Source organism: Coptis chinensis, chromosome 2, assembly GCF_015680905.1.
Source record: "Coptis chinensis isolate HL-2020 chromosome 2, ASM1568090v1, whole genome shotgun sequence".
Lineage (NCBI taxonomy): Eukaryota > Viridiplantae > Streptophyta > Magnoliopsida > Ranunculales > Ranunculaceae > Coptis > Coptis chinensis.
Genome location: NC_141457.1, coordinates 86,221,684 through 86,293,772, shown reverse-complemented (window position 1 = coordinate 86,293,772; position 72,089 = coordinate 86,221,684). Strand labels below are relative to the sequence as shown.

Genomic DNA, 72,089 nt, shown 5'->3' with positions numbered 1-72,089 from the left:
CAGTCGCACCACCTGTGACTACTACACCATCACATCTGGATCGTATAGATGCCTTTATACAGGTTACCCAACAACTTTTCCAATTAATGACTCAATCAAACCAACAGATCTTACAATCCATAAATCAGGGCATACAACAGTTAGCCCAAGAGAAAGCCCAACCAAAAGGCGTGTTTCTAGGACAAGCGATACCCAACCCTAAAACAACAAATACAGCCTTTGAGGTAAACGGTAATACTAGTACGAAAACGACAATAGTAGGTGACCTGAATGCCATCACCACTCTCCGTTCTTGAAGAGTGCTTGATAACAAAGTAACTATGCCTATAGTTACCCCATCAGTACTCCCTACACCGGATATCGAACTAGATACCAAAGTAGAAACTGAAGAGCCTAACACTGTAGAGGTACCAGTTAAACAACAAACTAAGAAACAGAAAGCCAAGGTAACACATCAAGTCGAGCCATACGCTAATATAGAGCGAAACCACCATTCCCTCGGTTAGCCATGCTAACCGGGGATACAAACTTTGAGGAGATTAGGAACGTTTTCAAGAATCTAACGATAAACCTTCCTTTTCTCGGCTATTAAAAAAACTCCCTAACCACGCTAAGTTTCTTAAAGAGTTGTGCACTACTAGGCGTAAGACCAACATACCTAAAGACGCTTTTTAACCAACAATTTCCAACTTTAACCGAAAATAATGGAATTGTTAAGTACAAGGACCCTCGGTCGATCCTATCAGAAATGCACCTTAGGAGATTCCCACACGACGACCGCTTTATTAGACACGGGGTGAGTGTTAACTTACTCCCCGTGATTACTTGTATAAACAAATAGGTCTACAGGAAATGCAACCTACAAAAATAACGTTGCAATTAGCGGACATGTCAATTAAGTATCCTAAGGGTGTAGTGGAAAATGTGCTTGTTAAGGTTTAGGATTTTTACTATCCTGCTGATTTTGTTATCCTCGATACAGAAGTCACCAACGACTTTGTACCGATCATCTTAGGGCGCCCCTTCTTGGCAACTGCCAACGCACTTATAAATTGCCGCGATGGTAAGATGTCCTTATCTTTTGGCCATCTTACAGTTGAGGTAAATGTTTTTAAAATGATGAAACAATTACCAGATTCGTCTATAGATGGGGAGGTTAGCATGATCGAGAGCTTAGCTCAAGATTATTTTAACAACACGTTTCCCGAAAACAATATGTACAAATTCCTTTCTTTTGGAACTTCAGATTTTGTAAATGACTCCTACTTAGAGGAAGTCAACACCATCCTTGAGTCCACAAAGAATTGTAGACCCTTCGTTGCTCCACATATTGAGTATGAAGACTTGCTACCTAAGCAAGTATTCATTATGCAAAATGAGGACCCCGAATTTAAACATCTATTGATTTTCCTTCCACCCCATCTTAAACCTCTACCCCGAAATTAAAATATATTCAACTTGATCCGGATGGTAGTCATCCGGTAATTATATCTTCTCTGTTATCTAAGAATGAAGAGACACGTTTAATCCGGGTGATTAGGGAACATCGGTCTGCGATTGGTTAGTCCCTAGCCGACATTAAGGGAATTGACCCTAATATTTGCACTCATCGTATCCATTTGGAGGATAACGCGAAGACTTCTCGCGAACCTCTGCATCGCTTGAACCCAGCCATGAAAAAGGTGGTTAGGGAAGAAGTCTTACGATTACTCGATGTGGGTATCATATACCCAATCTCTGATAGCGAATGGGTAAGTCCTATTCATGTAGTTCCTAAGAAATCGGGAGTTACCATGGTACGTAACGGGAAGGGTGACTATGTTGTCACACAAGGTCCTATGAAATGGAGGATCTGTATTGATTACAGACGTTTAAATGCTATGACACGAAAATATCACTTTCCTTTACCTTTTATAGATCAAATGCTCGAACGCCTAGCTGGTCATGCTTTTTATTGTTTTCTGGATGGCTACTCAGGCTATTTTCAGATTATTATTGATATTGATGACCAAGAAAAGACTACCTTCACATCTCCCTTTGGAACGTATGCCTATAAACGAATCCCTTTTGGCCTTTGTAATGCTCCCGAACCTTCCAAATGTATGCTTCATATATTTAGTGACATGGTAGAAGCTTTATGGAAGTTTTATGGATGATTTTTCTATCTATGGAGACTCCTTCACGCATCGTTTGTTTAACCTTGTCTAAGGTTTTGACACGGTGTGAAAGAAAAGAGCCTCGCTTTTAAACCTGGGAAAAGTGTCATTTCATGGTGAAAAAAAGGGCATAGTACTAGGTCACATTGTATCTAGTGATGGCATCGAAGTAGATAAGGCCAAACTAGATAAGATAGAGACTCTACCTAAGCCACGGACTGTCCGGGATATTAGAGCCTTTCTAGGCCATGCGTGTTTTATAGGCGGTTTATTAAAGACTTCTAAAATAGCTAGGCCTTTAACTAATCTGATTTTGAAAGATGCAATCTTTGATTTTAATTTTAACTGTATGCAGGCTTTTGAAACTTTAAAAGTCAGCCCTAACCTCTCGCACCAATTATACTGACCTCCCGATTGGTCTAAACCTTTCGAACTCATGTGTGATGCTAGTGATTATCAGGTTGGTGCGATCTTGGGACAAAAACTAGATAATAAGTCCACTGTTATTTATTATGCTAGTAAAATCTTAAACGATGCTCAACGGAATTATTCAACTACTGAAAAAGAATTCTTAGTCATCATTTATGCTTTAGATAAGTTTAGTCCTTATTTGGTTGGTTCTAAAACTTTAGTTTACACGGACCATGCAGCCTTTAAGTACCTTCTTGCAAAGAAGGATGCTAAGCAGATTAATCCGATGGATCCTTCTCCTGCAAAGAGTTCATATTAGAAATAAAGGACAAAAGAGGGTCGAAAAACGTAGTTGCCGAATTACTTATCTAGACTCACAAACGACGATCGAGTGATTCCGAGTCCATCCCGACTCTTTTCCCCGATGAGCATCAGATCGCGATTTTTTCAAAGACCATGGTATGCCGACATTGTAAATTATTTAGCAGCTGATGTTATGCCTTATAATTGGTCAAGAAATGAACGTAAAAGAAGTTCTTGGCGAGAGTTAAGTTATACTCTTGGGATGAGCCATACCTTTTTAAGTATTGTCGCGGATCGATTATTAAATCGTTGTATTCCCAAGTGGGAATACAATGAAGTTCTATCATTCTGCCATGACAAAGAGTGTGGTGGCCATTTTAGTGGGATGAAAACAGCCGCTAAAGTGCTTCAATGTGGTTTTTATTGGCCTACCCTTTTTAAGGATGCCCAAGTGCATTGCAAGACGTGTATTCGTTGCCAACAACTTGGGCGAATCACGAAACATAATATGATGCCATTAAATCCAATCTTGATAGTAGAAATTTTCGACGTTTGGGGCATTGATTTCATGGGTCCCTTCCCGGTTTCCCACGGTTTCATTTATATTCTAGTTGCCGTGGACTACGTGTCTAAATGGATAGAGGCCCTAGCTTGCCGTAGCAATGACCATAAGACCGTTGTATTTTTTATTAAAGAATATATTTTCTGTCGATTTGGCATTCCTAAAGCCATCATTAGTGATGGTGGAACACATTTTTGCAACAGAGTTGTTGCATCCCTAGTGAAAAAGTATGGAGTTACACACAAAGTATCAACTCCTTATCATCCACAAACTAGCGGACAAGTAGAAGTTTCTAATAGGGAAATCAAAAAGATTTTAGAAACAACTGTGAAACCCCGATAGGAAAGACTGGGTCGTCGCGTCTATCGGATGCCTTATGGGCGATAGAACTGCTTTCAAAACTCCTATAGGTATGTCTCCCTTTAGACTTGTATTTGGGAAACCATGTCATTTGCCCGTTGAATTAGAGCACCGTGCTCTGTGGGCTATAAAAAGCCTTAACTTCAATATTGATGAGGCAGGTGTCAAACGCAAGTTGCAATTGAATGAGCTTGAAGAAATCCGTAGCGATTCTTACGATCTCGCGAAAGATTATAAAGCTAACATGAAACGTATTCATGATAAGCAAATCTTGCGCAAAGAGTTTGTGGTCGGTCAAAAGGTCTTGCTTTACAACTCCCGTCTACATATTTTCCCAAGAAAATTAAAAACCCGTTGGTGCGGCCCTTTTAAGTTCTTCAAGTCACCCCCTACGGGGCAATCACCTTGGTAAATCCAAATGACAACGATTACCTTTCAAGTTAATGGTCAACGGTTAAAACATTTTCACGAACTTCGTCCCCCTCGATGTAGAGGAAGTCCTTTTACAGGACCCTGTCTATGAGGATTGACCTTTGTCATTGGTGTACTTCCTTTCACTTCCATATAGTGGTAAGTGCACCATTCAGGTAATCGGGCCCTCCCTATGGAGTGTGTGGCTGTAAGTACCGGATCCTAACTCCACGGTTAACATAATTCACGTTTTCCACTTTTGCATGTTTTCTCGGTTTTTTTTTTGAGTCATGTTCCTCTAAGGGGTGAATTATGTATTTATTGTTTTTCGTTTATCTTATAATAAACTAATAAACTAATAAAAAAATAAATAAAATACATAATAATAAAAAATTCTTAATCATAAAAATAGCAATCCAACAAGTCTTGGGAATCTGACTTTAAACGACCCGCGTTAGAACAAATTTTGTGTGTAAAAATTTGTTTGGGGGTGGGCAATCGGTCTCTCCATCTGGATTGCTCGAACTTTCCATTTGTGTTGCTTAGGCCCATTACTTGTAGTTCAATTGGGTTGACGTAATCTTAACTTAGATTTTCTTCGTTCGCATAACTTACGTCACACACGCACTTCGAGGTATTTTTCTACCCTTTTATACGTCACCCATGGTTGGAATTGAGTGTTTTATGGATCATTGGATTGGAAATTCTCTACTGATCATTTCCATAACTCATTCGCCAAAATCGGGTCAGTAACGAAGCGGCAAATTGAGTTTGAAATTGCGCGAAAAATCGGAAAATTTCAGAATTCAAACTGGGCTTGGGCCCAAACCCGACGCGACGTCCGAAAGGTCTCCTTCCTTCCCAAAACAAAACAAAAAAAGCGACGGGTTTTCTTCTTTTTCCCTTTCAATCCCGCCGGTTACAAAGTTAAATCAAACCTTGAACACCAAAATAAAAAATTAAAAAAAAAAAAAAAAAAAATAGAGAGAGAGAAGAAAACCTAACTACACCCACACCAAGATAATCAAATCCAACTAAAATCTTCTTTAAACCATTAATACCACCACCCCAACTCCGAAAAACAGCCACCAATTCAAATAACCACCGCCGCCAGCGTTGTTTTAGTTGTTTTTCTTCAAACTCGCCTCCCCCACAGTCTACAAACCCATTAGTTGTCTCAGAAACTTCAATGTCGCTACGACGAAGAATTTTGCCGGAGCACGCGTTTGAGTCCGGACTTTACCATTTTACGACGGAGATGATTAGGAGGCATTGGAACGGACTGTGGTACTCGACTGAGGCGTTCTATCACCATGATTTGGTAGAACAGTTTTATAAGAAGCGAGAATTGGAGGGGGATAGAATTTTCATAAAGGTAGCAGGAGCGAGGAGGGAAGTAACGAGACAGTTGTTGGCTGAACTGTTAGGAATTATGCTTGAAAGCAACCTGGTAACGACAATTCAGAAATCCCAGTATACTGGAGTTCCTGCTTTGATGAAGGATACTGTCGTGGAGGGTGAATACAATCCGACATCTCATTGCGTCCGCCAGTCAACCCTGAGAACCAATCAACTGGCTGTAGCTCAGTGGATTGGTAGGAACGTCCTCGGGAAAGACAAAGTCAGTGATATCGGCCTGCAATGTCTGCACGTTCTCTGGATTTTGCAAACAAATAAGTATAATTTCTGCATCATTGATTTAATGTTTAATGTGATTCGAGGAGTGGGGAAGAGCTTGGCGCCTCTTCCCGTATTGATCACTAAGATCATGCTCTCCTTTAGAGTTGTCGCAAGATCTGCTCCTATTAAAATCAAATTGCATTCTAATGCAAGTATCTATAATGGATTGCATCCAAGAGACTTGGCCGTTATGCGAAGAAAAATGGATGAGTCGGGAGGATGAAAGGGAGGATATGACATGTCCGGATGACGATGTATTAGATAAATGTAGTTCTAATTTAGAACGATGCAAGTATTGCAAACCGCCTTTGCGTTGCGTTTATGGTATTTGTGAAGATATCCGAGATAGACAGATTGTAATTCGAAAGAAGCAAACGAACCTTCGACGAGACTTGAAATGCTCGAAGGGGTTCGGGGCGATATCCCGCCTAACATGGAGACTATCCACCAAAGATCAATAAGCCCAAGATCGCGATTACTCGGACTGAGATGGAAGCACAGCGCTTGTTCCGAATAGAGATGTTACGACGCATGCCACCCGTGGAGGAATCGGTTTCAGCCGAGTCCGACAGGCATGAGCGTCGTCGTCGGGCGACGATGGTTCAAGCCATTCTCCATCCCAGGGCCAATCTCCATCTCAGGGTCCATCTTCATCACATAACTAGGTGTTCACCATCAGTTGTGTTCGCTGTTAATTCATGGTTTTGATTGTTTTATTAGTTGAATTTTAATTAAGTAGTTAAATTTAAATATTAATGTGTTTGTTTTATGTTGTTTGGATTTAAATTTTATTTTATTTTTAATATAATTGGTTAATTTCGAGTACTGCTTGTTTTTATCATTAATACCACCTTCCCGACTTGTTTGGGGGTGGTAATATCTATACCGAGCATAATTCGTTATATGATCATCCGCGGTAAAGTAGTCTTGAAGGAAAGGTTGATAATTTGGCCGATATCGGCATATCTATGATTTGTGTGGTGGTAGCATGAAATGTAGGAGAGTTTAGAAGTTACTATTCTAAATCCATTATGAAAGATACCAAGATTTTTAGAAAATCACAAAAATGGTTTGTTTCCGTTTTCGGGTTTGGAATTTTTCTATTTTCGGAAATTGCCTTAACACAATTTGGGAACTTGCCGATTCATTTTGGAAGCTCAAAACCTATTTAAACTCCTACTGAGTGGAAAAATCAGAGTGTTGTTTCTTGACTATTATTGTGAGAACCTACTTAAGGACGCTATTCCGAGTTCTCAGAAACAAACCTGCTAAACATTTGATAGTACTACTCATTGTATATATGTTTATTGTAGATGATTGATTATTATGCATATATTAACTTAGGGTTTTGACTGGTTATTCTTATGTAATTGCTAGAGAGATGTATAGATAGTTGAGCATGAATAAGGAAACAATAGTTTTATTTTTTCTTAGTCGTTGTAGTATATAGATGAAGTTTGTGAGTACCTTCATCGGAAAACTCTCACGAGGCTATAACTCGTCCACTAGGGAATTCCTAGTGGTTTAAGGCCTCGTTGCATATGGTCAATGCAATCGCAGCTCAAACGACGAGTAGTTAGAACTCCATTTTGGTCACTTATTCTAATTTCTCATCTTTGCTTGAGGACAAGCAAAATCTTTGTTTTGGGTGGTTTGATAAGAGCCCAAAACTGTAGTTTTAACCCTTAATAATCATACTTGTTAGACCAATTATGTGAATAATAAGTAAGAGTTAATATTGATTACGCGTTTTTTATGCATTTCAGGGCTTCAAAGTCCATTATGTGCGAAAATGTGCCACTTTAAGCGAGATAAAGGAGCAAAAGTCGTGAGAACTTCCGAATGCCATATCTTTGGACTCGGACCTCGAATGAGGCCTACCTTATGTCAAAACGACCGGCTCGGAAAGAGCTTTGCAATGGTCTAAGCCTTGACCCAATCAAAAGAGCAGAAGTGGACGAAAAGTCTGTGGAAGCCAACTGCAGCTGAAGAGGCCTTTTTGAATTTGAAAAGAATTGGGTTTTGGGCACGATTCTGCGGCCCAAAACATGGCTCCAAGCCCATGCACGATTTTTGGATCTGAATGTATAAGAACAAAAGCTTAACTCAGTGTTAATGGCAGTTAGGTTAGGTAGATAGCTTAGAATAGAAAGTAGCCATTAAAATAGCTTCTAGATCTAGATTTAATTGTTTTATTTTATTAGTTTCAAATCCTTTATTAGATTAAACCTTTGGATCTTGTTCTTCATTTGATTAGATCAATAAAGTAGTGTCCTTTATCAATTTCGTTTTTGTCATTTACAATTTATTAGATCTAAATTCAATTCTTGTTACCATTCAATTCTTAGTTATTAATTAGATTCCATTATTGTTTAATTAAGTAAATTTCAATGCTTTATATTATGTTTAGTTTAAATTTAAATGGAAATGATTATGGTATGATTCAAGGCTAAACCTCCATTAGAGGGGTTGAGAAGCCTTGATGAAAGCTTGATTCCGTTGAGCGTAGAGTCGCCGTGTAATTTCTATTCCACGCCGAAATAATTAGTTCACCATGAGAATGGGTTTAATTGTTCACATGCTAGTTATAAATTGGTAGAAATGCCATGTGTAATTAGGGATTAGGAAGAACCCATTGTTACGTGTAGCAGTTCAATTCGGATTACTTACGACTACTCGTCGCTAATGGATTAAGTTGAGTTAAGGTGGAATCAATCCCCTAACTCCTTATCATCGAATCAACGTAGCATTCCCTTAGTATTCTGATAACCGACTAGTGCATTTCGTGGGTAGTTGCATCGTAGTCTAATTCCCTTCGTAAAACTCTCATTGACTTTAAGTAGAGTATTGAGACTAGAAAACAAGCATACGGAAGGACTAAGAGTGGAACGAATCACTCTACTCCACTATATCGTACTATTGATCGAGAGTGGAAGTTTTGATAATTGTTAGTAAAAGTTTAGTTGTTAGTTTACTTACGTTGTGAAGTCATAGTTCATTTCGTAGGTAGACTACACATCATTTTATAACTATCAATTCTACACTAACAAACCACACTACACCCCACCATCATCCCGCACCTTTCACTCCAAGCTTTTCCTTCTTTTTCTTCCAAATTTCGTTTCAAAGACTTACGACTACCAACGTGCCTGTATTACTTTCCCAAAGTTTAGTCAGAGTGCGACCCGCGCCCTCCTTGAGCGCGACCCGTGCCCAAAACACTGTAAATTCTAAAACCCACGAGCGACCGACCGCTATATGAAACGCACGCGCCGCGCCTTTCTTCGTGAACGCTGAAAATTCCAATTTTCGGAGGGTCATTGATCGGGATTTTTTTGGAACTGTTCCAAGAGTCATTGAGATGACATCCCCTATAGTCATACCTGAACAGTCTTTCGAAGACGTGTTGGGCACCGAGACCTATGGACATTGGTTCCGACACAGGATCCTACAGTTAGGATGGCGTCATCTATCGGTAAGTGATGACGATTCATATTCACCACGACTTCTTGCTTATTTCTATGACCACGTTAAATTCTATTGTAATCGGGATGGAGAACAAGAATTCTCCGTCAGATCGATGACACCGACACATCAATTCGATAAAAATGTGGTCGCTTTAGTTTCGTGGATTACCAATACCGATCCTGCTTCACATGGGCATATATGACCAATAATGCATATCTTTATGATTATACATATTTCCATGAGTATTATGGGGAGGGTATTTCGAGTAATGGACCGGGGCTTATATAGCATTGCCCTTGGTAGCCTTTCCCTAAACGTAGGCACCACCCATGTTATTCATCCCGATGAATATTTTGGGGAATGGCGCTCATTTCTACAAACAAGCATCTAGCGGTGACATTTTCCTCGCTTTAGGGGGGCGTCGCCCGATATGACATTCCCCGAAGTTTTAGTCGCTAGTCTTAAGAGAGCCCAAACCATGAGGCGTAAGTATCTTCTTATGCCTCGTGTTGGTAAGCGCGATCATGTGTAGTTGTTTACCCAGATTCGTGCACAATTCCACAGATTGGAAAAGGGTTGAAGTCATGAGACCCACCAATTGGGTCGTCGCTCATTGCGAATAATGACTTGGCCGGGATGGCAGGTGCAGCCTCAATTGGTCGCCCCGTACATCCCATCATACATAATAACACTTAACAGGTTAGCATTAGTAGATGATAAATGGCAGCAAGCGTGGCAAATTATAATGGACTGGCAGGATGCGAAGGAACCTCGTCTCACTAACGAGGAGGAGGATGCTTAAGCGGGAGATAAGGTATGTTTTTAGTTTTGTTAGTGTCTGCTTATGTCCCAAGCAATTTAATTCGGTTAACCCCATAATGGGTGGAACTCTTATAGAGTTGCGTCAGTTTTTTTAATTCCTTATATTAGTATGTTCTAACCTTGTTATGCAGATGTGCCAGAATTTCACGCGTTTCCATGGTATTTTTCTACCCTCTTTATCTAAATGCTTTGAGGACAAAGCATGCTTCTTGTTTGGGGGGGCATAGAAACACGTGTAATTAAGGCATCTGTTAGGATATAGATATGTATAATATGCATTTGTTTTAAAGTTAAAAATTTCAAAAATATAAATAAATAAGTTTGTGCTATACACTTAGGAATATTGGTATTGTTTTCTTTCTCTATACTCTTAACAATCTAGAAGTCTCAATGTAGTTTTGCATCGAGAATAATTGTTAGAAACTTAGGTTAATATGTAGGTAATAATCTTTGCATCTATCTATAAATATATTACATGAGTATCTATGATTGTTAGCAAGAAAGTTTAAAATCTAGGCTAGAGTACTTATTCTACAAATCCTGGGAGAATATAGCCTAAAGCCTTATATGAGCTAAAACATTTGAGAAATGACACAAGGGAGAAGTAAAATCCGGATAGAGAAATCACACGTCCACTTGCTTGATCACTATGCCATATCCTAAAGCGAGAATTTAGGCCCTCTTTGGATTGATATAGCCAGAAATTCAAACCTATGAATTATTTTCCGCTAGTTAGTCCCTCCGAGCCTTTTCTTTAGCCTTCCATAAACCACAATTCCTTTACCCTGTTACAAAAACAAAACAAAATAAAAAAATTCAACTTACCCAATCTAGAATAAGTTTGAGAATAGAATGAGAAAGAAAGAAGAAGAGAAAAACCGGTGTAAACAAAAGTTAGTTAATTGCTTCAGAAAATATATAAAAGAAGTTTCCATCCAAAGAAAAGAAAAATAAAAATAGAAATAAAATAAAAAACTCCGAAAAAAAAAATAGAATAAAAGGAGTTAAAAGCCAAAGAAAAAGGAAAAAAAAAATATGGCTAAGGATGGAAACAAAGTGTAGAAGCAAAAGTAAATAACAAGGTTTTCTCTAAGTTACATAATATGAAGACTCTACTATCTCAGACTTGTCCTTTTGAATATCCATTTCCTTCCTTCTTAAACCATCTCCTAATCCCCGCAACACCTAATAAAGACCTCTAGCTCAATTAGGAATAGGTTAGTGTGATAGTAAGTGGCAGATGTGTTTGATCGACTCCGGCTTCCTTGTTGTCATTGAGATTGTAAGGTAAAGTGTGCCCACTGCACACTGGAGTAGCGAAACTTGAGCGGAAAAATCAGAGTGGTTTTCGTCTTGACATTTATGTGAGGACCTACTTAAGGACACTATTCTGAGTTTTCATAAACGAACCTGCTAGGCATTTCATAGTATTACTCATAGTACTTATATTCGTATTATAGATAATCGATTATTATGCATATATTAGTTTAGGTTTTTGACTTGGTTACTCTTACTCATTTGCTAGTGAGATGTATAGATAGTTGGGACATGAATGAGGAAAACAATAGTTTTATTTCTTAGTCGTTGTAGTATAGTTGAAGTTGTGAGTACCTTCACTGGAAAACTCTCATGAGGCTATAACTCGTCCACTAGGGAATTCCTAGTGGTTTAAGGCCTTGTTGCATATGGTCAATGCAATCGCGACTCAATAAAAACGAGTAGATAAAACTCCATTTTGGTCACTTATTCTAATTTCTCATCTTTGCTTGAGGACAAGCAAAATGCTGTTTGGCGGTGGTTTGATAAGAGCCCAAAACTGTAGTTTTAACCCCAGAATGATCATACTTTTAGACCAATTATGTGAGTAATAATTAAGAGTTAACACTGATTATGTGTTTTTATGCATTTTAGGTTTCAAAGTCCATTATGTGCAGAAATGTGCCACTTTTGCGAGATAAAGGAGCAAAGGTCGGTTACTAAGGAGTTCCGTGATTAAAGGCCAAGATTCAAGAAGACAAAGCCTTTCTAAATCCCGGTCAAAAGCTGAAAAGTCGACGCGGGTAGAAACAGCACACAAGTCAGCAGAACTTCCGAAGGCCGTATCTTTGGACTCAGACCTCGGAATGGGGCCTACCTTATGTCAAAACGACCGGCTCGAAAAGAGCTTTCCAATGGTCTAAGCCTTGACCCAATAAGAGGAGCAGAAGTGGACGAAAAGTCTGTTGAAGCCAACTGCAGCTGAAGAGGCCCTTTTGATTTGAAAATATTGGGTTTTTGGCTGATTCTGCGCCCAAAAACATGGCTCCAAGCCCATGAACGATTTTTGGATCTGAAAGTATAAAAACTAAAGCTTAGCTCTTTGTTAATGGTAGCTAGTTAGACCTAAAACAATATAGATAATTCTAGATCTAGTTTCCAGTATTTTAATTAAGTTTTAGTTCCATTTTCAATTCTTGTTTTAGATTAAGTCTTTGAATCATTGTTCTTGATTGATTAGATAAATAAAATAGCTATTTTGTCAATTTCTATTTTTTGTCATCTCAATTTATAGATCTAGTTTTAATTCTTGTTGATTATCATTTCGTAGTTTAAGTAGATTGAAACATTGTTAGTAATTTAGTTAAGTTAGAATTTTATTATGATGTGTAGTTATAATTCAATGGAAAATGATGGTTTGATGACTCAAGGCTAAAACCTCTATTAGAGGGGTTGATAAAGCTTTGATGAAAACTTAGTGGTATAGTGTAGACGTATTGTAGAATCTATTCCAATCTAGAAGGTCGTGATTCGCCATGAGAATGGGTGGACGACCTCACATGCTAGTTAGTATTCGGTAGAAATGCCATGAACACTAGGGATTAGAACTCGAATTCTTGCCGTAAGAACGTAAGAATCGAGATACAAGAATCTATACTATGTTATTAAGTTGGATTCGAGGTGGATTCAATTCCCCTCTAATCCTTTATCTAGATTAAAAAACAATCATATTTCCATAGCATTCGTAGTTAAATTCAACATAATATATTTCATATAGGTATCGTAGTATAACACCCTTCGTAAAGCTCTCATTAGACTTAAGACCGACTAATTAGATTAGAAAACATTCCATGCTAGAGCACTAGGAGTGGAACAAATTTGTTACTTCACTCTATTTCGATAGAATTGAGAGTAGAAACTTTGATAAGCAATCTAGCATCGTAAGATAGTTTTAGTTTACTTACGTTTTGAGTTAATCGTTCATTTCGTAGGTAAACTATCATTTTATCTTTTATCAGTATGTTACATCAATTCACGTACGCGGTATTCATTTGTATGAGTTCGTTCTCGACATTCCCCTAGCTCACATATAACTCACATATAGTTGCACGTATAAGTAATATAGATTTGCATGTGTAGACTTTCTGCGTAAACTAGTATATGTTAATTAGTTTCTATTTTGGCATCTATCGTTTTAATTGCATGTTTCGTAATCACGTCTCCATAATACATTAATTATGTAAACTAAACAAAAAAATAAAAACAAAAAAATAAATACAAATATTAATAATAACTAATAATAATAAATAATAATAATAATAATTAAAATCATAGTAATTAAAATTTCATCTTAATCATCTTAATAACACCCCGCATAATACACCATCATAAATCATCATCCTATTCCATCAGTGCCTAGGAAACTTGAAAAAAATTGAGGTTGCCTAATTAAGGAACGTGCTAGCACGAACAACCTCCCTCAATTCTCTCGGTGACCTGGTCACTGGAATATTCACACGCTATCCTAGCTTACCTCGCTTCAAGTTAGCAAATGCTTCCGGGAAGACGTACTTCACCTCCCTTTTTCCTTAATTCTAAAACCTCCAGTCATAATTCGTTCCTTATGAGCCTTAAATTAAAATTTATATTTGTATGAGACTACGGTCTGGTAAACATAAAGAATTAGAACTTACATATCATAGCCGAAAATACAATAAACAACTGCTTATGCTATCTCCTAGACATAGTTCCTCCTCTGTAAACCAACCTCGTCAAACATCTCCGTTGCCGTCATCTCCGTTAATTATGGCGTAGGAAAATCCCACAGTCGAGAAGCCCCTTTCGGATTTCTATACTGCTTTACAAGAAGGACCTGCTTCTTGCATTAAACTCGATGCTATTGTAGGTGATTTTCGAATTCCGCCAAACATTTTCAGTTTGTTACTGCTTACCATGGTCTAGACCATGAAAACCATACAATCACTTTCGGCTTCGGATGCAACAAGTAGTCACCACTTTCCGCCATCCGACTGTTACCAACGAACAAGTCTTGCTTAGGTTGTTTCCCTTCACCTTAGCTGATAAAGCTTCAGTTTGGCTCACAGGCAAAGCCCCAATCCATTGACACATGGGCCAACCTCGCATAAGCATTCATGATAAAGTTCTATACTTTCGAAAAAACTACGAAATGCTTCAAAAGATTCAATTCTTTCGCCAAAGACCCCTGGAATCCTTTTCGAAGCATGGAGCAGATTTTATCGATCCGCTTCTCGAATGTCCCCATCATCAACTCGACACCCTGTATTAGTCCATTCATTCTTTAATGGTCTCTCGACCATCAAAAGGAAACATTAGATATCATGAACGGCGGTTGTTTCATGGACAAGGGCTTTCATTGAAGCATACACTTTTCTTGATAAACGGGCTTCACGGCACCCATTGGGGAAACACTTGATTCTTCCGGATCTTCTAAAGACACTCCTACCAAAGTTACGCCTATGTTCGAGGTCAAACCGATCCGAATTAAAAACTCTAATCGAGTCCCTAAACAAAAAGGTCGATGCTCTTTCGGTACAAGTAAATGATCAAAAACCCAAACAGGTCATAGCTGCCAACGCTTCCCCATGTCCTCTTTGCTTAAGTCCTGAGCACACCGATTTTTATTGTCCTTTGGTATACGAGTGCCCTCCCCAATCTTCTGAAGAGGCTTGTGCTTTCAACATCCCTAATGCACCTTGGCGACAACATCCGAATTTAGCTTGGACACCCCCTGCCCAACAACAAGCTCCTCCGGGTGTCAACAATGTTCATCTACGACCACCTGCGAACTACAATTCCTATCATCAAGGAAATCCTCCGCAATTCCAGCAAGGGCAAAGTAATTTTCCCAACAATGCAAATATAGGGTACCAAAACAACCGCAACCTTGTTCCCGCTAATCAAGGATATGGCTACCAAAATCAACCCGTAAATAATAATCGTGAACTAGTTCCTGCTGTTCCGTTGGTACAATCCACAGCTGATAAAACAGCTGAAACTCTTCTAACATACATGAATCAACAGAATAAAATCCTACCTTCTATCTAACAGTCTCTTCAGCTGTTAGCTCAGGATAAAAGTCAAAAGGGCGTGTTCCCTGGCCAAGCAGTTCCAAACCCCAAGCCTACAAACACTGCCTTTGAACTCAACAATGCACTAGGATCTAGTAATCCAAGCCAGGGTGAGGTAAATGTCATTACCACTCTTCGTTCTGGCCGAACCATCGACAATTAAATACGTATGCCAGACGAGAAATCGACGGAAACCACGGCTGACGTCCTTCCAACTCCTACCTCGCAACCTATAACGGACGAAGTTGTGCCTTCCAATTCTACACCTACGTCCCTAGGGAAAGACACCACTGATCCTTATGCGCGATTCCGCCCAAAAGCTCCGTTCCCTGCCCGTTTGGTAAAGAACAAATGTGACGAACATTTCGATGAGATCCGTGAAACCTTCAAAAATTTGACCATAAACTTACCTTTCCTAGATGCGCTTAAGCATTTACCCAAGCATGCCAAGTTTTTAAAGGACATGTGCACCACCAAACGATGTACGAATGTTCCTCAACAAGCGTTCCTCACTAAGCAGTTTCCCATGATTACCACTACCAATGGCGTGGTAAAGTACAGGACCCGTGTCGAATTAACCGCATTCCATGCACGCCATGGGCACAAGTATACCGATACCGCACTTTTAGACCTAGGTGCCAGTGTTAACCTACTTCCCTACTACTTATTTAAGCAGTTAGGTCTTCATGAATTAAAACCTACCAATATGACTCTGCAACTCGCAGATCGCTCCATCAAGTACCCAAAGGGCATAGTAGAGAACGTCATAGTCAAGGTCCAAGATTTTTACTACCCAGTTGATTTTGTCATTTTAGATACTGAAGTGGCCTGTGACTCCATTCCTATCATCTTGGGACGTCCTTTTCTTGCAACTGCTAACGCTCTCATCAATTGTCGGGACGGTTCAATGACATTGTCTTTCGGGAACCTTTCTGTCGAACTCAACGTATTCAAATTAATGAAACAATTTCCCGATTCTATAATGGAGTGCGAGATTAGTTTGGTTGATAGACTGGAACATGATTATTTCACAAACTCTTTTCCCCCAGACGAGATACACCAATTTCTTTCTTTTGATAATCCTGAGTTTGATGATGACTCGTACATAAAGGATGTCCACACATTATTAGAATCGGTACCACTATTTAATCCCACTGCTGCGTTGCAAACTGATTCAGAATAACCGGATTCGCTCTTTTCCATTGAAGAGATGATCCCTCACGAATCCTTGATTCTCAATCCTCCAACTCCGGATTTAAAACCTCTACCCTCTGATTTGAAGTACGTGCATCTCGATCTCGATGGTAGTCACCCTATAATAATTTCTGCTCACTTGACTACCGACGAAGAGGCACGTTTGATTCATGTCATTCATGAACACCACTCCGCTATCGGATGGTCCTTAGATGATATCAAGGGAATAGACCCTAGCATATGCACGCATCGCATACATCTCGATGACGAGACAAAGACATCGCGAGAACCACAACGCCGCCTTAATCCCGCCATGAAGGAAGTGGTGAGAAATGAAGTTTTACGTTTACTTGATGCGGGTATCATATACCCTATCTCTGATAGTGATTAGGTTAGTCCTGTCCACGTTGTTCCCAAAAAGTCCGGCATTCAAGTTGTACAAAATGAAAATGGTGAGTGCATCTCCACTCGCATTCCATTAAAATGGAGAATTTGCATTGACTATCGCAAACTTAATGCCAGAACACGTAAAGATCACTTCCCTCTCCCATTCATTGATCAGATGCTGAAACGTTTAGCCGGTCATGCTTACTACTATTTTCTTTATGGCTATTCCAGATACTTCCAAATTGTCATCGATCCTGCCGATCAAGAAAAGACAACTTTCACGTGCCCCTTCGAAACCTTTGCATACAGACGAATGCCTTTTGGTCTTTGTAATGCCCCAAGCATCTTCCAACGCTGCATGCTTCACATTTTCAGTGATATGGTGGAACGTTATATGGAAGTCTTCATGGACGATTTTTCCATCTACGGAAATTCCTTTGACGACTGCCTATCCAACCTTTCTAAAGTATTAACGCGTTCAGAGAAAAAAATCGGTACTCAATTGGAAGAAGTGTCATTTCATGGTTACCAAAGGACTTGTTCTAGGTCATATTGTTTCGAAAGACGGGATAGAGGTTGATAAAGCTAAAATTGTTAAAATTTCTTCGCTACCTTTCCCAATTTAACCGTTTCGTGATATCCGTGCCTTTTAGGCCACCTGGATTTTACAGAGATTCATTCAGATTTTTCTAAAGTTGCTCGACCTTTAACCAATCTCTCTCGCTTAAAGATGCAATGATTCGACTTCAATTTCAATTGCAAACAAGCTTTTGATACTCTAAAACCGCCTCGACTACCGCTCCTATCATTCAACCCCCTGATTGGTCCCAACCATTCGAACTGATGTGTGACGCTAGCGACTTTGCTATTGGCGCTGTACTAGGCCAACGACGTGATGACAAACCCGTTGTCATTTACTACGCTAGTAAAACTCTTAATGACGCTCAACATAATTACACAACAACTGAGAAAGAGTTCCTAGCTATTGTCTATGCCTTGGATAAGTTTCGCCCTTACCTAGTTGGAGCATCCACTATCGTATATACTGACCATGCCGCACTTCGGTACTTACTCGCGAAAAAGGACGCAAAACAACGATTATTCCGCTGGATCCTTCTCTTGCAAGAATTCACCCTGGAAATCAAAGACAAGAAAGGAACCGAAAATGTCGTGGCCGACCATTTATCAAGGTCGGTTGGTGACATTGATAGTGATTCTGAAGCCATCTGTGATTCCTTCCCAAATGAATATTTGTACTCTATTTTCTCATCTCCATGGTACGCGGATATCGTTAACTACCTAGTTACTGAGGAAGTTCCTTTCTCTTGGTCACGTCCTAATCATAAAAAGTTCTTATCCACTGTAAAATATTATTTTTGGGATGGCCCCTACCTCTTTAATTATTGTTCCGACCAACTCATTCGTCGCTGCATTCCCGACTGGGAGCACACCGACATATTATCCTTTTGCCATGAACAATCTTGCGGAAGTCATTTCAGTGGAAAGAAAACTGCGGCCAAGGTATTACAATGTGGTTTTTACTGGCCTACCCTTTTTCGCGATGCACACGAACATTGCACAGCTTGCATTCGTTGTCAGCACCTAGGTTGAATTACCAAACGAAATATGATGCCCCTAAATCCTATCTTGATTGTGGAAATTTTTGATGGTTGGGGCATTGATTTTATGGGACCTTTTCCTATTTCTCAAGGTTTTCTATACATTTTAGTCGCTGTAGACTATGTGTCCAAATGGATTGAGGCACTTGCATGTCGCTCAAATGACCATAAGACTGTCGTGAAATTTGTTAAAGAAAATATTTTCTCTCATTTTGGTGTCCCCAAAGCTATCATCAGTGATGGGGGTACACATTTTTGTAATAAAATTTTTGGGTTTTTAATGAAGAAATATGGAGTTACTCACAAGGTTGCTACTCCATATCACCCACAAACGAGTGGCCAAGTGGAAGTCTCCAACAGAGAGATAAAGTCTATTCTAGAGAAAACTGTCAACCCATCAAGAAAGGACTGGTCTCTCCACTTATCGGATACCTTGTGGGCATACCGAACCGCATTTAAGACACCTATAGGGATGTCTCCTTACCGCATTGTTTTTAGAAAACCTTGTCATCTGCCAGTTGAACTTGAGCATCGTGCCTTTTGGGCCATCAAAAGCCTCAATTACAATATCATCGAGGCAAAAGCGAAGTTTAAAATTGCAATTAAATAAGCTTGAGGAGATTCGGAGTGATGCTTATGATCTCTCGAAATCCTACAAAGCTAATATGAAAAGAGTGCACGACAAGCACATTTTGCGTAAGGATTTCAAAATTGGCCAAAAGGTTTTACTGTACAACTCCAGATTACACATCTTTCCTGGTAAATTGAAAACACGATGGTCTGGTCCTTTCATTGTGTCAGCTGTGAAACATTATGGGGCAATCTCTTTGCTTAATCCACAAGATAACAGTGAATTTCAAGTCAATGGACAACGCCTAAAACATTACCATGAATTACGCTCACCAGATGTTGAACAGACTCTTCTTCAGGATCCCCGCTACTACACGACTAGATGTTTCGCTTTACGCGTCTCAATTTTGTTTCTATAGAGGGTACACCATTTTGGTAGCCGGGCCATCTTCTATCTTCTAATCTCCATAGTTCTTTGAAGTGTGTGGTTGCAAGCGCCGGAACCTTAGTCTACAAAAACTCTATTTCAGAACTGAGTATAAATGTCTTCTGCAACATGAGCAAATGTGTTTTTCGGTAAACGATGGGTACCTAAAATTTCACCTCCTTCCTTCTCTTCCCTTTTCTACTCTCTACCTCGTGAACTTCAGCTAATCATTTGGTGTAAGTCTCACTCATCACGAATAGGGAATGGTCGTAGTACTTTTGCTCGTAAACGACGTGCGCGAAGGATGGGCTGGTGTATGCATTGTCAAACACCCTTCTGTCTAGGTCTTGACTTCCTATCCGATACTAGCCAGTATAAGGTATACTTTTGTGTTCCACCACCACCGCGGGATAATCTTCGCCGCCGCCGCTTCCGTTCATACCAATGTTGGGATTCGTCTTGAGAATCTGACGTTAAAAGACTCGAGTCGTCTTGAAAATCTGACGTTAAAAGACTCGACTCGTCTTGAGGATCTAACGTTAAAAGACTCACCTTGTAGATATGTTTATATTGTTGCCTTTTCCCTTTGCATTAAGTTTTGCACATGAGATTCGTGTCCAACCTCAGATGTCGCATACTTGGAACACAAACGGGCAATGGATTCCACCATACCAACCCTAGAATTGGTTACTTTGAGATCCCTTGGGGCGGTTTGAGGATAGCCGTATGTAATAAGGGAAATTTTATTAGACCGTAGCGTGCCCGGTCCAGGATGGTACCGTCCTGCCCCTAACCCCATAATACATAGAGGTAAAGCCACAGTCTGGCTGGATTGGGTTCGCTCCAGAGCCGACATGACAGTTGTCTATAAAGTTAGATGGTGACTCTTCTGGACATCTAGTGTTCTTCACGTATATCTCCCTTGTATATAAATAAAACACTCTCCTTCTTTTCAAAAACTCTTGTGACCTTCGAGAATGACTCATAGAATTGGATAGAATTTTTTGTGCCGATCATTTCAATATCTCATTCATCCAATTCAGAGTCCAAACGAGTCGTGGGTAAGCGTTTAGATTTTTTTAGGCTTAAATCGGGATTTTGGATTGATTTGGGCTTGGGAAAATTTTTGACCCAACCAAAATATTGAAATATCGGGCCCTTTAAACCCGGATGACCCGACCACACGCGTCACCATCACTAATTTCTTCTTCCCTAAATTTCGGATCTTGCCCCCTCTCGTTTAAGTCTAGCACGAGACAGGTCAACGCTAAATCTAGGTCTCACGCGAGACTTACAACTCCAACTACAATTCCCTTCCGTTAGCACATCCCATTTCTCCCCCTCATCATTAATCAATATCCAGCCTCTCCCTAAGATCAGTGATGTCCGGTAACAGGCGTATTTGTGTGGAGAAAATTTTTGGAAATTTATTTGAAAACGGGATGTTTGCTCCATTCTTTGATAATGAAATTCACTCTAGAGGATGGGAGTACTTGTTATATGCTAATGGAGGGCTTTATTCCAAGGATTTGGTGATGAAATTCTACGACAATGGGAGCTTTCATGGCGACCATTTTTGGGTTACCGTCGAGGGTGTGCGCCACGAAGTCACACCTGTTTTGCTCTCCGGGATCACGGGCATTCCTCCTCGTCAATTCACGTCGACTCGAGGCAGTCCGTGTACCCACAGACTTACGACCTAATGCTCGACATGCTAATCGAAGGAGAGTACAACATAGACAGAAAATGCACGTATCGGTTTCTCGGCGTCGCGACGGAACCAGTTGGCTGTGACTCAATGGCTGGGACTGAATGTCATTGGCACCTCGAAGCCCTCAGACATCAACAAGACCTTCCTCCACCTTCTCTGGATCCTCCAGGAGCGAAAGGGTAACTTCTGCATCGTTACCTTTCTTTTTGATATTATTACACATGCCACTCTTAGATCAGCCCCTCTTGCTGTTCTGGTAACACAAGTTATGATTATCTTGGGTTTTCTGTCCGCCACCCCGTTACTCCCTATACCACAATATGAGAATATGCTTGTCTTCAAGAAATGCATACTGGAATCTTGGGAACCTACAGCACCAAGGGCTGCTGAGCACGCTAGCGTAGGCTCATCTCACCCACCCTACTTTGATGAGACTGCCATGAGTAAGATCACCCACCCCATAGAGGCCTTACATGCTGTGAACAGTGGATTGAGAGACATGTACACTCGCCAGGTATCGATGAGACGTACCTTGGACGAGTTAAGGACAGATATGACCACTCACCACGAGTCGATGACAGACAGCATGGGCGAATTCCAGCAAGAAATGAGAGCTTCCATGACTGCATTTCAGGACCATATTCTTACTCGCCAGAACCGCCCCAAATAATGTTCATGGCGAGCCAAAGATCGATTCCAGTGCTCGGTGATGGATACTCTGGGTGATATCCAGAGCAGTTAGCCTCCACGGAGCTCAGATTTGCCGACGACGTCAGTAGGACTCCCCGTTTCTTCTTCTCAGCCCCAAAGATTCTTCTGCAACTTTTGAGGATCATCAGTAGCTAGTTTATTTTTTCAGTCTTGTATAATATTTATGTCAGATATTTGATTTACGTGTTTGCATTTCCAGCTTAATAGTAGGTTATTTCCTAAAAATTTCCGCCTGGATATATTAGTTATGTCTAATATTATATTATATAGGTAGGAACATATATAATAATATTAGTAATAATAATTTATATATATATATATATATATATATATATATATATATATATTAGATGTCACACTTAACAGCAAATTTTACCGTAAACTAATGTTTTATTAAACGGTCAGAAAACGGTCATGAAAATGCACAAAAAACAGTCATGAAAACGCACCCAAAAAAAAAAAAAAAAAAAAAAAAACGGTTAGAAAACGGCAAAGTTCTTTCTATAAATAAGTTCAACACTTCCTCCACATTCACTCATTTCATATTCTTCCCTCTACACTTCTTATTCTAAAAAAAATCGTTTTTAGTCCGCTCCAAATTTCAAGCTTCATGGATGCACTAGAAAAGTTTGAGCAGCGACAAATTGAATATGCTAATCAAGTCTTCATGCTTGTTTGTTTCATTATAGTAATGTTGTTAATGTGGCATATAGTTCTATCTAATATTTAGGTTTGTATTTCATTTCCCATATCATTATGTTGTGTTTCCATACCGTTGTACGTTCTTACATCTTATTGTGATAGTATATCTACATTTTTGTCCTTGTCCTTCTACTTACGCTAAAAAAAAAGGCACTCCTTGTCATATGCCCCATTCTTCTCATCCACACTACATCCACTTTGCGATATATCTTAGAAGATACACGTGGTCTAACTACCCTGTGACACCTCGATCCGTATCTTTTACATTTTCGGATTGGTGCATATTTATAACAAGGATAGACACCTCAAAAATCTAACTTCCCTTTTTCCAAAAATATTTTTTTTCACCACTCCATCTCTAATGGCCCTCACTCGAAGTTTCATGCCCGAAAGCAAAATTTTATGGAAAATTTCCAAAATGGTCTTTTTCATCCTTTTTTTGACACAGAAATATTACGTCGAGGATGGTACCCTCTTTTACATCATAAGCAGACATTTTATTCCAGAGAATTGGTCTTGTTGTTCTATAAAAGCGGTTATTTCCAAAACGGGCAATTCTTTGTCCGTGCTAACGGATGCGAGCGTGAATTGACTATGGAAATCATCTCTGAGGTACTTCAAATTCCTATTACAAACCAAGGAGTACACCTTCAGGATTCACCTTTCGACAATATCCGGCATCTGATGTTTGCAACTATCCTTCACGGCGAATACAACCGGAAAAACCGTATTGTTTATCAGCGATCTTTGCAAAAGAACCAATTATCTGTGATCCAATGGGTAGCTCATAATGTGCTCGGCACATCTAAGACTTCCGAAATAACCAAACCCCTCCTCCATCTACTCTGGGTCTTATAGAGTAACTGCAATGATTTTTGCATTATTAAATTTCTCTGGAACGCGATCGCACGTGCCAGGAAAAAGGCAGCTCCTTTACCAACCATTGTGACACTTATCACGATACGCTGGGGTTTTTCTAGTACTTCTCCTCATACACCTCATCGAACAGCTAACATTCTTACCATTCACTCAGTATGTAGGAACGGATTCTGGAACCCCGACGTTGCAAAGAACCATGTCGGTGCAGAAACCGACGAAGATTGTTCCGCTGACAACATATTCACTGAAAATGCATTATGCAACGTATTTAATCCCATGGAAGGGCTTCGTTTAATGCAACAAGGACTGATGACATTATTCAAACGTCAGAACATTATCATCACCAGTCTTTTTGAATTTCAGGACCTGCGGACAATAAACGAAGAGGAACAAGCACAATTCTTGCACAACCACAACCAGTTCTTGACAAATCACACTCTCATAACGGAGAACCACGCCGAGATTTACCAGACAGAAAGCGAAATGTTGCAACGGGCTGTTGCACGGATTGACGGCATAGAAAATCTTATAAATGGATCCCTCCCACAAAAGGATCCTCGTCGTTACTTGGGCCTATGAAACCATTTAAATTTTGCAATTTTATATTATTTGTCATTTTCTTTTTAGCTTTTAATTTTCCTATGGTAAATTGTTTTTACTTAATTATTCTCATCATACTCTAATATTTGTTTATCCTTGTCCAAACAGGTCACATTTTTTTTCACACATCTTCTACAATGGAAGCTCCAAAGATGATTCCAGAACAATCATTCCATTCGTTGCTGAATTCTCTTGCATATGGACATCTTTTCAGAGACTACATCACTCAAGTTGGTTGGAACTCTCTTATTCTACACCCGGAGTAGACGTACTCCCCAGGTTTGGCAACTTACTTTTATAATCACATGGAAGATCTACCAGTTGTCCAGGGTTTCCCTTTGAATGGCTTTACACTCCGTATTGGTAACACCCGACACTCTTTTTACGAGCCAACTGTTGCTATGGCCCTAGACCTTCCTCCTCTTCAGCCAGACCTCCCCATTTAATACATGATAGAGAATGACTTTAATGATTATTCTAGGGAAGATTTTGCTGCCCGGTATGGCGATGGCATTGCCCACGTCAGTGAACGTGCCGAAGCTGGCCGATGGCCAGACTTCACTATTCCACTAGCCAGTATGACCATGAATGTTGGAACTGCCATGTTATTTATTTTTCTGAACATCATGGGGGATTGGCATTTTTCCACTGCATCAAAGTCAGTGTGTAAGACATTCCATGTATTGGCCCAGCAACATACCGCCTTTGACATTACATACCTAGTAATTGAGAATCTTAAGAATGCTCGGTCTTTTCGGCAGCACTATATCACCCTGCCAGCATAAAAGATGCGTGATAGTGAGGACGCATTTCCCACAGTTTATGGCCACCTTCGGGGACTAGGTAAAGGTCGAATTTATGTGTCCAACAAATAAGATAATTCGTTCTTTGCGATTTCGGACATGGCGACGCCCTGCAAGGTATCTAAAGAAAGTTCGTTCTTTCCCTAATGATGATAAAATGATAGCTCATCTAGACAATGCAAAAAAGAAGAAGTGGAGTGAAGTCTGTAAAGCTATGATAGATTGGCGGGATGCAAAGGAATGACATTTCTACAGGGACGAGGCAAGGATGGACTATCCCCCAGTTCAAGGTTGGGGCAATGTGAGTTGATGCATGTACATATTTGTTTTACGTTTTGATGTGAAATAAATAAATAATCTAACAGTGTGCTACTCTAACAGTGTGCTTCTACTTTTATGATGTATAATATATAGTGTGTTACAATAAATTTCTGTGGAAGATGTCAGCTATATTTTTTCTCAAAGCCTCTCAGGTATACTCTTTCTTCCTCTTAACACTTTGAGGGCACAGTGTCTGACTGTTTGGGGGTGGTGAGAATCTTTTGCAAAAATTAGGCATGCATAGTTGTATATAGTTTACTTGATGTCTAAATAAACGTATTTAGTGACAAATTCTCGTTTCCCTTTCTATGATGAAAAATATTTAGAAATCTCACCCTAGCATCATAATTAGGACTTGTTCTTAGAAACTTAATTTAATAATGATGCAATAGTTTTTACATCTTTTCATGAGCATTCATGCAATCGACTATCATTAAATGTACACAGCAGTAAGTTTCTAGGACCCACGGTTAGACAACTTAGTTTCCATATCCTGTAAGAATCTAACCAAAAGCCTTAAAATGTGTGATATATGAGTAATGACACAGAGGAGTAGTTCTTCCGAATAGAGAAGTTCACACGTCTACTTACTTGATCACTACCCAAATCCTAGGCGAGAATTTAGGCCTTCTTTGGATCGATATAGCCAAAAATTCACACCTGTAAAAAAAAAATTATCGCTAATCGCTCCACTGAACCTTTCATTAATCCTTTCTACTTCACCAAAAAAATCATTACCCATCTATTAACCACAAATAAATAAGCCTACCTAGATGATGAGTACGAGAAATAGGATGAAGTGCAGAAAAATGAAGAGAAAAACCTTGTCACAAATCAAAATCAGTTACCTGTTTCAAAAAAAAAAAATAGAAATATGTTTCCAAAAATCAAAAGAAATATCAAGGTTAGAATTTCCCCCCAAAAATCAAATCAAAAGGGAATACAAAAGCTTGAAAAATCCAAGTATGGAAACCCATGTTAGAAGCAGGAAAGAAAAATAGGATTTCTCTAGTATAAATATCTCGAAGACCTTATTATCTCATACTTATCATTTTTGAATTTTCCATTCCATTTTCTTCTACACTACCACCTAAGCCCCATAACACCTAATAAAGACCTCTAGCTCAATTAGCAATTGTGACTTCTCGACCTTGGCTCCTCTGACTCTCATTGAGTATGTGAGGAAACGTGTGCCCACTGCACACTGGAGTTAGCAAAACTTGAGTGGAAAAAATAAGAGATAAATTGTGTTTCGACACATACCTGTGAGAACTTACTTAAGGACGCTATCCAAAGGATCCAGAAACGGCCCTGCTCGTACATTTCATTATTAGATCACAGCATGCATGCTCATACATAAATGTTTTAATTATTGTATGTATATTAACTTGAATTTCGAAAGAATTAAATCCTTGTTTCCCCCGCTAGTGAGATGTCTAGATACCTGAGATTAATTAAGGAAACAAGCCTTTGTTATTCGAAGTCGCTCGAAAGATAAATGAAGTTTGTGAGTATCTTCTCTGGAAAACTCTCACGAGGCTATAACTCATCCACTAGGGAATTCCTAGTGGTTCAAGGCCTTGTTGTATACGGTCAATGCAACCGCACTCCGCAAAATGAGATTTAGCTTAGGACAACACATTTTTGACCACTTATCATTTGAATGTCTCCTCTTTGCTTGAGGACAAGCAAAATGCTGTTTGGGGGTGGAAAGGGGGTTTAAGGGATTAAAAACTATGATTATAGATATTTAGATTATAATGCTAAACTAAATTAAATAAACTATTGGGAATTTATAAGAGAGGGAATTCAAGAGATTAGAATCCACCAATACTTTTAATCTATGACCTTCTACTTCATGGTTGTTATTATAAGTAGACTACAATTAGGCAATCGAGCAAGTGTCTATGCCCTCTTGGATAAAACATCGTTAACAATTAACTCTACTTAAGATTGTTCCTATATTTATGCTATTAATATCTTCTTTCCTTTTATGTAAGCTCGGGCAGCCATTCAATGTATTACCAAGAGCAACATCAAGGAGTACTTCCTAATAGGGCGGCCATTCAACGAATCACCACTTAAGGCAAACACAAAGAATACTTCCCCTAGGCAGCCACTCCCTAAGCTACCCCTTCTAAGGCAACACAAAGAATACTTCCCTAACTCTAAAGAACTAGAAGAAAAGTAAAGAACACTAGCATGATATTAATATTGCAAAACATAAACCCTATTCTATACTTCCATCCCCTGGTGTGGGTAATGGAACTAATAACTAAAAACATAAAGAACTAACCTGATTGAAGAACACCATGAACTAGAAGAATCATTAAACCTTAAGCACTGGCTTCATCTCCTCCCTTAAAGGAGAAGATTAGCCTTCTATAAATAAGGAAGAACACGAAGAATGAGAAGAAGAAGAGTCAAAGAACATAAGACTAGAAAGACTAATTTATTAAGACTCAGCTAGTTAAAACCGATCTTTTATTATTAATCTCTCTCTGCCTCAAGTTCTGGAGACAAGAATATAAGTGAATTGGCATATTACATGAGGCACTTAGGTCCTCTATTTATAGGGGTTACAATGAGCTCTAGAAGCATTCCAAACTGTCATTTGTTTCCTAATACAAATAGACTTCTTCCAGAGTCCAACTTCATCTCCAAAACTTAGAAGGAATTGGCTACAGTGTCGATCCATGCGTCTGGACACACTATTCATGCATCCCAGACTTAATCAATGCGTCTGGACGCTCGATCTATGCGTCCCAAACGAATGGGTCGCGTCTGGACGCACGATAGTCGCGTCTCAAACGTGAGACTCTATTTTTCCACCTTTGGTCTATTTTTCTTTCCTCTTTTGCGGGTTTTGGTCCAAGCAACAAATTCTTTGACCTTGGGCTTCCAAATAGGCTTTAAAATAGGTTCAAGTCGCATCTTTAATAGCTTCAATTCCTTGGCCTTCTCCATGATTGTCCACGGGCTTCCCATGTGATCCTTAATGCTCCGAATTGCTCCATTTTATCTATTTTTCTCTAATATTCTACAAAACTCTCTTTTTCATCTGTAGAATCTTAAAAAATAACTTACAAACACTATTAGTCTACTAAGATGGCTAAACAAGAGGCATAATCGAGGGTTAAATTGCACTTTTTGAGCACTTATCACAACTCCCAACTAGCCTTTTGCTAGTCTCTTAGCAAATAAGATAAAAAAAAAATAGATAAGTGATCAAAATTACATCCTAAAAAATAAAATCCTAACTCACTTTCCCAGGCATCGCGATTGCATTTACCATTTGCAACAAGGCTTTAAACCTTTAAGTTCCCCAAAAAGGACGAGTTATAGTCTCATGAGGGTTTTCAGGTGATATACCCACAAAACCAATTAATAGCATGATAGTATTTTTCAGAGAGAGAAATTCCTTACCCACTTAGTGCTTACTCCAATAGAAAGTCTCCATTGCTGACTACATTGCTACAAAGACTCATAGATTATGATGGGAGATAGTAAAAATTGACAAAATTCTCAATCAAGGCTTATGTGTGTACTTAGTCAATCTCCTATACTCTCCTATCCAAGAAACGGAATCCCTAGTTTACTATAGGTAAATAATCTCGACTTTCAATCCTCACCGGTCATACTCTCAAAAAAGAATCTCTTAGAAGATGGTCTACTATTTTACCTCATGTATGTGGGGAAAAGAATAGAGAATACAAACATCCCACATACTATACTACCTTGAAAAACGGACTTCTGGATGAAATTAGTCTCATGGAAAGAATGTCAATCACATATGAAGTGTCGGGTCCTTCACTTTAGCATCCTCTCACCTATTCTAGACTTCGTACCATACTGTAATGATAAGTCATGGGTTGTAACTTGGCTTGGGTATTGGTTTATGAAGGAAAGGTAAAAAGGATTCTACGGTTGTTTCTGAAAACACTAAGGGTTTTGCTTCTTTCTTTGGAAGATTTCTTCAAATTCTGTATTGCAGAGAAAATTCTTCCTTTCTCTTAGCTTTTCCATCCATTCTGTTCAACTTTTTTTTTTTTTTGTTTTTCGATGGTATATCCTTGATTAGTACCGATATGCTTGTTTTTTCCACTAGCTTCTTTCACTTTGAAATGTAATGATGGGCTTCATTGTATCTCTCCGATATTTCCTTGTAATCTTCCTTTTGTGGTCTTTCTTCCTCTTTGTGCCCCTCAGATTCTCGAAAACATATGGGTATGGCCGATAAAGATTTTGGCTATACTCCTTGTCCGAGTCGGGTAAAGGGTTTTATGAAAGAAAATGGCTTATTGTAAGGCTCAAAAGGGTTTAACATGATGGTCCTATTAGGGGATAAAAAGGCTGAATGGGTTCACTACTTGACTTATCAAGATGATACTCTATTTCAATAGACTACAAGACCTAATGGTTATCTCCCCAGTTGATGTCACTTCGTGATTAACCAAATCAACGAATAATGAGACTATATTACAACGACATAAAGAACTGAAAGATGTTGAGTCACTAAGACTCGAATTTTTCGTAAGAACTCTCCAAAGAATGGGTATAAAGCTCAAGTCTCACGGACTAAGTCTAAAAATTCTACTTCTAGTTTACTAGGGGTTTAAATCTCTCTTCTAGCAAAAGTACACAAAACTAACCAAGTACTATGGTGGTGCCTTGATAAAGAATTCTATCAATAAGAACTATGTCCGAGCATAATAAATAGTTTAAGCGGTAATGAAATCAATAATATTAACTATCTATCAAACTCAACACTAAGCAGTATAGAATATATATCCCAGACGCATCATTAAAATTCATTTTTCTCATGCTACTGATATATAAAACCAAAAATATTTTTGTTTTTTGAAAACTAATTTTCGAAATTCATCTCAAGTACACCCTCCCCCCCTACTTATGCATGCATTGACCTCAATGTATAAAGAAGTAAATGAAATGGATGAGAAAAAGGTAGGATATTACCATTGATGCCGAATATCAGAATTAGTTCAAGAAACAAATTTTTAGGTCTTTTTACGTCAGATCCCCAAGACATAATGTGAGTATTTTAAAGTCAGATCCTGAAGACTTTTGAGTCTTTTATAGTCAGATCCTCAAGACTAGTATTCCCACCCACTAGGTTCCACTTTGTAGGAACTCTTCTGATCTCTCTCAGCATGTGATTGACAAAAGTATACCTTGTACCAACAATTTTCTCTTAATGGTCAGAACCTAGGACAAGTTTCGAATGGCAATTCTTACAAAGAACCTAGCTTACGACTCTCCTCTTATGTGCAAATGGACTTTTTACCTAACCCTACACGAGCCATAGAAATAATCTTCCTTTGAAGGTCAACAGGGAGTAAATCCCATAAACTAACAGTGGGGAATACTTAGGTTTCCATCTCAAAACCGATCTTTTCGACAACATGCTTACTTCTTGTAGACATTTTCGCCGATCTACTAGAATTCCTTCCAAAGAAGATCCCTTCCTTTACCATGAAGTGACACTTTTCCCAGCCTCGTAACTAAGTTGGTATCACAACAACGCTTAAGGACTAAGGAGATATGATGCGATAATCCTCAAAAGGACATGTGAATGTCTTCTCTTGGTCCTTAGGGTGAATATGGATCTGAAAGTATCCTGAGTAACCATCAAGAAAGCAGTAGTAAGCTTGTCCAGCTAATCTTTCTAATATCTGATCGATGAAAGGCAATGGAAAATGATCTTTCCTCGATGCGCTATTCAACTTCCTATAATCGATGCAAACTCTCCATCCAAATTCTGAATCCTCGGTTGAATCAACTCATTGTTCTCATTCTCGACATCGTGGTTCCGGACTTCTTCGCACAACTTGAACTGGACTAACCTATCGACTATCGAAATAGGGTAGATAATGTAAAGGCCAAGGAGTTTGACAACCTCTTGCTTAGAAGTCTTGGAATCCTCTTCCAGATGAATCCTATGTTGAACTATCATAGGGCTAATCCCCTTGATATCATCAATTGTCCAACCTATAGCTGACTTGTGTTCCTTTAAAAGTGCTACTAACCTGGATTCCTGCTCCGCAGTCAAATCTGATGCAATGACTACTGGGTAGGTTCCCAAATCTCCCAAGAAAACATACTTGAGTGTAGACGGTAAAGGCTTCAATTCTAGCTTAGGTGGCTCCTTCTTAAGCTCTTTAGGTGGTCCATCAAGCATATGCGATTCAAGCTTTTCTTTGAACTTGATGTCATCCATGACAGGTGATGAGTCCAAAATCGCATTGATTGACTCAACACTAAGTTCCTCACAATCTGAGTCTGTCAGAGCTTTCAATAACTCGTCAGTAGGATATGAATGAGTCAGATAATCCTGTGCTAACGCTTCAATCATGCATACCTCGCTCACAAAGACACATACCTCCCCGCGTGGTTGCCGTGTAACATATGGAAAATATTGGTCTCGACTTTCATATTACCAAAGGATAACGTCATATTACCGTTTCGACAATTGATGAGTGCATTTGCAGTGGCCAAGAATGGTCTGCCTAGAATGATTGGTATCTGCCTACTAGATGTAGGTTCTGTGTCGAGTACTATGAAATCAACCGGATAATAGAAATCTTCGATCTTGACTATGACGTCTTCAATGATTCCTCTAGGTATCTTCACTGATCTATCTACCAACTGTAAAGTAACATCAGTCGGTTTTAGATCCTTCAAGCCCAAATTCTCGTGAGAGGCGAAATATGGTAGAAGATTAACACCGCACCCAAATCTAATAAAGCTTGTTCCTCCAAAGAATCTCCACCCTCTGCATGTAACAGTTGACTTCCGGGATCTTTCGGTTTCCAACCGATAGATTTTGTAGTAACGATGAACATCGCTTGGCGATAAAAGCTTCTTTCGAATGTTGGTCTTCTTCTTCACTAGATCTTTCGGGAACTTGGCATACGAGGGAACTTGCTTGATGGCGGTCGAAATGGGATATTAATCAGATTGTGAAATACATCGCAAAATCTCCTTTGTAATCGGGTCATCTTTTCTCGGTATTCACTAGTTTCAAGGAAACGGTCTTTGGGCGGATTCTTCAATATCGGTTCTCTTCGCTCGGCTTTGGTTGGTTTGGTAACGGATAGTGGAGTGACAGGTGGAGTCACTCGTGATGGCTTCTTCTTACTTACTTCCACGAGTTCCTTCAACTTCTTTTTGCAACAGCTTTTCAAGAGGGTGGCACAACACTAGATATATCCGGAATGTTAAAACCGGGTGGGATGGTGGGGACATAAGTTACCTTAGGCTCCAGAGAATCTTTTCCTAGTTCATAGACAATCTCGTTATCAACTTTCTTGCCCCGACCTCCAGTGGGTGACAGAATTAACTTGGGCATTCGACCGATTAATCTCCGTGTTATCCACCAGGACACCTCTTCCTTTCGGATTTGGCTCCTCCGGCTTGGTAATGCTCCTTTTGATCTCTCGTCAAGGCGGCAACGATTTGCCCTATCCGGCCTTGAATGACACTAAAGTTATTCTCCAACTTCGGTTCTTTGATTTGTCTGTTTTCACTCATTGACAATGGTGGTGATAGCATCTTCCATATGTGGGTAACCGCTTTGCTCGACCGAAGCGTAGGGGCAATATATCCACTCATAAGATCCGTACTAACTCTCTCGCTTTGTGTTGGCTTGGTATTGCCGGGTTCTGTATGACCGCGATTTCGTATGGATGGTTGCCGCGGTTTTGAACCGATAATCGGGTTATTCGAACCGATTTGACCGATTCTCAAATCTCGGAGGAAAATTCCTCGATTTGTATTTTGTAGCTTCCAATAATTCTCCCTTGATTGAACCGGTTATTTCTTCCTAAAGAGTTGATACTACATGCCTCGCATTAGTATCCGGATAGTACTGAACACTCTTCGATGGTGTGGCCTTCATCGTAACATAGCTCACAAATGGTATAACAAGGCTTGGATGGTTGAGGTTTAGCTTGGAAATTGTTTGGTTTTGGAGGATTCATGGAGAACTGATCAAACTTCTTGTTCAGATTTTCAAGTCATGTTGATAGGCTTGCCATAATTGATAGCATTGCTTGATTTGGGTCTTCTTGAATTTGGTTGCCAAATTTCTTTGGCACCCCCTCCACTCTAGCTACGTCCTCGTTCCTAGTACTCCATTGTTGAGTGTCTTCAGCTAAATTCTAGAGAAAGTTGTAGGCTTCCTCTCCATCCAATGATGTAAACTTACCTTGATGCATTGGATCAGATCATCCGCTTGTTCATAGTAGAAAGTCCTCGAAAAGAAAAAAAATGAGCCAAATAAGTGCTCTTTATCATAACCATGATGTGGACATGAGACTAGCAGATTATTGAATTTCTCCCAGCTTTGATGATATTCTTCACCACTTTCCCTTTGAAATTGGCTTTGATGGCTTGCTGCATGGCATCCGTCTTCCTCAGGGGTGGGTAGAACTTGTTCATAAACTTTGTTCTCAACTTCTCCCGGTTGTTGATTGAATTGATCGGCCGTCGCGGTTAACCATTTGGATGCTTTACCTTCGAGGGATAGTGGAAAAAGAATTAACTTGATACTCTCATCCCTGATATTCTGGTTCTTGAAAGTTCTGAGGACTGATAGAAATTAGTTCATGTGAACATAAGGTTGAACATTATCTAAACCATTGAACTTTGGAAGCATAGAGATTACTGATGCTCTAAGTTCAAACTGATTAGCTTCTGTCTCTAGAAAAACAATACTGCTGGATGGGTCTCCAATGATTGGCGAATAGAAATCGCCGCCTTCCCTCCTGTTGTGCTTGCATTGGTGGGATAGCTTCAGGATTATTGGCGTCCAAAACACCTCCATTATTGTGTGCGGCCATTGTATCAATCTCGTCTAGTATTCTTGTGAGTCAGTTGTTAAACCTTGTCCACTGTTGTGTTCTTACCAGACGATAATATGGACGACGGGGCATACACTAGAAAATGCTATGCGAAAATGATGAAAAACTATCCTACAATGCTTGAATAATATGCAACTATTCTAAATTATACTAAAATGTAAAACTACTTTCCTTCAACTGGGTTGGGCTTTGCAGCTAGTATCTCGCCCGTTGTCTAAAGCTGTCTCTTCTAGAGTTATGGTGAATCACTTGGATTGCTTAAGTACCACCACCTACGCATCGATATAGTTCGCTTGTCAAGATTCAGACAAGAAACACTAGAGTTTGATGTTTCGCTGTGTTGGCTTACAACTTCAATTGTTGAAAAGGTCCTAAATGCAATTATACTAGAAAGCAATAAAACTAAACTATGATGCAACTATACTAAGAAAGCAATAAAAAGAATGAAGATTCGACTAACCTGGATGGTAGATCTTGTCTTCGAGATGTCCTTCAAGCTTCTTTCTTTCTTAAAAGGATGGATGATGCGGCTAAAATTACCTCAAGATCCAAAATTCTAATCTAGAAAGAAAACGTTAAACATAAACAACTTAAAACGGCAGCGGCGCCATTTGACCAACCTCTTTTTGTGTATGTAGATGGTGTATGGGTGATGTAGATAGATGATGGCCGTTGAACAAATAGAAGCGTATCAAAACCTAATTATCCCTCAATAAGTAAAGGATGAGTAGGGTATCGTTCCACTTTTAAGTGTATGTTATGTGAAGGACAGGACTGGAAAGGGGGTTTAAGGGATTAAAAACTATGATTATAGAGATTTAGATTCTAATGCTAAACTAAACTAAATTAAATAAACTATTGGGAATTTATAAGAGAGGGAATTTAAGATATTAGAATCCACCAATACTTTTAATCTATGACCTTCTGCTTCATGGTTGTTATTATAAGTAGACTACAATTAGGCAATCGAGCAAGTGCCGATGCCCTCTTGGACAAAACATCGTTAACAATTAACTCTACTTAAGGTTGTTCCTATGTTTATGCTATTAATATCTTCTTTCCTTTTATGTAAGCTCGGGCAGCCATTCAATGTATTACCAAGAGCAACATCAAGGAGTACTTCCTAATAGGGCGGCCATTCAATGAATCACCACTTAAGGCAAACACAAAGAATACTTCCCCTAGGCAGCCACTCCCTGAGCTACCCCTTCTAAGGCAACACAAAGAATACTTCCCTAACTCTAAAGAACTATACTACTAGAAGAAAAGTAAAGAACACTAGCATGATATTAATATTGCAAAACATAAACCCTATTCTATACTTCCATCCCCCCCTGTGGGCAATGGAACTAATAACTAAAAACATAAAGAACTAACCCGATTGAAGAACACTATGAACCGTAAGAATCATTAAACCTTAAGATCGGCTTCATCTCCTCCCTTGAAGGAGAATATTAGCTTTCCATAAAGAAGGAAGAACACGAAGAACGAGAAGAAGAAGAGTCGAAGAACATAAGACTAGAAAGACTAATTTATTAAGAATCAGCTAGTTAAAACCGATCTTTTATTATTAATCTCTATGCCTCAAGTTCGAGACAAGAATATAAGTGAATTGGCCTTATTACATGAGGCACTTAGGTCCTCTATTTATAGGGTTACAATGAGCTCTAGAAGCATTCCAAACCGCCATTTGTTTCCTAATACAAATAAACTTCTTCCAGAGTCCAACTTCATCTCCAAAACTTAGAAGGAATTGGCTACAATTAATGATTCATGCGCCCGGATGCACTATTCATGCGTCCCAAACTTAATCAATGCGTCTGGACGCTCGATCTATCGTCCCAAACGCATGGGTCGCCTGGACGACGACGATAGTCGCTGCCTCAAACGCCGAGACTCTATTTTTCCACCTTTGGTCTATTTTTTTTTTCCTTTTATGGGTTTTGGTCCAAGAAACGAATCCTTTGGCCTTGGGCTTCCAAATAGGCTTTAAAATAGGTCCAAGTCGCATCTTTAATAGCTTCAATTCCTTGGCCTTCTCCATGATTGTCCACGGCTTTCCATGTGATCCTTAATGCTCCGAATTGCCCATTTTATCTCTTTTTCTCTAATATTCTACAAAACTCTCTTTTTCACCGTAGAATCTTAAAACATAACTTACAAACACTATTAGTCCACTAAGATGGCTAAACAAGAGGCATAATCGAGGGTTAAATTGCACTTTTGAAAGCACTTATCACTTGGCTAGTGAATCGCCAGAGAGCGACCGTAGGCGACAAACTTTTAAAGAAAGACGACGTAGTTGTAAAACGCCAAAATTGGCGCCCATCGACACATACTAAGTGGACACACTCTACGGGCCCAAAAAAGGCATGACGAGTCGGCATAGGCAGGTGGCAAGTGATGGTTTTAATTTGGTGCCACCTCGCAATATAGAAGACACGTACCAATTCAAACCAGGTGGTTTGAATTGAAATTGGCTAAAGGACGAAACCTTAATAAGGTAAAAGACAAAATTTAAAACAGATAAAAACAAAACTTTGATTCTCAAAGTTTTGAATGTTTCAATTAGCTAACAAACAAAAGCCAATTAAATCCTTCACGAGACATCTTCATGCTTTGATATTTTTGCCTATATATATGAGGGGGTCGCCTTTGATATTTTTCCTTCAGCATCTTCATGCTTTAGCTTCCGTTTAGCAGATAGTTAGTTTTATTTCAGTACTTACTTTCCGTCATTTTCATTCCAATAGCTTAAATATTGTAAGTCAGTTTACCCTTAATAACAGTCATTTCTTTTCTAGTGTAATTCCTGTCCTGCATTTATTTACTTAATGTATACAGCAAGTTTTATTATTCCCTCAATGACCATGACCTAATCCCCCCCCTCAGGGGGAGGGTTATGCTGGTCGTGTGAGAATTCGGATTGACTCTTTAATATTTTAGAATCACTACTTAGGAATTAGGCATAGATTAGACATCCGGTCCCAAAATGACTGAGACTGTACAAATTTGGAGTGTTGATGCTCCAGAACAGTCTCGGGCGCGACCCAAAATGTCTCGTGCGCGACTCTATGGTGTCAGACAGCTCTCCAATTTGTCCAGCTGATGTGGAATCGAGCCAGGAGCTGAAATGATATTCCAAAGATGAAATATTAGTTCAACTCCTTATGCTAGTGCGATGCGACTCAGAGATGTGGGCATGCGCTAGGGATCAATACTCGATGTCGTCTCCAAACACGAGACGAATTAGAGATGTAGTGATGTGGTAGTATAAACTGTTGAAAAAATGATTCTTGCATGAGTATGATTAAACCTCTCCCTGTTTCTCTATCTCGTTTACCTACATATAAATTACAGTAGTAATTTACATTATTTGCATTACCGTTAATTTAATTAAAACCAACTAAAAAACCTAAAATCCTACTCACAAAAAGTTGTAATTCCAGTTTCGAACCTTTTCAAGCCCTAAGGTTTGGACGATCCCTTACTCGACCTATCCTACCAAACCCACGTGAGTAAGGTAACTTGACTAAAAACGTACGACTAATACGGACTTTGGACTTTAGTCTTCGAACTTCGGACTTCGGACTTCGGACTTTGGACTGTGGACCTCGGACTTAAGTAATTAATCAAGAAAACCAATAAACGTACAATTAAAAGCGTTTTTATAAAATAACAAGGAGTTCCCAATCATACGGAAAGAGATAACATAAACACCATTTTAAATGTAAAACTATACTTATCGAGACATTCCCACAACATATAACCCAACTATGTTTTTAGGTTAGTTCAATACATTTGCATTCAGTTTTTTATTTTCCGTTATTTATATTTTGAGGTTAGTTTAATGCAGTTGTATCTAATTTCCAATTCCCGTTATTTATTTTTTGAGATCAGTTCAATGCAGTTGCATCCAGTTTCTGATTTCTCGTTAATTATTCTTTTCGGTTAGTTCAATACATTTGCATCCAATTTCCAATTTCCTGTTAATTGTTCTTTGAGGTCAGTTCAATACATTTGCATCCAGTTTCATATTTCTCGTTAATTATTCTGTGAGATTAGTTTAATGACTTTGCATCTAGTTTTCGATTTCTCGTTTATTATTTGATAAAGTTGCATTTGCATCTAATATAGTTTCTGATTTCTCGTTAATTATTGTTTAAGGTTAGTTCAATGAGTTTGCATTCAGTTTCCAATTCCCGTTAATTATTTCTTGAGGTTTTGTATACAGTTTATTTTTTTTATATTAGTTCAGTGCAGTTACGTCCGATTTTCGATTTCCCGTTAATTATTTTTTAAGATTAGTTCTACGCATTTACATTATGTTTTCAATTTATAATTAATTTTTCTTTGAGGTTAGTTCAATGCAGTTGCATCCAGTTTCCAATTTTCCGTTAATTTAATCTTTGAGGGTTAGCTCAATGCATTTGTATCCAGTTTCTGATTTTTCGACAATTATTTTTTGATGTTAGTTTGATGTATTTGCATCCAAGTTTTGATTTTTCGTTAATTATTTTTTGAGGTTAGTTTAATGCAGTTGTATCCATATTCCGATTTTCTATTAATTACTTTTTAAGATTAGTTTAATGCTTGCATTTGCATCCAGTTTCCGATTTCCCATTAAATATTATTTGAGGTTAGTTTGATGCATTTGCATCCAATTTTTTGTTCCCTATTAATTGTTTTTTTACGTTAGTTTCATTCAGTATTATATATATTTAAAAATATTTATCATTATTGCTTTGCCGTTATTTTTTTTTCATTTTCTATTATATATTTTGTGATGTTAATTTTTATATAATTGTTTTTAACTATGTTTTGAGGCCGTGTTAATGATATATTCGATATAAGTCGGTGTTTTATCATAGACACTAAAATTGTAAGATTTGTAATAGGGAATTAGTTTATACAAATCACCTATTTTTAAGCAATTTTTTTTTATTTGATCAAATATATAAAAATTGAAACACTAAAAATGTTTGATTCGTAATAGAAAATTACCTTCTACAAATCACCTATTTTTTAGCAATTTTTTTTTATTTGATCAAATATATAAGAATTAGAAATGCACTCAAACTCTCTAAATATAAGAATTAGAAATACACCCAAACTCCCCAAAAAGGTTCCATGTACGTGGGATTGTAGGTTATTAGAAAAAGACTATCTTTCATATTAGAGTGCCACATTGGAGAGAGAAAATATTAACTCTCATATTATAGTGTCACATAAGAGAGAGAAAATCCTCCATTAAAGGTCTTTACTTTAGTATATAGATAGTTAGGGGTGTAATACGGGGCGGGACGGGTCAACTGCTGGTCAAATAGTGATGGGCCGGGTCGGGGTGGGTCTAGGGGATATAAATCCAGTGGTTCCCGATGGGGCGGATTGAAGTGTCATGTCTTAGTACCATCACCCGGCCTGTTGGGTTAGCTTATAGGGTGGGTTTTGGGCAGTTCATCCGGGTCGGGTGGAAATTATCATTTTAACCCAATTTCACCCAAAAATAAACTTTCTAATTCTGCAAGTAATATATTTCGAATTCACAATATGGATAAAAAAAATGGAATCAATCAATAAAAAATAAATAAAAATAAAAAAACTTGAACTTGAACCCAAAACCATATCTGTAAATTTGAAGCTTCTTTCTCGTGATTTACCATTTGTAAATTGATTATTTTCCATAGCATGATAAAATGAAGATAGGAGCAAGGATCTATGGTCTAAAAGAATTCGAAATTAAGACAAGAATGAATAATTCATCTTCTCCAAAATTCGAAAGTTGAATTTGAAATTTTGATATTTCCCCAATGTTCAAACTTGAATATTTGAAATTGATGTTGAACTCATAAGTTTGTGTTCATATCTCCCAAATTCCTACAAAAGTTAAAAGAAAATATAAACAAAATACAAAAATATTAGAGTTAGAGTCTTGAAATTGTGCGGGTTAACGGAATTGGCTCAACGACTTTTGACATGATGCGGGTCGGGCGGCTTGATGGGTCGGGTTTGAATATAGAACCTACACCCATAGCCCGACCGCGTAAAAATGGTGGTGGGGCGTAGGGGTGGGCAATGGGCCGGGTCGGGCTAGCCCGACCCTAAACATTTAAAGCCTTTCAGTTATTAGGGTCGGGCCAGCTCGGCCCTAGAGTCCCCATAGGGCCGGATCGGGCTGGGTCATAAGTCTAAATTTCAAGCCCTGACCCTACCCTAAGCCCTCTTTAACAGTTTAGGGCCGGGTCGGGCCGGGTCTATATATTTTCTTCTTTTTACTACATCAGTTTTAAAACTCACTTATATTACAAAAAAAATTCAAAGATTTGCAAACTCAAAGTCCCACCACTTTGAAATTTGAATAATGATAAGCACCCAAAAGTGTATTATGAAACCCCATTGAGACATATAAATTTGGTTAATTATGTGTTTAATAATCATGAAATAAATATGTTTTCATACTTTTGCAGGTATTTGCGGTAAAAATGGAAATATTGGTTAAACTGCGATAAAAGCACGAGGAACTGCGCATATATATGAATTCTTCCAAAATCCGCACGAAGCATCAAACTTCCAAAGCTCCTACCTCTCGAACCCGGGACTTGAATCACGACAAGAGAGCTGCTCGCATAATCAAAGGCGATGAACTCTACGATAAAGCGGAAGTTGTAAAACGCCCAAAATACCGGACCGACCGCCATCGATGGGTACCACATGGACCCACTATCGCGGGGCCACAAGATTGGATGAGTCATCAATCATGGAGCATGTCAAGACAAAAATAAAAAATTATTGGTGCAAAATTGACACCTTGCATGTAATAAATTAGATTAGGTGTTAATAGTGGAAAAAAAGGCAAGGTGTCACTTTGTTTTAATGTGGTGGATGAAAATGAATTAATGTGGTTTGATGATTCACGTGGGAGGAAATGAGATTTCTCTCAAATGGAGAAGAAATTAGACAAAGGTGGGGGACACTCCATTTACTCCCTTGACTTATTTTTCTTACATGGCATTATTTTAGTTCCTTAGTGAAAAAAAAATCATAAGTAGTTTTTAGTTTTGGTAAGAAGCTTGTAATAGTTTTAATGGAGGAAACATTTGTTTTCTTCTAGAAAATAAAAAGAAGTGAGTTTGATTGTTTATCTTCTTCCTCTTTCTCTCTCTTTTTGTTTTTCTAGTTGTAATTTCCTTGTCCCAAGGATCATGAGCTAACTTTCCTTTTGGGGAGTTAATCCAACTCATGTGAGGGAAAAACAATTGTTGCTGGTTTGGTAGGTTGTTAGGAAGAACAACTAGCTCTACATCCTATCCCAAAATGATAGTTGGTGTAGTGTCTAGTTAGGAATCAAAGCAATGAGCTTAGAGATAAGTCATTGCTTGGTTCCACTTGCTAGCATGTATGAGCTCTCTTAAGTGAGCCATGCATGCTAGGGATCAAGTTTTCTTCCATTAGGGGCTTGTCTATGAGTCTAGGAAGAATCAATAAACCTTTTCAAATCAACAACTAAATGTTAGTTTCACATGAGGAGGATTAGCTCTCCACTTTTCTTTCTTTAGTAATTTGTCTTTTGTATTAAGTGCATGATTTCAAACTTTAATGTTTTTCTTAATGTTTGTGTAGGAAAGAAAACCTAGCATTAGTATTATAACCTTACTCATTAGTTCCCTTTATTGTAACAACCAATTTGTAGTTGTCCTAGACTTTAGGTTGGTTCGAATCCTTACTTTAGCTTTACGAAAACGAAAATCGTGAGTAAGGAAATTTGAGTTGCTTTTGTACCAATTTAGAGAGTTCAAACTCTAAAGACGTAAGGAAAAGCTAATATCAAAATGGCGTCGCTGCTGTTCTAAAGCCATAGAACGTGTTCTACAGATCGGAAGTTGTAAAAAGGGGGAACCCCCATTCTCTTCTTTTCTTTCCTTTTCTTTTGTTCTTACGTTTTTGTTAAATTTTTGGATTTTTGCCTCGCAATAGACCTGTTCGCTCACAAATTTTTCGTTCCACTTCCAGGTACCAAAAGTTAGGACTAGGATAGCTCACTGTAGGCGATTATAAGAGTTCTGGAAAAATTTGAACTTATTCTGAATTACTTGACACGCGTGCGCGTGTGTAGAGTCGCGTGCGCAGGTGTGACCCGTGTTCGCGAGTCAAATTGCTTGTTTGCTGCCCCTGTTCAACCATCAGCATCTCCTGATCTACCTTGATCCATTTCCAGGCCTAAATATCTGGCCCTGTACCTGAAAAATTCGATAATCCTTTGGGATTAATCGCGTCGACGAATTGAAACGTTTGTTTCAGTTCAAAGGCGGAAAAGCGGGAAGCTACAGGTTCCAAATTTTCAGTATTATTGTAATTTTTTTATGTTTTTTCTGCATGTATGCCATGTATATAGTATTAGGAAAAATTTATGGATTATTATTTAAGTTTTAGCCTAGAATTATACATGAATCAAGTTCGTACACCAGTAAATATTTATATACTATTACACGGACATGAATTGCATATTAATGTATATTTACATATTAATGGTACTTTTTTGTATGGGTATATGTCTTTCTACGTATAAATGTTTATTGTTACATGTTTAATATTTCTCTACGTATACGTACACGGTATTGTCTAATAAGTCGATTTTGTCAAGAAAGAGGAGAACATTCCAACGAGGGTTAAAATCTGAGTTGGGTAAGTTGTTTCTAAACCCTACGGGTAAAGTCGCTTCTCTCTATATGACATTCTAATCTCAATGAGTATTGTCGAAATCGAATTATTATGCAATACAAGAGTCGATTTTTAGTTTATGTATAATACCTTGCATGTTTAGTTTTGTCGTGATTTATCTGCGATGTATACTATCTCTCACGATGCTAATGTATTTAGATACGCTATGAGTGATTCAAATTTGCTCATTCTTGATGATATCGCTTTACGTAATATCGATTTACAAATTAGCGTACATATACGTATTACTGATATATATTTGCCTGTACGTATGGAAGTATTTATCGATGACACAAGCTTGCCTATTCGTATAGCTATACGTATAAGTAGAATATCTTCACATGCTACTGCACCTAGTATTGTATGAGTAGATCGTATTTGCATGTTTGTATTTTAACCCTTGCATAAATCTTTAAAAAAAAAATTAAATTTAATTAAATTTAATTTAATTTAATTTAATACCGCCTTTGCATAAATTTTAATTCCATAAATCTTAATCATATTCCAATGGTGTCTAGGAAACTTGAAAGATTGAGGTTACTTAATTAGAACTGTGCTTGCACGAAAATCCTCCCTCATATCTCTCTTATGACCTGGCTGTTGGTTTATGCACACGTATTTCTAGCTTCACTGCTACGTTAGCAGCAGCTTAGGCATATGTTGTTCAACCCTAATGCTTAAGATAATAATAAAATTCGAGTCCTACTAAATTCCTTCTGTAAGTTAGATCTAATTTTATGCTTGCATGAGATTAAGGTCTGGTTCCACTAAAGAAATTGAACATACCTATCGTCGAAAAAAATACGATAAGCAATTGCGTAAGTTCTCACCTAAAAATTGTTCTTCTTCTGCTAATTACCTTCATCACAATCCTTCATCGCCATCAACTTCTGTCATTATGGCCGACGATCCTCCACCACGTGAGAGAAGCCCTCTCGGACTTCTATATTGCGCATTACGGGAAGGACCTTCTTCCCGCATCAAACTTGAGGACATTGTCGGGTGATTTTCAGATCCCACCAAACGCGTTTTCAGTTTGTTACCTATATATCATGGTTTGGAGAACGAAAAACCTTACAATCATCTTCGTGAAGCTTCAACAAGTGGCAACAACATTTCACCATCCAAAGAGCCTCTAAGGAGCAACTCTTGCTTCGATTGTTTCCATTCACTTTAGCGAGAAAAAGCGTCAATCTGGCTAGCAGGACAACAACCACAGTCCATAGACACATGGAATAAACTAGTTCAAGCTTTCATGCTTCAATTTTACACTCAGAAGAAAACAACCGAAATGCTTGAAAAATTCAGTTCTTCCATCAAAATCCTCATGAATCCTTTACGGAAGCATGGAGTCGTTTTACTGATCTTCTGTTAGAATGTCCTCACCACCAACTAGACAAAGCTGTCCTTGTTCGTTCATTCTTTAATGGTCTGTCTGATCATCAAAAAGAAACTCTTGATATAATGAACGGAGGTTGCTTCATGGACAAAGGAGCTACTGAAGCTTATACTTTTCTTGAAAAACAAGCGAAAAAAGGTACACACTGGGGTAACACTGAGTCGTCTAGATCATCAAAGGATACTGTTACAAAAGCCACATCTATTTTTGAGGTAAAACCCGATCCCGAAATAAAAAATTTGATAGAATCCCTAACTAAAAAAGTAGATGCCCTTGCAGTTCAAGTAAACGATCAACTACCAAAACCAGTCATGAACGTTGACACCGCTCCTTGTGTCCTTTGTCTTAGTCCTGACCATCCTGATGCATATTGTCCCTTGTTATATGCTTCCCCTACTCAACAATCGGAGGAGGCATGTGCATTCAAAATTCCCAATGCATCGTGGAGACAACATCCGAATTTCGCTTGGCGCCAAAATAACCAACAAATGGGGGCTCCTCCAGGTTTCGCTAATCCACCTTGCTCGCCTACCAACAATTTTATTCCATACCGAGGAAATAATCAACAATACCAACAAGGTCAATTTCAAAATAATTCCAATGCAAACTATCAAACCAACCGCAGCCTTGTTCCAGCTAATCCAGATCCCAACTATAATCAACAACTTCTCAGCAATAATCGTGAACTACTACCTGTTGCACAACCTGCGCAACCCATTTCAGATAGGACAAACGAGACTTTCTTAGCTTACATGAACCAACAGTCTCAAATTTTAACGTCTATCCAACAATCACTTCAGCAATTGGCGCAAGAAAAAAAGAGTCGAAGGCGTGTTTCCTGCATGGCGGTTCCAAACCCTAAACCAAAGAAAACCGCGACCTTTGAACTCACCAATGCCCTAGTACAAGCACCCCCAACCAAGGTGAGGTGCATGCAATCACTACTCTACGATCCGGAAAAAACTGAGACAATCGATACGTATGCGGATGATCAACCAAAGGAAAAAGAGGGTTCCAAGGAATCTATTTCTAATAATGAACCTATGGAAGATTCCCCGGATCCAACAAAGTCAACACCTCCAAATGTAGGAAACAAGCAAGTAGACCCTTTGCCAAATTCAGTCCTAAGGCACCGTTTTCTGCGCTTTGGCAAAGAATAAACCCGATGAGAATTTTGCTTGAAATTCGAGACTTTTCAAAATTTAACAATCAACTTACCTTTTCGATGCCTTAAAACTATTACCAAAACATGCAAAATTTCTGAAAGATATGTGCACCACAAAAAGGAGAACTAATGTTCCTCAACAAAGCGTTCCTCATTTGAGCAGTTTCCATCCATCACGAACACAATGGTATAGTAAAATACAAGGACCACTGGCGGACCATCGGTTCCATGCACCTTAGGTGACAAATACACGGCACTACTAGACTTAGGAGCTAGTGTGAACTTACTTCCATATTATTTATTTAAACAACTAGGTCTTCATGAGCTCAAACCTACCACCATGACTCTACAGTTAGCCGATCATTCCATAAAGTATCCAAAAGGAATTGTGGAAAACGTCCTTGTAAAAGTCCAAGATTTCTTCTATCCTGTAGACTTTGTTATTTTGGATACAGAAGTTGCATGTGATTCCATTCCTATAATCTTAGGACGTCCGTTCCTCGCCACTGCTAATGCCTTTATTAACTGTAGAGATGGTTCCATGACCATGTCCTTCGGAAATCTTTCGGTCGAGGTGAATGTGTTCAAGTTGATGAAACAACTTCCAGAGCCTGACATTGATGGTGAGGTCAACAGGGTTGACAACATTCTGCAAGAGTATTTCACAAACTCTTTTCCTGAAGATGAAGTGTACCAATTTCTTTCCTTTAGCGAATCTGAGTTTGAGGACGATGATTATACACAAGAAGTAAATGAGTTATTAGAGTCAGTACCATTATTTGACCCTACAACAGTGATGTCAAGTAACTTGGATGATCATCAATCTGTTTACTGCATGGATGATGACCTTCCTCAAGAATCTTTAATACCCACTCCGTCCACCCCTGATTTAAAACCTCTTCCTTCGGAATTAAAATACGTACAGCTTGATGCAGATGGTCGTCACCCAGTTATTATTTCTTCACAATTGACTGACGATCAGGAAGCTCGTTTAATTAATGTCATTCAACAAAGATCGTTCGCTATTGGATTGTCCCTCAATGACATTAAAGGCATTGAACCTAATGTGTGCACCCATCGTGATACACCGGAAGAAAATGCTAAGGCGTCGCGTGAACCACAAATCGCCTAAACCCTACCATGAAAGATGTGGTCCGAGAGGAAGTGTTAAAATTACTAGATGCGGGTATTATTTACCCTATCTCGATAGTGTTTGGGTGAGTCCCTGCATTACGGTTCCAAAGAAATCGGCATTACGGTTGTGCGAAATGATAAAGATGAATGCATTTCGCTCATATCCCAAATAAAATGGCGAATATGCATTGACTATCGCAAACTTAATGCCGTCACTCGTAAGGATCACTTTCCACTTCCATTCATTGATCGATGCTTTCGAACGTTTAGCGGTCATGCCTATTATTGTTTTCTTGATGGTTATTTAGGTTATTTTCAGATAGTCATAGACCTGTGGCGATCAAAAAGACAACGTTCACTGTCCATTTGGTACATTTGCATATAGGCGAATGCCATTCGCCTTTGCAATGCACCTGGTACTTTCCAACGCTGCATGCTTCATATTTTCAGTGATATGGTTGAACGGTTTATGGAAGTATTCATGGACGACTTCTCAATATATGGAGATTCTTTCGATAGTTGTCTATCAAATCTTGAAAAGGTCTTTACACGTTGTGAAGAGAAAAACCTTGTTCTTAATTGGGAAAAATGCCATTTCATGGTTACTAAAGGAATAGTTTTAGGACACATCATTTCAAAGGACGGAATCGAAGTCGACAAAGCTAAGATAGAAAAAATTGCTTCACTTCCTATACCAAAAACAGTTCGAGACATTCGCGCATTCTTAGGACACGCAGGTTTCTATAGGATATTTATTCAAGATTTCTCAAAGGTTGCTAGACCTTTAACAAATCTCCCCGCTTAAAGATGCCGTTTTTATTTCAGTTTTAGGTTGCAAACAAGCCTTTGAGATATTAAAACCGCATTAACTACCGCTCCCATAATTCAACCACCTGATTGGTCTAAACCTTTTGAATTAATGTGTGATCGCGGCGAAATTACTATGCTATAGGAGCTGTACTAGGGCAACGCCGAAGAAGATAAGCCGGTTGTCATTTACTATCATGAGTTAAACCCTTAATGAAGCTCAACGTAACTATACCACCACTGAGAAAGAGTTTCTCGCCGTTGTATATGCGTTGGATAAGTTTTGTCCTTACCTAGTGGGTTCTCCAACTATTGTCTACACTGACCATGCGTCACTTCGTTATCTATTAGCGAAAAAAGATGCAAAACAAAGGTTGATCCGATGGATTCTCCTTTTGCAAGAGTTTACTCTCGAAATTAGAGATAAAAAAGGTAGCGAAAATGTGGTTGCAGACCATTTATCAAGACTTGTCAGTGATGTTGATACTGATACCGAACCTATCTATGATTCCTTTCCGGATGAACACTTGTACTCTATTTTTTCGTCCCCTTGGTACGCCGACATAGTAAATTACTTAGTTACCGAGGAAGTCCCTTTATCTTGGTCTCGTAATGACCGGAAAAAGTTTTTATCCACTGTGAAATTCTATTTCTGGGATGATCCCTACCTCTTCAAGTATTGTTCAGACCAACTAATCCGCCGTTGCATTCCCGACTGGGAACACAACGATGTGTTATCCTTCTGCCATGAACAATCTTGTGGTGGTCATTTTAGTGGTAAGAAAACTGCGGCCAAGGTTCTACAATGTGGTTTTTATTGGCCAACACTGTTTAGAGATGCACATGAGCATTGCAAAGCATGCAACGGCTCCAGCCAGTTAGGTCGCATTACTCAACGCAATATGATGCCCTTAAATCCCATTCTAATTGTGGAAATCTTTGATGTATGGGGCATCGACTTCATGGGTCCATTTCCAAATTCTCATGGCTTCCTATACATACTTGTAGCAGTTGACTATGTGTCAAAATAGATTGAGGCATTGGCATGTCGTGCTAACAATCATAAAACGGTTATTTTGTTCGTAAAAGAAAATATTTTCTCTCGATTTGGTGTTCCAAAAGCTATAATTAGTGACGGGAGAAAACATTTCTGCAATAAATTTTTTGAATCATTAGTAAAGAAATATGGAGTCACGCACAAAGTGGCAACTCCGTGATCATCCTCCTCAAACCAGTTGGTCAAGTAGAAGTCTCTAATCGAGAAATCAAATCCATTTTGGAAAAAACTGTCAATCTATCTAGGAAAGACTGGTCTCTACGATTATCTGATGCCTTGTGGGCATACAGAACAGCTTTTAAGACACCTATAGGGATGTCTCCGTATCGCCTCGTTTTTGGAAAACCTTGTCATCTGCCGGTTGAACTTGAGCACCGTGCTCTATGGGCCATCAAAAGCCTCAATTATAACACTAACGTGGCAGGTGAAAAGAGAAAATTGCAGTTAAATGAGCTTGAGGAAATTCGGAGTGATGCCTATGATCTCTTGAAATCCTATAAAGGCCAACATGAAAAGAGTGCATGACAAGCACATATTGAGAAAATAATTCAAAGTCGGTCAAAAAGTTTTGATGTACAACTCAAGATTACATATTTTTCCAGGAAAATTAAAAACTCGATGGTCTGGTCCTTTCACTGTCTCTGTTGTCACCCCTTATGGGGCTATCTCTGTGAAAAACGTAAATGATGGTAGCGAATTTCAAGTAAATGGCCAGCGCCTTAAACATTATCATGAGTTGCGCTCTCCAGATGTCGAAAAGACTCTTCTCAATGATCCAGTCTACACAGACTAATAGATTCGCTGGTGTACTTCTTTCCATGTATTTAAGCAGGAAAAGTATGCAATTAGGGTAGCCGGGCCCTATTCTATTTTCTTTTCTAAAAATCCCTAGAGTGTGTGGTTGCAAGCGCCGGAACCTTAGTCCACAAAACTCTACTTCAGAACTGAGTATAAATGTCTTCTGATAATCGAGCAAACGTGCCTCCTGGAAAACAATGGGTACCAAAAATTTCAAATCCTTCTTATTCTTCCCTTTTCTATTCTCTTCCTCGCGAACTCCAACTCATCATTTGGTGTAAATCTCACCCATCTCGAATTGGTAATGGTCGTAGTACTTTTGCTCGAAAGCGACGTGCAAAAAGGATAGGGTGGTGTATGAACTGTCAAACTCCTTTCTGTCCAGGTCTTGATCTTCTATCCGAGATGAGCCGGTATAAGGTATATTATTGTCTAACACCAGCTCAGCATGATAAACTTCATCGTCATCCCGTTATTCCCACAGGTTGGGAATCGTCTTGAGGATCTGACATTAAAAGACTCACAATCGTCTTGAGGATCTGACGTTAAAAGACTCACATTCGTCTTGAGGATCTGACGTAAAAAGACTCAACATGTATATACTCGTTTTTTTTTATTATTAGCACCCAGCATGGTGCCCAAAGAGAGTCATGATATGCACCATCGGACATTTCCTAGTTCGTACGGGCAATGGATTCCACCAGGCCAACCCCGATCAGTTTTCTATGTGACTATTTCGGGGCGGTTTGAGGCTATACCATATGTACTAAGGGTAATATTATTATTAGACCATTGCACATTGGTCAAGGATGGTACCGTCCTGAACCCTAGGCCCCCAAAACATAAAGGTTAAGCCACATCACGGCTGGATTGGGTTAAGCCGAGCCGACATGAAAGTTGCCCGAAGTTAAAAGGCTTTTGTAATGTGTTGTTTTATTTGGACTTCTGGTGTTGTTGACACGTTCTTCTCGACTTGTACATTTGTATATAAAAGTGTAAATAAATAAAAACCAAAGTTAGTAAAAAAAAAAAAAAAAAAGTTTGAATGTGATTTTTTTTCATATTCTAGTGGATGGCATTTTTAATGCCGATCGTTTTGATATCTCATCCGTTCAATTTGGAGTTGAAACGAATCGAATTTCCACGTTTGAAATTTCGGAACATTTCGGGATCGACATAAAAGGAATTTCTGATATTCATTTGGGCTTGGGCCAAAATTTTGACCCGACCCAAAAATAAAAAATCCGGGTACAAACCCCACGCGCGAGGCACCCACGCCCACCCACCCTCTTCTTCTTCTTCCACAAAAATCGGATCTTGGTCCCCCCACACATCACTTCGCTGCTACACAAGGCAGTGTGAATTGACCGACGCCGGCCAAAGTACACCAAACTCAACCCCCTTCCTCCAGCACCATCTCCTCCACCACCTCTTGCTATTTGCACCCTCAAAAGATCATCTACACCGCGCTATGGCAGCACGAAGGAGAATCACAGTTGAGCGAAATTTCACAAATCTCTACAATTTCGGGATGTTTCACCCATTTTTCGATGAGAGTGGGAATATCTATTGCATCGAATTCCAGCTCATTATTCCGAAGAATTGGTGTTGAAATTTTACAACAATGGAGGTTTCCGGGGTGAAGAATTTTGGATTACGGCGGATGGGTTGGAACGTGAACTCACGCTGGAGTTGATTTCGAATACCGCACAGATTCCGATAAACTCTGATAGTCCGACCCTGTTATTGTTAGAGTATCCGACCACGAGGGATTTGATGTTTGACACGCTTCTCGAGGGAGAGTACAACACTGGCTCGAACTGCGTGTACCAAAGATTCGCTTCGAGGCGTAACCAATTAGCCGTCACTCAATGGCTAGCGTCAACGCCATTGGAACTTCAAAGACGTCCTCGCGTGAACAAGACTTTCTTGCACTGCTTTGTGGATCCTACAGAGAGGAAGAACACTTTCTCGTATGGTCCATTTCACGGGCCATATTCTTACGACCGCGTCAAACGGGTCAGCTCCTCTTGTCTTTGTACTTGTTACTTTCGGCTTATGCTTAACTTAGGGTTCCATCGCTACTCCTTTCATTGAAACAAGGTCTTTCGAGAATTTTGGAATTTTTGAGACTTATGTTTTAGACCACTGGGACCCAGTAGCTAGAGATGACATTGAGCATGATAACGTACCTCCTCCTCCTCCTTCACCACCCGACTGTTTTAATGAAAATACCATGCGCCCGAATCAATACTCCTATGGGCCTTTGAGGCACATGAATACTAGTATCTTGCGCAGGATGTTTCTTCGCCAGAAGATATGCTTACTTCCCGTAATGACTTCCGGCAAAGAAATGAGAAATCGCCAAGGCCGTTTCCGAGAATGATGATGGCAACTCAGCAGCAATTCCAAGATCGGTTACTTGCTGATCTATAGGCCACATTCCGACCGGTCAAATCGGCTTTAACGTCGTCGTGGCGAAAGACGAGAAAACCCGGGTTCATCTTACGCTAACCCTGAGGATTCCCATAGTTGTTTATTTCCCTTGGTTTAGAAATGACTATGTCATTTATTTCCCTTATGCATTGCATTTTATTTTTTTTGCTAAAATTATTATATATCGGTTGATTTCTCATAATTTTGTATCTCCAGACGGTTTGAATGAGAAATTATTTATGTTATGCGAATATAGTACTTTCAAAAATATGAGTTTGCTCCTTGATTAATTGGGCCTACTCTCAAAGCCCAACGGTCAGATGCCCAACAATCAGAAATCTACTTATAAATACAACTCTCCTTTTCCACTTTCACTCAACCCCTTTCTCTCATTCTTCACAAATTCTTCTTCACAAATCCTCAATTTCTTGAATATAATGAATCAAATAGACCGATGGGAAAAGGAGCAACGCGAATGGGCTATCACATTAATCGTGATAACAGTGTTTATCATTATTCTCTTGTCACTCATGCATAACATGATCCAGAACATCTAGATCTATGTAACCGTTTTTTTTTTTTTTTTCATTTTGTATATTAGTATGGTGTGTTAAATAATTCTCACACATTTGTGCGGGTTACGTATTAAATGGAGAAGTTCCAGATTAAATATTTGTGTATATTAGTTGTATTTTCCTCTCTAAAAAAATAAAAAATAAAAAATAAAAATAATAATAATAAAAATATATATATAAAAAAAATAAAAATAATAATAATAATAAGTAAATAAATAAACAAACCATAACAAAGAAAGGCCATCCAAAACTCACCAAAATAATTAATGGATACACATGGTGTTCGAGAAAATCGCAAGACGCTTACAAGGTACACATAACACTTGTCACACATGCATTTCGATTATTCTATCCATATTCTATTACCGAGTTATGATCATCATTTCTGAAATTACGTAAGTCTAACTACCCTGTGGAAACTTTCCTCCGTATTTTCTAACATTAAACCATCTCATTAATTGTATTTGGATATCCGACATGACAAAGACTTCTTCAGGATCCCCCTATGATCTTTGTTCATAATCACATGGGTCATTAACTACACTTGGACTCAGTTGGTATAGACTCATAGATTGGCTATAAATCTCTTCTTTTTCAGCCATTCTTATTCAAACAATTTTCACTATCCTTCCCTCAGTAATGGCTCAACCAAGAAAAATAACGGCAGAGAAAGACTACCGAAAACTTTTCGAAGAGGGCGGTTTTCTCCTTATTTTGACACGAAATCATATCGTCGGGATGGGCGCCTCTTCTATATCATTCAGTAGCTGGTTATTCCCAAGAATTGGTTTTGATGTTCTACCAATTTAGCGGATCTGAAGATGGAAAATTCTACTTCAATGCCTATGGACAACGATTGGAATTGAATAAGGAAATGATCTCCGACATACTTCAAATCCCAATAAATACCCAGGAGTCCCTTTTTCAAGAGTCATCATTTGATTCCGCAAAAACTTTACTACGAGCTACCGTATCTCATGGCGACGTCGAAAATACACATCACATTGTTCTTCAACGCTATTTGAAACAGAATCAACGTGTTGTGCTCCACTGGTTGGGACATAATGTGGTACGTACATCACACCAATCAGAAGTCACAAAGCCTCAACTTCACCTACTTTGGATTTTGCAAACTCAAAGAGATGACATACTTATGGGATTGGCACCCCTTTGGCAAAAAGTAAAACAATAATGGTTATTTCTTGGGGTTTTTTTACTTAACCCCCCACGGATGTACCCCCCCCCCCCCCCTTTTGAGATAACCCCCCATTTTAGAGTTAATTTTCCATATTAACAATTTTGCCCTTATATCAAATTTGTAAAAAAAAACCCCCCATTTTTAACATACGTTTTTTAAAAATTCAAAAATTCAAAATAAAAATAAAAATAAAATCTAAAAACTCAAAAAATCCGAAAAATTGAAAAAATAACAAAAACTCGAAAACAAATTAAAAAATATTCGATAAAGGGAAAATTCAAAAAAAAAATCCAAAATTTTCCAAAAATTGAAAAAAAAACAAATCGGGAAAAAAATTTGAAAAAATTTAAAATAAAATTGAAAAATGCATAAAAATTTGAAAAAATAATAAAACAACTCAAAATTTTTGAAAAAATAATAAAATTCATTTGTTTTCCTATATTTTGAGTTGTTTTATTATTATTTTTCAAATTTTTACGCATTTTTTATGTTATTTTATTTTGCCAAAAAAGTTTCATTTTTTTTTGAATTTTCCTTTTTTCGAATATTTTTTAATTTGTTTTCGAGTTTTTGTTATTTTTTTCAATTTTTCAGATTTTTCAGATTTTTTGAGTTTTCAGATTTTTATTTTATTTTTTTTTTTGAATTTTTGAATTTTTCAAAGACGTATGTTAAAAATGGGGGGTTTTTACAAATTTGACATAAGGCAAAATTGTTAATATGGAAAATTAACTCTGAAATGAGGGGCAATTAGTAATGATTCTCAAAATGGGGGGTTATCTCAAAAGGGGGGGTACATCCGTGGGGATTAAGTAAAAAAAACCCTTATTTCTTATATGTCCTTTTACACCCCACATGCCCGATAGTTCTACGGCATCGGGTTGCCGTGAGATCTCATATCCTACGGCAGGCAGTTACCGCGAGATTGCACAATCCACGACATCGGGTTGCCGTGAGATCCAATATCCCACGGCAGGCAGTTGCCACGGAACATTTTTTTTTTGTTTTTGTTTTTTTTTTTTTTCACTTCAAATTTTACATATTGAACACACGACATATGGATATCTCATTTTCTTCTTTAAAACTTCTTTATATACTTCAAGAGCAACACCAAAATCATCATGACAAAAAAAATATACAATCGAGGCATACTTTTGCTATCTCGCGGCAAATATTTTCATATGTTATAAGAAAAACTTGTGATCAAATTAATGAATAAGAGTTTTGATAATTAACATAATTAAAGACTCCATTTTAGTGAACACAACCATCTCGCGGCAACTAACTTTTTTTACGGTGGCTATTAAAAAAAATTTAAAAGAAAAAAAGATCCATGACAAGCACCTTCCGTGGGATATGGGATCTTGCGGCAACCCGATATCGTGGATTGTGCGATATTGCAGTAACTTCTTGCCGTGAGTGTTTTTCATGTGATTAATGGAGAGGGGCCAGTACATTTGAATTGGTCAAAGGGTTGCCAATTCCATAAAGTGGGGTGTCAATATCGCGACTCTAGTTTAATACAGTTGTATCCATATTCCGATTTTCTATTAATTACTTTTTAAGATTAGTTTAATGCTTACATTTGTATCCAGTTTCCGATTTTCCGTTAAATATTATTTGAGATTAGTTCGATACATTTGCATCTATTTTTTGGTTCCCCATTAATTATTTTTTGATGTTAGTTTTATTCAGTATTATACATATTTTAAAATATTTGTCATTATTGTTTTGTCGTTATTATTTTTTTTTATTATTATATATTTGTGATGTTATTTTTTGTATAATTGTTTTTAACTATGTTTTGAGGCCGTGTTAAAGATATATTCGAAATAAGTCAGTGCTTTATCATAGACACTAAAATTGTATAATTTGTAAGAGGGAATTAGTTTCTACAAATCACCTATTTTTTAGCAATTTTTTTTATTTGATCAAATATATATAAATTTGAACACTAAAAGTATTTGATTCGTAATAGGAAATTACTTTTTACAAATCACCTATTTTTTAGCAATTGTTTTTTTTTTATTTGATCAAATATATAAGAATTGGAAATACACTCAAACGCTCCAAATATAAGAATTAAAAATACACTCAAACTGTCTAAAAATGTTCTATGTACGTGGGATTGTAGGATATTAAAAAATAATATCTTTCATATTAGAGTGCCACATAGAAAAGAGAAAATCCTCTTTTAAAGGTCTCTGCTTTAATATATATATAGTAGATATTTGATTATATTTGCATCAAGTTTGATAGATATTTTGGCAGTGACCAAGCCCTTTATATGTACTAGTTCTGATTGTCTTTTTAGTAGAATTTTTTTACTAGTTGGCAACACCAAGTGCAAGTGTGCGACCAATTTTTTTTTTTTTTTTTTTTTTTTTTTTAATAGGATTTAGGTTTGTCAAACCCCACTGATTCATTAAAAGTGCAAATATACATGACCTTCTTTATCCTCCTCCACAATTCTCTGTAACAGAGGTACTAGAGGAGGTATAAAGTAGTTGTATCCTTCAACAGACTCAAGAGAAGCTAAGAAATCCACTGCTCTATTGCATTCTCGGTATACATGGATAAATTCTACTGAGAGAAATCTCAATGCAACCTCTAAAATTTCTGCTTTGATGTTCCAGCATTCCCAAGGTGCTTGTTCCTTGTTAAGCAGTATGTGTACTGCCCGCATAGAGTCTGAAGCCACCTCAATTCTTTGTGCGCTTATTAGTTTAAGTCCCACTAGGATGACATTCATTTCCTGGTACAATACATTTTTCAGTCCTCTCTGGTACAATTATTTGTGCGACCAATATATATCTTCAAACATATTCCACGGTGAAGTCTAATACTTTCGGGAACAAGTATTGCCCATGACTATTGGCACCTTGCAACAAGGATGGCATTGTTTTAGCTGACAGCATGTATTAAAAAGAAAAATTAGTTTAACAATATGAAAAAGACGGATCATATTTTTAATGTTTTCGATAAAAAATAAGAAATGTGAACATTTTACAGTCTGGATATCAGTTTATTATGAAATTACATATTAAATGTCTCTAGATCGAATGAATCTATCTAAAAGTCAAACCAATCTAAAAGTCAAACCAACATAGCAGATGTGGAAACTGATAAGCTTCTCATTTTGTTCATTGAAGGTGACATGGTCAACGTGATAGATTCTAGGCCATAGCATTGCCTCCAGATGATGCAACTGCATTATCAGACCGGACCATTTGCTATGCATCTATGGAATTTTATGTCGAGGCTTTATCTGATGGTAAAGCTTGCAAAATGATGAGGCCTGACTGGCCAGTGGCACACTACAGAACAGGAGTTGCATTGACTTTACTTGAGGTACATACAAATGATAAATGTCTCTGTCTTACTAATCCTCAAACCAGTAAAACTTGTTATGAACTTACGATTCTCTTTATTTCGTCTACAGGACTTGATTGCTTGTTAGTCCACAGTTCCTGATTTGTTGCCAACTTGATTGCTTGTCGTAGGAATAGAAACTTTTGAAGAGTTTTGAACTCAAATATTTTCTTGAATTGATGCCATCACAATTAGTAGATGCATTATAAAGTATTATAAACTTATAAGGTTAGTTAGACTTACCTTCCATTACTAGTTGTAATTAGTGTTATCTACTATTTTCAAAAATATTAGTGGTACCCTCCCCATTTGTAAGATCCAATAGTCAGATATCTTCATCTGAAAAAAAAAAAATTCATCTTGTAGCCGTTGGATCTTGCAATGGGGGGGGGGGGGTTATCACTAATATTTTTGAAAATAGGGGGAGAGAGGATAACACTAATTGCAACTATTAATGGGGGATAAGTCTAACTAACCCAACTTATAAAGTAACGGTTTTGTGTCAGTTATTTGATCGTCCTAGAATCAGCTACCCACCATTCTCATTGAATAAAGAACTGTTGTTAAAGGTTTCACCTCTGAAAACACTGCCAACGCATCTAGAGAAAGTTTAGCTCAAACGTAGCTTGCTTCTTTTTGGGTATGAAGCAGTGTCAAACCAAAATACCCAACAAGCATTAGCTCTTCCTGAAAAGGAGGTGATCCAGCCGCACTTCCAGTACGGCTACCTTGTTACGACTTCACTCCGGTCCACTAGCCCCGCGCCAAAGATCCCCTCCCCTAGTGGTTAAGGTAACGATGGAGCATGGCCAGCTCCCATAGTGTGACGGGCGGTGTGTACAAGGACCGGGAATGAATTCACTGCCGTATGGCTGACCGGCGATTCCGGATTCATGCAAGCGAGTTGCAGCCTGCAATCCGAACTGAGGATAGATTTTTGGGGTTAGTTCACCCTTGCAAGATCACGACCCTTTGCCCCGTCCATTGTAGCACGTGTGTCACCTAGGGCATAAGGGGCATGATGACTTGACGTCATCCTCACCTTCCTCCGGCTTATCACCGGCAGTCTGTTCAGGGTTCCAAACTCAATGGTGGCAACTAAACACGAAGGTTGTACTCGTTGTGGGACTTAACCCATCACATTATGGCACACGACAACCATGCACCACCTGTATCCGCATTCCCGAAGGAACCCCTCTCGTTCAAGAGGATTCGTGACATGGCAAGCCTTGGTTAGGTTCTTCGCTTTGCATCGAATTAAACCACATGCTCCAGCGCTTGTGCGGCCCGTCTATTTCTTTGAGTTTCATTCTTGGTGAAGTCTACTAATTTTTAACTTCTGGTTTGTGTCTTAACTCAATCCTTGATGTGCATTCTATCAGGGAAGCTTTTGAAGCGAGAATGAACTTGGTAGCAATTACGATATGAAGTTGGTCTATTCATGTAAGCTGAAAATCGGAATTACTAGAAATTCTCTTTTTTGGTAAAATTTATCTTGTACTCGAGTGTTTTGACTTTTTCAAGCCATTGTAGATTGCACCATGTTTTCCAATACAGGGAGTGACTCTCAAAGACAAAAATGCCGAAAAAGTAACTCTCAAGGACACCTTTTTATTTTTGTAACTCATAAGGACCGGGTAGATGAAAGGTCAAGTATACCCTTGATGCGAAATAAAAAATGGATCGGGTAGATGAAATGTCAAGTATACCCCTGACGCAAAATAATTAACATCCCAACCCAGATGAAACGACCCGGTGTATTTAGTATGAACATTGAATGTTCATAGTCTTTGGGTATGAACATTCAATGTTCATAGTAACATTGATTGGGTATGAACATTCAATGTTCATAGTAACATTGATTGGGTATGAACATTCAATGTTCATAGTCTTTTGGGTATCATACATGAACATTCAATGTTTATAGTCCTTGGGTATGAACATTGATTGGGTATGAACATTCAATGTTCATAGTCCTGTGGGTATGAACATTGATTGGGTATGAACATTCAATGTTCATACATCAATATATTGTATAAGGTACATTCACCTATTTGGATATGAACAACCATTGTTCATACACCAGCAGAAGGTATGAACACTCATTGTTCATAGTAAAATGACAAAAAGGGTAAAATCGAAAAATATTTATTTTAAATCCAGGCCATTTGTCCTTGAGGGTTATTTTCATGGAAGAGTATAACTGGAATTTTAAAAAATGTAAAAAGGCGGGGCTAACTTATTTTGTCCTTGAGGGTTACTAATTTTGAAATAGTGGGTTCGTGAGTTACTTTTTCCCAAAATTTGTCCTTGTGAGTTACTCAGAAAAAACCGTGTCCTCTAGACTTTATTTTCCCCAAAATTGGGCCTTGGGACCAATTTCTTGTTTCCAATAAGAGTAAATGATAGTGATTAGATTGCTATTGCTTAAGAACAGCAATGCTCAAACTTCATGGGTAAAATATCGAGATAGGGGAATATATCGACTCCTGATTTATGGATATGTATGTATCTTGGATATATCTCCTGATGTCGGGATATTTTACATTGGGGAATCTGCAAATATTGTAGATGTATCGCGATATATCAACAAATATCCACAACTTTGTTCTATAATTTACACTGTGCATACTCATTATCCGACTTTGATCCCATGGTCCCTGTAGCGACTCAATTTATGATGGTCGGTGGTCCGGCGGATGATGGATCCAAAAAGAGGACATACGGTGGGGTGGGAGGCATTCTAAAAGGGCCGCGGACATAGGAGTCGAGCGTGAAGGCAGAGAATCGAGAACTGGCAGTGGAAAGCCGCGAACTGAGATAGCTAACCTGGAGTTGTACCATCAGGACACGTGCCCAACACGAGCAAGGGGAAAACCCTAAGGTTGTACGAGAACCCTCCACGCGGCAATCGATGGACTGAGAAATGAAGGGACAGGTGGAGGGCCTAAGAGAGAGGTGAGGGATTATAAATAGAACAGGAGAGAAGGAGAGAAAGATAGGTCACAACATTTGGTGCCGTCTGTGGGGAACGAGAGTGAAAAATAGTGAGATGGCGACAAAAAGAAAAGTGGGCCGACCGAAAAAGGCGACGGTCACCGAGATGGATGTGGAGTCAGTGAGGAGTGAAGGGGAAGAGCAAGGTAGGGAAGAGACAGTACTGTCAGAGGCGGAGGAAACAAGGTTGTTACATGAGGAGATAACAAGATTGAGGGAAGAAAATGAGGGGTTAAGGAGAGAGAAAGAGACAATAGAGGAGTCGGAAAGGGAGGTGTCGGGAGCAGAGAGAGAGGAGGAAGGGGGGACAGATGCGGAAAAGCAGACGGTGGTGGGGCTCACCAAGGAGCAAGTCAGAGAAATGATTGCCAGCAATCTGAAAGCTAGTCTGGAATAAGCCAAGGGCATAGGAGGTGCGGCAAGTCAGGTGGCGGCAGGGTTGAACCGCAACCCACTGGCGGACGCGATCTAGAAGTCGGAGGTGCCGAAGAGATTCAACCAGCCAAGGTTTGGAAGGTATGATGGGACTGGAGACCCCACGAACCATATTCATCACTTCCGGCAGCAGATGCCGCTGTGGCAGGAGCCACGGTATGACGGGCTGAGATGTATGATGTTCCCGGCAAGCTTAAAAGGGGGAGCATTTGACTGGTATTACAGATTACCTTCTAAGAGTATTAATAGGTTTCAGGAGTTAGAGCAGGCGTTCATTGACTATTTTATACACCAGAAGAAGCGTGTTGTAGATATTGCAGCCTTGTTCAATGTAAGACAAAGATCCGCTGAATCAGTGAGGGACTTCTTATGTAGATTCAAGGTGGAGCCCTTGAAAGTGGAGAATCTGGATGAAAGGATGGCGGTGATAGCTTTCGAGAGCGGATTGCGCCCGGGAATGAGGGTACATGAGTCGGTAGCCAAGAATGAAATTGCAACATTACAGGATCTATACCCGAGGGTGGAGAAGTACATCAGGTACAAAGACACCATGTAGAAGGAGGTGAGAAGGCCAAGGAAGGCAGTGTTATCGCTGGAAAAAGGTGAGGGACGTCGGCGATATAAGTCATCGGACAAAGGAGGCAGCGGATACCGAGGATATTCATCGCGGCCCGAGAAGGGCAAAGAAGAGGCTAGGAGGGAGAGTCAAGACAAAAAGCCCTATCGTGAGGTAGAACAAGTGCCATTGAAAAAGTCGTTGAGCGAGATACTACCGTTGATTCAGAATTTGCAGGGGTATGAGGGTCCGCGAACCAAACCAGTGGAGGTGCAAGGCAGACCCTATTGCGCATATCATCAAATACATAACCATGAGATGGATGGCTGCTACACGTTGAGATGGTTGATTCAGAGGATGATAGGAAAGGGGTTGTTTAAGGAGTTTATAACAGAAGAGGAAAAAGTAGAGCAAGCACCGACCCAGGGGAGGATATTGGGGACGATCAACGTAATCTTCAATGGAGAGATATTAAGCCACAATGCACACCGAGACAGGATACGGCGGGAGGCGAACATATAGCAGGTCCACGAATCGGCAGGACATTCGCGGGCGACCCCCTGGTCCGCGAATGGAAAGGGAAGCATAATGGTCACTAACGCGGACCTTCAGGCAATCGATTCCCCGCATGAGGATGCGTTGGTGATCACGGTGGTGATGAGAAATTACATGGTAAAGAGAGTGTTAGTGGACTGCGGTAGTGCGGTGGATTTACTGTTTAGAGGGACAATGGAGGAAATGAAGATAGAAAGGAAGTAGTTGAGGCCCTTACCGACAAATTTGTATGGGTTCAATGGAAGCATGACGGAACCTTTAGGGGAGCTTCTACTCCCAGTGACCACAGGACCAGTTACAGTGTTCTCGAGGTTCAAAGTGGTGGATGCCAATTCGCAATACAACGCCATCCTGGGAAGGAGGTGGATTCACGAGATGAAAGCGGTCCCTTCTACATACTACCAAGTGATCCGATTCCCTACTCCTACCGGGGTATATGAGGTCCGCGGGGATCAGGTGACAGCCAAAAACAGTCACCAGAGTACAGTGAAGAGATTGACCCGCGGTTCAGAGGAAGAGACTTCGCATTCCAGGAAGAGGCAGGCATAGCAATTACAGTGCACTGCTGGGGAGGGGTCGACGGAGTCGACAGAGGGACCGAAGACCTTGGATGAGATAGAAGTAGTGAATTTAGGGGAAGGCGATGAGGAGAAGTTCACATCAGTAGGTTCCAGTTTGTCTAAGGAATGGAAGGTTAAGTTAGTACAGTTTTTGTCTGCCAATAAAGATGTGTTTGAGTGGACGATTGAGGAGGTCACTGGATTAGACCCAGAATTCGCATGTCATAAGTTACATATGAGGGAAGATGCTAAGCCAATAAGACAGAAGATGCGAGACATTAGGCCAAAGTACGCCGAAGGAATTTGCGAGGAGGTCGCGAGGTTGAAGGGGGCAGGTATAATACGAGAGGTGTCGTTCACCGACTAGTTGTCAAATGTGGTCACGGTGCCTAAGAAGAATGGCAAGGTACGTATGTGTGTCGACTTCACTGACGTGATTTTAGAATGTCCAAAAGACAACTACCCCATGCCGAGAGTAGACAAGCTGGTGGATAGAACCGCAGGGTTTAAAATATTTTCTTTCATGGACGCATCAATGGGATATAACCAGGTCGCCATGTATGGGCCAAATCAGGAGAAGACAGCCTTCGTGGTAGAAGGCAGTACATATTGCTATACGAGAATGCCGTTTGGATTAAAGAACGCCGGGGCTACATTTTAGTGGCTAGGGGAGAAAATGTTTGAAAACAAGATCTGAAAGGGGATTGAGATTTACATAGACGACATGGTGGAGAAGAGTATGTCAGAGGAAGAACATTTAGAGGGTTTGAAAGAAACGTTTAATATACTGCGGTCGTACAATTTAAAGCTTAACCCAGAGAAGTGTACATTCGGCGTTACTACGGGGAAGTTTCTGGGGTACATAGTTACTTACCGGGGAATAAAGGCCAATTTGGAGCAGATAAGAGCCCTGGTGGAGATGTCGTCGCCTCAGGATGTCAAAGAGGTGCAGAGACTTGCGGGAAAGGTCCCGGCTTTGAATAGGTTCATCTCAAAGTCGTCAAACAAGTGTAGGTCGTTGTATCGGTTGCTGAGAAGCACTCCGGATTTTGTATGGACCGAGAAATGCGAGGAGGCGTTCCAGGAGTTGAAGAATTATCTAGGTAAGGCCCCTCTGCTGTCGCGGCCAGAACAGGGAGAAAAACTATATTTGTATTTAGGGGTCATGGAGTATGCAATTAGCTCAGTGCTAATCAAAATTGTGGGTAAGCTAGAAAAGCCGGTGTACTTCTAAAGTAAAACATTTCTAGATGTCGAGACCCGATATAGCAGAGTCGAAAAGTATGCCTTGGCATTGGTTTTCTTTGCCTTGAAGTTGAAACCATACTTTGAAGCACACTCAGTAGTGGTAGTGACAAATCTGCCTTTAAAACAAGCGTTGAAAGCAGAAAAATCTGGGAGGATGCTGAAATGGGCAGTAATGTTGAGTTCTTACGAGATACAATATCAGATCAAGACAGCGGAGAAGGCGCAGGTGGTGGCAGAATTCTTAGTAGAGTTCCCAGTGGAGGATCCCACCTGGGGAGAAGAGATGATCATGGAGCCGGAGAAAATCATTAAGCAGGACTAGTTAGACCCCTGGGATCGGAGAAATGGGTGGAGACTATTCGCCGACGGGTCAGCCACAGGCGCTTGCAGTGGGATAGGAGTGGTATTGGTTACACCGGAGAACAACATAATGGAGTTAACCATGAAGTTAGGGTTCGCAGCAGCCAACAATGAGGCAGAGTATGAGGCGGTAATAGCGGGTATGAGAATGGCAGAATATGTGGGGATAAAAGAGCTGACAGTGTATTCGGACTCGAATTTGGTAGTGTGCCAGGCAAATGGGGGGTTTGCCGCGCGATGCCCACGGATGGTAAAATATTTGAAAGTACTGCAAAAGAAGGCCGCCAGGTTTGCAAAGATCAAGTTCATACATCTAGGTCGTGGCGAGAACAAACATGTCGATGCCTTAGCATACGTGGCCGCTGCAATTCCTGAGTCTGAAGAGAGAGAGTGATAAAAATAAAGCGATTGGAGAAACCTAGTACAGAGGAAGTGGAAGAGGAAGGGGCAGAGATATGTCAGGCCGAGGAGGAAGAGGGGGGTTGGATTAAGCCCATCAAGAGTTTTTTTGTCTGGGGATGTGGTGACAGATAAAAAGGAGAAAAAGAGATTGGAGCAGACTTCTCGGAGGTACGTACTAATAGAAGGAGAGTTGTATCGAAAGAATTTTAACGGGCCTTTGTTGAAGTGTCTCGGGCCGAAGCTGGCCATAGAGGTGCTGGCGGAGTTACATGGGGGAGACCATGGAAGTTATTCAGCGGGCAGAACAACGGCGCACAGATTGATAACACATGGTTACTTTTGGCCACACATGAAGAGGGATGCCATGAACTACGCTAAGCGGTGTGAAAAATGTCAGAGATTTGCTCAGATGATCTTTGCGCCAGCAGAACCACTACATAGTGTGTCTAGTTCGTGGCCTTTCGCGATGTGGGCAATGGATATAGTGGGTCCGCTGCCCAAGGCTAGCGGCAAAAGGAGATTCATGTTAGCGGCCACAGACTATTTCACCAAATGGATCGAGGCAGTATCCCTGCAACAGGTCAAGGAAGCACAAGTGATCAAATTCTTATGGGAGAATATCATCTGTAGATTTGGGTTGCCGTATATTATCATTGCGGACAATGGAATCCAGTTCACAGGATCCAAAGTGCAGGCGTTCTTACAAGCATACAAGGTGAAGCAAGGGTTCTCAGCTCCATACAATCCAGAAGGCAACAGGCAAGCTGAAATTTCTAACAAGACCATTATGAACAATCTCAAAAGAAAGCTAGAGGATAAGAAAGGCATGTAGGCAGATGAGCTGAGTCATGTTCTCTAGGCCTACAGGACAACGCCTCGAATGTCAACTAGGGAAACTCCCTTCTCTTTAGCTTACGGAGTCGAGGCCGTGATCCCCTCGGAAATGGTGGCAGCCACAACGCGAACAAGAGCGGTGGAAACAGGATTGAATGAGAGCATACTGGCAGCGGATATGACTTTAGCATAAAAGAGAAGAGATGCGGCGCGAATTAGACTAGAGAAATATCACCGATGCCTTCAGAGACGGTATAACAAGAAAGTCAAGCCGCGACAGTTTAGAATAGGGGATTCCGTGCTGCGACGAGTGACACACAGTACCAAGAAAGAGAACAACGGAAAGCTAGGTCCGAATTGGGAGGGGCCCTATACAGTGGTCGACGTAGAAGGAGCTAGCACTTACAAGCTGCGGACAGCGGAGGGAAAAGTACTAGAAAAGTCGTGGAATGTGAGAATGTTAAAAAAATTCTACGTTTGAATGTAATGAAAATCCGAATCCGACCTAATGGAGCCATTTTGTAAATATATAATACAATGGCACTTTTGGGAAGCAAATTTCACCCTTATGCGTAAATTCAGCAATCATACTAAACACGGTTTGGGAGAAAGAGATATTCAAGGACGAGAGGTCCACATCAAATTAGAGCTGCAGATCAGGGAGAGCCATCCATGAAGAAAGGCATACTGCGCACACGGGGCAAAGAGAGAAGCCCAAATGGCGGCGGCCACTCCAAAAGAGAGGTCGTAGGGGGGATGAGCCCTTCGCGGACAAACTGTTCAAATCGTGTCTACGGCAGGTTGTGCTGCCTCAACGGACCTCATAGTCTATGAGTCCCTGCGAAGTAAAATGAGATATTCGCGGATGAGAGGCTTGGGACGCACATGGGGGCAAGAAGAGAGAAGGCCCCAGTGAGGACACTGACAAGTGGAGAGAGAGTAGAGATGGAAAGGGATGAATAGCAGCACTTCAAGCAAAACAATAATTAAAACAAAGGGACCACACATATGGGGAAGTAAAACAGTTCCAAACAAAATAAATACACAAGGGAAAAATAACAATGACACACATAGTCGGGTGAGTTAGTTACAAAACAACTAGCAAAATGACAGGATAGCCAACATGGGGGCTAGTCTAAGTTCGGTAGTAGGTCTTCAACAAGGGTTGAATGTTGAAGAGCACTCAAGGCTTGGTCCGAAGAGGTGGCCTCACGAACAGGGTCTTCTGGCAGCGGATTGAGAGTAACAACATCAACTGAGTCAGAAACAGTCTGGTCCGCGGCAACTGGGACCGTGACAATAGGGTCTTTTGACATGGGAGAGTGAGGTTTTTCTGGGATGAGTTGGCCTTCTTTGATCAAACATGCATGTTCGTCAGCGAGCTTCTTGGCCACATGCTTATCAGCTTGAGCTTTGAAGCTTATCCGCAGCTGCTCCATGTCTTGAGTGTGTTGCAGAAGGAGGGTGGTGGTATTCTCGGTATGTTAGAGGACAAGGGCTTCCCGCTGCTTGCTCAAGCGGTCATTCACTCCGTCCATGAAGTCCTGATGTGAAGCTTCTGCAGTCCTTAATTCATCCTCAACTCAAAGTTTGGCCATGTTCGCGGCTGTCAGATCGGCTTGGAGGCGGGCACAGGTGGCCCTCAGTCCATTGGGACCGCCAACCTCCTTCTCTAAAGATTCCACGGTATTCAGGGAGGAGAAAAGGTCACGGATCATGTAGGACATGTCCAAGCTCACCTAGCAACAAAGGAGCAATCAGAACAATGGATAGAACAGAGAGTGGAAGGTGGGGAAAGAGGGATGTACCTTCTCCTAGCTAGCATACACTACTAAAATAAAGGTTTTTTGTGTCACTTTTTTTTTAGGTCTCGTGTCATTCACTACCAAAAAGTGACACACAAAAATTTGATGCGTCACTTTTATATAGAACGAGGGTTGATGTGTTGCTTCTAAGAAAAGTGACACAAGTATTTTAATTTTTTGGGTCATTCTATTTGAAAGTGACACTAGTGTTTTGGGTTCTTGTGTCACTTTTCAGTAAAGAGAAAACAAATAAAAAACAACTACTAATAAAAGGGAAAAAAATGACACAAGTAAAAATACAAAATTATACTCGAAGTCTCAAACTCATGATTTGTGCGCTATTTGTTTCAAACGAAAAGAGAAGAAAATAAAAAAGAGATCGAAATAAATTCAAGTCCTAAACCGGAAAATACTTCTCGTCTGCCGTTGCTCAATGTTCTCTCTTGCTGCTGCTGCTCAATCTTCTCTCTCACTGCCGATTTAGTAAGTACCCATTCACCATCTTCCACTCATCTCTCACTTTCGAATTGTCTGTTTTCCGTAGGGATTCCATTGATAAACTAGGATTTATACAAATTCGATCTCCCTTTCTTCAAAGGTGCAATTTTTATTTGCTTACTTGCTTGAATTTACTTGGTAATTTGCTCATTTTATTTGAAATTAAGAGTCCTTTTGAAACTAGAACAAAAGGAAATATATCATTATATTATATTATATTCATCTGAAATGGAAAAACTTTTTTGGAAATATATCGCAGAGCATACCAAACAAGACATGTGTTCACCCTGTGGGGCATATTACAACTACTTAAATTGTACCCAAAAAAATTACCTGATTTAGATCTTATGTTTAATTGTGATGACAATCCAGTTATCATGAAAGATTCTTACACAGGATCCAATGCCACAGTTTCGCCGCTTGTGTTTCCTGATTGGTAATTCTCGGGTTGGTAAGGCTTTTACACTTTTTTTCTTTTTTTTTTTTTTTTTTTCACCCTACGCACCACCTGCAGTGTTTACAATTTAAAGGATGATATTTTGTTTATGTGATACAAGTTCTATTTATCATACGTACATTTTATTCTTTTGCAAATTTTCTCTCCTCTCCACAAAAGAAAATTGTATGTGTTAAGAAAATTAAATACTACTATATACCATATAGACGCTCCTTCAAATCCTGAAAGAAAAAATTTCTCGTTCAAATTCTTTTTCCAAATGCATTGTTATGATTTGCATATATTAACCAAGCCTGAGATTAATATAAAGCCCTGGGAGTTCTTGTTAGAGGAACTCAAAGAAGGGAATGACAAGGTTAAGTGGACGAAACGGGAACCATACGCTTTACCGAAAGAAAAAACCTCGAGTTTTGAAGACAAGGCAGACCTACTCAAATGTAAGACCACGGACAAGGTGGATTTGGAATGCATGTCTCTATGCTCAAGTAAGAATTAAATAAACACTCTAAGTTACATACTCATTGTTGTGAAGTGCATTGTTGCATATGCCAAAACTATAGCAAAAATCAGTTGCTACTGCAATTAAAATATATATATGATGAGTGGTGATGATCATATATTATTCTTAATGTCCGACTCCATTTGTTGCATATAAAATTTTAATATGAAGATAGTGGAATGATAAAAAATGCTCTTCTTACTATATGTCACAGTAGCTTAAATACACAAGTTAACTCATAGATTTCCAGGATTGGGGTGCTGAAAGAGTAAAAGGTTACATGAAATCCAACTTAGCAGGCCAATGCACCCACAGGTAAACGTGTAAGCTTTTACTTGCGTTGAGCTTCAGTTTAGATTATAACTCATTTTTTTCATTTAGAGATTGTTTTGATATATTCTCTCATTGAAATTATGAGGTTTTTGGACTTTTTTTCCTGAAAATTTTATACATATATAAGATCTTCATAGAAGGAAAGGCTTGGTATTTCCTCTTGAGATTTCGGTTCTTTGGGTATGGTGGTTTATTTTCACACTTTGGTTTCCTGTTGTGATATTTAAGTAAGATTGGTTTATTTTCACAGTTTTTCCCATTTTTTTTCTAAAAGTAATTATGTTGCTTAGCTACTTAGCTTAATTATGTTGCTTAGTAGTCATTTAAGTGTACTTCGGTGTTATATTGCTCTGGTCTGATGGAGACCATCACATCTGTAAACCATTCAATAAACTTTTAATTTGCTATAATAACCTTTTTCTTACATACTTGCTTACATCCATGAAGACCAATATGAATGGCCTAAGTTCTTGGTACAACACTGATCTAGTCCCCCAGCTCAAGAGTAAATCGACTAGTTTTATACTTTTGTTTAGGCGAAAGAGGTCACCTTGGCTTATATGAGTAAGTTGTTTGTGGGTTACGACAGAAGTTTATGTTTCTCAAATATATTATCATGGAGACCATTTAATTATGATAGACTATGCACTTGTGATTAAAGAGGGTGTTGTAGAGATTATTTCTAATATGCGTAGAAACTTAATGCCTTATTCTCTTATGGAATTAATTGGTTGCTGGAATTGAAGGTGCTTGTGCCACTTCAAGCTTCTATTTATATCTTTGAACCTTAAGTTCACACACCCTACTTAGAAAGGAGATAGACAAAAGAGAATAAATCCCTCGGTTTGTCACCTTACCTAGTATGGTAACTGCTTCATGGAAGCTTAAGTTCAGGTAAGTATTTATTTCTAATACATATTCCTAGCATAGTTGCTTGTTGTATGATTGTTAAATTCTCAAGTCAGGCAACACCAATGATGTGTTAGAACTTAGTTTTAACATACTTAGAGTTTGAATTGGGTTATGGGAATGTCCAATTACTTAGATTAAAATTATTCATTGATTCTGATTGTGTGTGTGTAGTTTCTTGGCTTTCAATTCATTTTGTCTTGATTTTGATTGAGTCGTTTGACAATAGTTTCATATTTACCGTATAACGTGCGTGAACTTAGACCATTACATGCGAGAGCATGTGTTCAAGCACTTGCTTGATTTACGAGCCATAGGTGTAGGCTTGGTGAGTGTCATCTTAGGTACTTGATTTTTTCTATTAAGGACATGTGTGAGTATAATGTCGTGTCCCAGTGGCTTGGGGATAACCTATAACAGCTTAGAACATAAATTTTGGTAACTAGCTAGGGTGCTAAGCCTTAGTCATATTGCCATATAATATGTTCACAATTTATGAATGTTTTTACTGTTTAAAAACAAGGTTAATAAAGATTTTTATTCATCTTGTTAAGGTCTTGTGGAATGATATAGATTTTTCTATGAGCTTTCATTATTGAGTTGTTGCTAATTATTGTAAGTTGAAGAAATGAGTAGAAAGACCCAATTGGCTGATGGTTTTCCAAGGTGTGTGGTTGGAAGAATTCTTCATATATGTGGCTTGTTGGTAGAGATATGTTTGAAGGCAAGGTAATTTCTACATTACGTTACTCTTAGCGTGTGTTTTCTTGATATGAAGAAGTTTGTTTGTTTCCATTGTTGTAGGCAATAATCTCATCTTGTATACTGCTTTCTATCCATGAGAATGCATGTCATGTCAATGTCATACGATTATGTGGATATATAGTATTCATTATAAGGCATGAGACACATGTCTTGATTGTAGAAGTGGTGCTTTTGTTTCTAAAGTCTTCGAGAATAACTCAATTAATTAATCTTTTCACGTTAGGCAAATTCTTTCTTAACTTGATAGATCATTTTGTTGTCGTTCGGTGTGTTGTGTATGGTATCAATTTTATGGAGGGAAAAGCAAGAAAACCAAAAAAATTGCTCCCCAATCTGATGAATCATACTCACCTCAAGCTTTTTGTCAAGGTAAAAATTTAAACCCCGCCCTCCATTTTCTCATTTTACTATAATGTTTTCTTGATTCACTTGCTTTTTAATTTTATATACTAGTCATAGTGGAATGACGACTTCATGATATGATGCAGGTGCATGGATCGATTAACAAATGAATAGATGGCAACTAGGTTTTTTGGTGTTGGAAGTGCTCACAACAAGCTAAGATATTGTTAGGATAGTATTGGCGCTATGTAGTTTTTTTTTTTTTTTTTTTTTTTTTTTTTTAAATTGATTATTTTGGTATTGGAATGACTTTTTTTGTTAGGAGTCAAACTAGATGATAAATACTTGGTTTGATCGATGAAATTAATAGAAGTTAATTGTTTTGAATGTTGTTTCTTTCTTCTCGAGTGGATGTTGTTTCCGTATCATAAAACATGTTAAAGTGATTTTGGTTGTGATGTTTTGATAAATGTATGTGGATGGTGTTTCTATCATAAAGCAGGTTAATGGGATTTTGGTTATGACGTATAAGATGCAGGTTGAGAAATGAATACGATCGAATACAAAAATGAGAAAAAGTTAAAAAAAAAAAATTATTTTCATTTGTCTCGCTTTTGGAAAAAGTGACATAATATTTATTAAAAGTGACACAACTGACCACTCTTATGTGTCGCTTTCTTTTTCATACGAGTTACATGGAGTTGATTCCCAAGAGTGACACAAGAAGTCAGGGGATTTTGTGTCGCTTTTGACGTACTTGTGTCTCGCTCTTGTCCAAAAATGACACAACTAATATACTTAATGTGTCACTTTTGATGTACTTATGTCTCACTCTGGTCCAAAAGTGACACGACTAGTATACTTAATGTGTCACTTTTGACGTACTTATGTCTCACTTTAGTCAAAAAGTGACACAACTAGTATACTTAATGTGTCACTTTTGACATACTTATGTCTTACTCTGGTCCAAAAGTGACACAACTAGTATACTTAATGTGTCACTTTTGACGAAATTATGTACCACTCTGGTCCAAAACAAATACAACTAGTGTCACTTTTGACAAGAGCGACACTCTTTCTTAAAAGTGACACAAGAGGCTATTCTTAAGTGTCACTTTTATTAACAAAAAGTGACACATTTAGTAAGGCTTTTGTGTCACTTTTGGTAGAACTTTATGTGTCGGGGGCTTATAGGTCACTTCAGAATTAGTTTCAAAAGTGACACAAGTGACCTCTTGTGTCACTTAAAAAGTGACACAAAAAGCCCTTCTTTTAGTAGTGATAGAGGGAGGTGCGATGCTGTTCAAAGGTCCTAGTATTTGCATAAGCCAGGTCACGGGGGAGATGAGAACCATAGAACATAGCAGAGGCCACAACAGAATTCTCCATAGTAGAGTCCTCAACATTGACAGAACGGTCGCGCACCTTGAAGGTGGGGCAGAAAATTTCCGGAGTTGCAGACCCTAGGAGAGATCGAGCGGTTTCCTTGCCGGGGCGCTGCATCTGAGAAGTGGAGTGAGGCACCGCGGG

General features: G+C 39.1%; 1 protein-coding gene across 1 annotated transcript; it reads left to right on the top strand.

Annotated features, from left to right (window-relative positions):
- The first annotated feature begins 60,569 nt into the window (after positions 1–60,569).
- Positions 60,570–60,992, top strand: LOC147518547 (uncharacterized). Its single transcript, XM_086593954.1, has one exon. The coding sequence runs from the start codon at positions 60,570–60,572 to the stop codon at positions 60,990–60,992; it is 423 nt and encodes a 140-aa protein (XP_086450080.1).
- The last annotated feature ends 11,097 nt before the right edge of the window (positions 60,993–72,089 follow it).

Excerpts from the sequence above, each read along its gene's own strand:
- LOC147518547 (XM_086593954.1), top strand. The coding sequence starts at position 60,570 with ATGCCGCTGTGGCAGGAGCCACGGTATGACGGGCTGAGATGTATGATG.